Source organism: Oncorhynchus kisutch, unplaced genomic scaffold (genome assembly GCF_002021735.2).
Source record: "Oncorhynchus kisutch isolate 150728-3 unplaced genomic scaffold, Okis_V2 scaffold1140, whole genome shotgun sequence".
Classification (NCBI taxonomy): Eukaryota; Metazoa; Chordata; class Actinopteri; order Salmoniformes; family Salmonidae; genus Oncorhynchus; species Oncorhynchus kisutch.
This window is the reverse complement of record NW_022263085.1, coordinates 20,465-92,553: the sequence shown is the minus strand read 5'-3', so window position 1 is coordinate 92,553 and position 72,089 is coordinate 20,465. Positions and strand designations below refer to the sequence as shown.

The 72,089-nt window shown below is 44.0% G+C and overlaps 2 protein-coding genes and 1 long non-coding RNA gene across 14 annotated transcripts; 1 reads left to right on the top strand and 2 right to left on the bottom strand.

Annotated features, from left to right (window-relative positions):
- Positions 1 to 22,303: 22,303 nt before the first annotated feature.
- LOC116364977 (uncharacterized) lies at positions 22,304 to 53,881 on the bottom strand. Of its 11 annotated transcripts, XR_004208040.1 has the most exons (4): positions 53,791 to 53,881; positions 53,259 to 53,594; positions 52,583 to 53,087; positions 22,304 to 23,717 (listed from the first exon to the last, which is right to left on the bottom strand). XR_004208040.1 is itself a non-coding variant. In XM_031817753.1 (3 exons), the coding sequence occupies exons 2-3, from the start codon at positions 52,649 to 52,651 to the stop codon at positions 23,223 to 23,225; spliced, it is 564 nt and encodes a 187-aa protein (XP_031673613.1). In that variant the 5' UTR covers positions 52,652 to 53,087; positions 53,259 to 53,716; the 3' UTR covers positions 22,304 to 23,222. The 11 variants fall into 11 exon arrangements, 8 of the variants coding, with proteins under 8 accessions (XP_031673613.1, XP_031673614.1, XP_031673610.1 ...); XR_004208041.1 differs by lacking the exons at positions 52,583 to 53,087; positions 53,259 to 53,594; positions 53,791 to 53,881 and adding exons at positions 24,431 to 24,514; positions 24,765 to 25,204; XM_031817753.1 differs by lacking the exon at positions 53,791 to 53,881 and having other exon boundaries at positions 53,259 to 53,716.
- LOC116364976 (uncharacterized) lies at positions 36,425 to 40,494 on the bottom strand. 2 transcript variants are annotated; one of them, XM_031817747.1, is made up of 9 exons: positions 40,392 to 40,494; positions 39,698 to 39,759; positions 39,546 to 39,620; positions 39,375 to 39,413; positions 38,806 to 39,269; positions 38,581 to 38,715; positions 38,110 to 38,397; positions 37,814 to 37,953; positions 36,425 to 37,106 (listed from the first exon to the last, which is right to left on the bottom strand). In XM_031817747.1, exons 5-9 carry the CDS (start codon positions 38,956 to 38,958, stop codon positions 37,061 to 37,063), a joined length of 762 nt encoding a protein of 253 aa, XP_031673607.1. In that variant the 5' UTR covers positions 38,959 to 39,269; positions 39,375 to 39,413; positions 39,546 to 39,620; positions 39,698 to 39,759; positions 40,392 to 40,494; the 3' UTR covers positions 36,425 to 37,060. The 2 variants fall into 2 exon arrangements, with proteins under 2 accessions (XP_031673607.1, XP_031673608.1); XM_031817748.1 differs by lacking the exon at positions 37,814 to 37,953.
- Positions 53,882 to 64,314: 10,433 nt separating the features above from the next.
- LOC116364979 (uncharacterized) lies at positions 64,315 to 68,648 on the top strand. The gene is made up of 4 exons (XR_004208050.1): positions 64,315 to 65,857; positions 65,984 to 66,176; positions 67,729 to 67,846; positions 67,996 to 68,648. It is a non-coding gene; the product is annotated as an uncharacterized LOC116364979 (long non-coding RNA).
- The last annotated feature ends 3,441 nt before the right edge of the window (positions 68,649 to 72,089 follow it).

The window sequence follows — 72,089 nt, the reverse complement described above, 5'->3', positions numbered from 1 at the left end:
GACATCAGAGACTGTAACGTTCTTTGCTTCACGGAAACATGGCTCACTGGAGAGACGCTATCGGAGTCGGTGCAGCCAGCTGGTTTCTCCACAAATCGCGCCGACAGAAACAAACATCTTTCTGGTAAGAAGAGGGGCGGGGGCGTATGCCTTATGGCTAACGAGACATGGTGTGGTCACAAATGCATACAGGAACTCAAGTCCTTCTGTTCACCTGATTTAGAATTCCTCACAGAGAGATTAAAGTAGATGTCACGTGTCAAAATTTTGATTGATGACCCTATGTGAACCTATGTGAACTCTATGTGAACCCTATGTAGTGATGACGTGTGCATGTCTTCTGGTCAGGCAAGCCTGGTTAGGTGGGGGCTATGGGTTGAGTAAGGGTCCATTTGACAGGCCGTTAATGATTGATGACCCAAGCCTGATTTATGACCCTATGTAATGATTTATGACCCTATGTCATGTAGAAGGGTGCATGCCCAGGGGGGTTGAGTAAGTGACCATGTGTCAGGTCAACCTGTTACTGTTTCTCACGGTTTGGGGTGGTTAATGCCCCTTATAAAGCGCCTGAACAATACCTGTTTAAGAGTGCACAAGATCTTAAGAATAACCATGGAATTTGGGATCGGTACCAAAGCAGTGATGACGGTAACAACTGAAACAGGCCTTCGGGTTGCCCATAGAGCAAGGGCAAAGTATCAACCAGCAATATATGATGCGCCAAAAAAACGTTTTTTAAATGTGTATAGAACCCAAATACCGCCAGCAAATGCTCTGACAGATCAAGTGTTGATGTCTAATGGCCAGCAGTGGGGGTATCGGTTTGATTACCTGGCCTGTAGAGTGACCCTCTATACGGTAGATGAAGGAGAAGAATATACAGACCAGACTGTAGGCTTGGAATATGGTGTTGAAGACTGGTCGGTTTTTCGCAAGGTTGTGTGTCCTGAACTGAGCCTTATCACCAAGGGGTATAGTGTGTTCACGGGCCACGAGACCCGTTGGGAAGGTACCCCTGACTCCTCAGGACAAATATTTCACAGGGTGAAAATACAAAGAAAGAATGGCCGACCGTGCGGCAGCGTGGAGTTCTATATCGGCACCGAGGCAATCCGAAACCACAACCTTAGGGGTGGTGGCCTGACTGGGGATACCCGACTGCGTCTGCTTATTCCTTTTAAGAGTTGGGATGTACTGGAATTGAAAATGTTGCAACCGTTGGATGCTCTCTTTGTACAGAGCCAACAGCGTCAGAGCCTTGTTCATTTAAAGAAGTGCATAATATATACGAATCGTAAAGATTACGATGCAAAAGAGCCTCAAGAAGATACAGCGTCAGAAGAAAACTAAGTAAGCGGATGCTTTAACCCCGCCCCCCCAGATACCCAATGGCCTTGTTCTACAATAAAAAGAAAAAAGCAGCCAGTTCTTCATTTCAGCATACACCATGGATCTCCAGACCATCTACGAGGAAGCCACTACGTCATGGGGGCCCGACACTAAAGACTCTATGCCACGAAGCCCTACACTCTACGCACCCCTGGCAAGACCCGTGACACCCCCGACATTTACCCAGCCTGAGGATGTGTTTGATGGGGTGGCCAGTACTATTTTTGTGGATACAATCAAGGCCTCTGTAGCTACACTTTTAAACGTGGTGATTGGCGAATATATACGAGAAAAATGCATCGGCTGTGAGATCAATCATCCCAGCCAGCGTCGTCATCCTTGCCTCTACGACCCTCCTAGATACTACTTTTTCAATCATTTTGAGGAGCTGGTGAAAAGACTGTGGTCCTGCCGTTTTATACCAGCGCTGGTCATCGCCCTGGAGTCTATGGGTATTGCGCCGTCTATCCCTAGAGTTTACGGGGTAACCGAAGCCTTCCTACATGAACTGAAGGAGGCCATCTTCATCCATGAGAAACTCAAAGAAATCCGACACACCCTGGTGGACGACAACAAATACAGGGAAGCTGTGGTGGCTGATGTGATGCTTTTCTGGCTCAATAAATCCCAAGAGACCGAGTGACATTTTGTTTATTTAGAGCTATGGGTAACTATGTGTCTACGATGTTTGAGCGAATAAATACATTTTTTCTTTTGAGAGACCTTACAAATGTTATGCATCAGATTATTGAAAATAAAGTGAACAATGTAAAGTTCTACACAACCCACAATACAGGGGTTATTGTAGAGCGTGTGTTAAAAATGGAGCAAATCATGAAACATGTCCGACATACGGGCGAGAGTTTACAATGGTCACATATGGTATCAAGGCTTGTTGAGGATTCTGAAGAACTAGAAATAACTTTGGCTAAGATTTTACATTATTTGTTTGAACCACCCTTTAATGTGAATGTGTATCATATTTGTTGTTTATATACTTATATATCAGACGTGTGTGTTTTAAAAATTCTGCGAAACAAACCTGTAAATCTAAACAATATATACAGGGTGTTGCATGCTGTGATTGTTGAGAAAACGGGGACTTGTATCTTGCAACAAATCCTGAATTGTCTGTATACGTAATAATTGTTGCATTCTTAAAATAAAAATTCACAAACTGAAATGTTGTCGTTATATGAAAGTGGCTCATTACAGTTATTGTACCTCAGAGAGGCAAGAAGGATGGCTGAGCAGCTGTTGAAAAACATATATTATAATCCCTCTAACCCCGGGTCTTATGGGGGTAAAGAGCGTTTACAGAGAGCTATAGTCGAAGAAACAGGTAGTCTGTTAAGCGATGCTAAAGTGAATGAATGGTTATCAGAGCAAGATGCCTACACTCTACATAAACCTGTAAGAAAACATTTTCCAAGAAATAGAGTTTTTTCTACGCATCCATTATCCCAATTTCAGGCGGATCTATGTGACATGCAGTCCCTTGCCGATAAAAATGATGGAAATCGCTACATGCTAACGGTTATAGATATTTTCTCTAAATTAGCCTATGTAAGGGTGTTAAAAAATAAGAGCGGGGCAGAGGTGACCAGGGCCTTTGAATCGATCTTGAAGGCAGGAGGCGCACCCAAGAAAGTGCAGACGGATGGCGGAAAAGAATTTTTTAATAAAACATTTCAGAAGCTAATGAATAAGTATAATATAGTACATTTTGCTACAGGCTCTGATTTGAAAGCTTCGGTTGTGGAACGCTTTAATAGGACTTTGAAAGAGCGGATGTGGCGCTATTTTACAGCTCACAACACCAACCGATATACAGACATAGTTCAGGATTTAGTAAACGGGTACAACCACAGCTACCATAAGACTATACGTATGAAGCCCTCGGAGGTCTCTTCGGAAAACTCTTTTCAAGTCTTTAAAAATATGTATGGTTTGTTCCCACTTCGCCGTAAGAAAAAAATGACTTTTAAATTCCTAGTGGGTGACTTGGTGCGTATATCAAAGTTGAGGGGTGTTTTCGACAAAAAATACGAACAAGGCTTTAGCTCGGAGTTGTTTACCGTTACCGAATGTCTGCCACGCATTCCGCCGGTCTACAAATTAAAAGATTATGACGGGGATCTTATAGAGGGATCTTTTTATGAGAAGGAATTACAGAAGGTCCAGTTGGGTAAAGACAAAGTCTTTCACGTGGAGGAGATTCTAGATCAGAAGAGAGAAAAGGGTAAAAAATGGTTACTGGTCCGCTGGAAAAACTGGCCTCAAAAGTTCAACAGTTGGGTATTGGAGCAGGATGTGGTGGAGGCAACGGGGCTTAATTTAAACCCCTAGTCATGATAACTAGCGCATCATTCGCGTGTACACAGTTGGGCATCATGGAACACAGCGGCTTCTACCTGACTCTCCCCAGTAATGCGTCGGCACAGATATATCGTAATAATCAGAGTTCGAAGTATACAACCAATTTTCCAAAGCCTATAGAGTTATCAGAGGCTTGGGAAGTAGGTCTCAGCGAGATTACATACCCCCATAGTTGGTATAATATCAAAGCTAAGGACCGTGATTTTTATTGCAAAAGGTTCTCGGAACCTGCGATACTTATTAAGCTTAAAAAAGGTTTCTATAGAACCGTCGACAGGATCGTCTCAGAGTTGAATGAACACCTAACCCTGAACAAGATGGAAATATTCCTATTCTACAATCCAATCCATAAAAGGATACAAATCTCAGGGCCTGCTAACGGAGGTATAAAGACCAGCGGTAATTTATCCTACATGTTGGGGATGGGTCCCAATAAATGGACGTATGTGAACGATAAATTATTCCCATTCCCTGCGGATATACATGCAGGCTTTTACAACATATTTGTCTATACCGACATCATAACCTATCAAAGGGTCGGAGACAGCTGTGTGCCCCTCCTGCGAACAGTTCATATAGACGGCAAGGATGGGGACATCGTCACTGTCAATTATGACAAGCCGCACTACGTACATGTCAGCAAGAACTATATTGAAAACATTCTGGTTGAGCTTAAAACGGATCAGAACGAAAACATTGAATTTACTTATGGTAAAACGATTGTAAAACTCCACTTTAGACCCACCAAAACCTCTCTACATATATAATAGCTGTATTATATTTATAAACATAATACAAATAAAAGTGTTATGGAGCACCATCAGCTCGACCCTAACCGTTATGTTTCATACTATGTGGATCAAGTGGGTAATGGACTACCAGGATATCATGGAGCGCCGACAATGTATGGTTCGGGGATAGGAGGTATATTCCGTAACCTCTTCAGGATGGTTTTACCGTTTATGAAGAGAGGCTTCAGCATAGCCAAACCACATTTAAAATCAGCGGCTAAAAATATAGTAAGTGAGGTTGTAGCCAATGCTATGACCCGAAGGGCGTCACCAGAGGTGGAGCATCAAGAAGGCTCGGGGCTTATGATATTGTCTCGAAGGCCAAAAAAGAGACCCCCTGGTTTAAGGCGTAGGCCGGCACCTAAAAAGCGGCGGTTAACTGTTAAAAGAACCTCAGTAAGTCAAAGACGGGGTAAAGTGAGGAGGTCTGTACCAAAACAGGCTAAAAGAATACTAGGAAGTATTTTCTAAAAGAATAAGTGACATGGCTCTTTTACATCGAATGTCCTCTGAAGCTATAAAGACAGAACTTGATCTTTTCACGGCACCGTTAACGCAGCATTCAATAGATAGATCCAGTTATGTGGAGATAGCCCCTCTCTCTGCTATTACCGATAACGGGCCTATCGAATTTTTCATACCAGGCCATGGTGACAACTATCTGGACCTCAACAACACCTTGGTGCATTTACGTCTAAAAGTGACCAAAAGAGATGGGTCTAATATTGCAGACGATGCCAAAGTGAGTCTCATTAATTACCCCTTGGCCACCATTTTCTCCCAAGTTGATGTGACTTTGGGTGAACGCCTAATCAGTCAAAGCAGCGCTACATACCCTTATAGAGCCATCATGGAGTGTTTACTAAACTACTCCGAAGACACTCTCAAAACCCAATTTAGCGCCGGGCTGTTTAGCAAGGATACTGCAGGAGCCTCTATGGAATCGACAGACCCTTCCACCGGTGCAAACAAAGGACTAGCGGCACGAGCTCGCTACTGCGCCGAATCTCGAGAGTTTCATTTGCTAGGCCCTATACACTCTGACATTTTCTTTCAAGAACGGTTACTCTTAAATTCGGTTGATTTAAGATTAAAATTAACCAGGGCCAAGGATGATTTTTGCCTGATGTCTCCCCAAGACGGGGATTTTAGTTTGAAAGTGTTGGGGGCAACCCTTTTTATTAAAAAAGTATCTGTATCTCCGGCCGTGCGCCTGGGTCACTCACATGCTTTGATGAAAGGAAATGCCCTTTACCCTCTCCAAAGAATTACCATGAAAACCTTTAGCATACCTGTGGGCAGTAGAATCTGCAGTCAAGAAAACCTATTTCTAGGCCCTTTACCTAGATATGTGGTTATAGGTCTGGTTGATCACGCCTCTAATACGGGCAGTTTAGATAAAAAAAACTTTAATTTTCAGCACTTCAATGCAGAGTATGTAGCGCTCTGTCAGGACGGACGTCAGGTTCCGGCGAAGGCTTTCCAACCACAATTTAATAACAACATATCTGTGCGAGAATTTTACAATCTATTCCTGGCTACAGGGCGACATCTAAAAGATCTCTCTTTACCTATTGACAGAAATGATTTTGCAGAGGGTTACACATTGTATGCTTTCAATTTATCACCTGATGATGACACCTCAGGAAATCTGTCTGTGGTGTCCCAAGGTAACCTCAGGCTGGAAATGCGTTTCCGTACACCTTTAGCCTGTACAGTTAGCATGATTGTTTACGCATGCTCTGATTCAATCTTGGAAGTGAATGCCCGAAGACAGGTCTTAGTGGATTATTATTAAGGACCTTTGAACAAAGACATGAATACCCAAGAGTTGGACGGGCTCATGAGCCGCTTGATTGGAAAACAATTTTGTGGAGTGTTGGCTTGTGATGAATTACCTATTGAGATATGGCCTGAGAGGCCTGCAATGTTTATTGTCAATACCCATCCTAAACACATGCCTGGTGAACATTGGCTAGCTATGACATTAGAACAGGAAGGTGGACGAAAAATCTCAACTTTTTTTGATTCCTATGGCTTTCCCCCCGGTTTTTCACATTTCCCTAAATCTATTAAAGATTTTTTGACCCTAAACGGTACAAAGATCTACTACAACATCAAACAAGTGCAAGATAACCTTTCCACTACATGCGGTCACCACTGTGTATTTTACCTGTGTCAAAGAGCCCGGGGAGTTTCTTTTGAAGATGTTATGTCTCTTTATAAGGATGATTTAAGAAGTAATGATAACCTTGTATCTTGTTTTGTTAGAAAATATCAAAAGTGTTCAAATGTGTGTCCTTTAAGAACGCGTAATCAAGGCGTATGCTCACGTCATATGTTTCAAGAATGCCACAAATGTTAACTTGCTTATTTTTCAAATAAAAAATTTATTGAATTTAATCATAGTCATTCAAAAGTCATTTTCAAAAGTCTAACCACGCCGAGAGATCGGGTTTAGGAAAAGGTCCTGAGACGTTCATGGGAGTAAATGAGTTAGCATCATCGCTTTCATAGGGGGACGGTGTCGTTGGGGCATCTTTAGGGGTGCTGTATCTCGTTGAAGGCTTTTGTTTTAAAGCTTGAATCTGTTGACGAAGCTTATGGTTGGGTACACCGGAGAGGGGGATGTTGAGGATTGCCAGGGCCTTAAGAAACTGACGCCAGCCGGGAGGCCTTCGGTCATCAGCAACCTTGTGGGCAGCCGTGGTACTTTTAAGCAAGTCCTGCATATGGGACCCCCTAACCACAGAGCCCTGAAGGATAAACTCTCCAGAGTCGTTCCAAGCAGCTATCCCCTTTGAGTCTTTTATCTTGTTCATAATGTATTTAACATTCTTCCTGTTACGTAAAGGCACATGTGTCAGTAGGTCATGCATAACTTTATCTTCAAATGGCATTTGAGCTTCACCCGACATATTATCTCCACTAGGTAAGATCGACGGTACAGGCCTTACAGGGGCATGGCTATCGTTAGGTTCGACATCTGTTAAAGGGTCCGGTAGGGAAAGGGTTAAATGGTTAGTCTCTCTCTCCCCTTGCTTTACCCGAGTCAAATACCTTTGCATTAGGTTTGTGTATTTTTGAATCTTATCATAGGGGTTCAATCCTTTTCGGTTCAAAACATCCTTCATGGCCGTATCCAAATCATTTTCCGCTGTTTGTCTGATATCTTCAGGACCCTGCATTTGTTTTTTAAGTCTATCCAACTCTTGTTGAGGCACCAAGTACATTTTAGTGGCCATCACACCACGTGTTCAACCCCCACGTCTGGCCGCAATAAGGCTGGTGATGAAGGGCACGGCTATACTGAGTAAAGGTAGAAGAAAACCCCCAGACTGTTGTATACTATGTCTTTTCTTTTGAAGACTGGCCCTTTTATTGGCAAAGAGTTTGATCGCTGTCTTTTGTCTCCTTAATTTTTTCAATTGGTTCAGGGTGAGTGGAATGCGTCCTTTGAGAAGATTCAAAGCAATCTCACATAGGGCTAATATGAGATCTGAAGAACAGCGACCCAAGATGGCCTTCCGTTCTTTAGCTGTAGAACCTACTAGCCTTCTCAAGAGGGGGAGGTTTCTTTTTAAACGCAGAGACATAGCGTTTACTTTTTAGGAAGGTATGCAGCAGGCCTCTCCCCCGGAAACAGCCCTGTACGTAGCCTAAGGTGTTCTGGAGTATTTGCTTTTAAATCCACGATTAAATAAGAAAATGGCTCTTTGGTAGCGTCCTCATAGCTCTCCATAAAGTATGATTTCCGTCCAGGGTACATCTGCTGAGCTAGAGTGCTAATTTGCAGTTTGTCTCTAGGATTTTTAAACAATACCATGTAGTTGGCATTCAAGCTAATGGTCCGACTATTTTTACCTTGGTGAAACACATTCTGGACCAAGTAAAGCACGGACAGGTTTCTATGATGAGTATATTGGGTAAAAGCTCGTGCAATTTCAGGGTGTTCGCTACCAGCAAATAGCATATCGTCCAAAACCAGCAGATTATTTACATGTGGGGGGAGAAGTTCATCATCAGACAGAGAATCGGGTATTCCTTCAACAAACTTGATTTTTATTGTCTTCAATAATTCATCATACAGAGGTTGGTAACATGAATAACACCATACAATATTGTCAGGCTTTTGAGATAACACATGTTCAGAATTCTCTAAAATACTTTTTACAAAAAAAGTTTTACCACTGTTTGAAGGGCCTGCAATTAATGCTGAAAAAGGCAATTGTAGACGGGGGTCAAAACCCTCGACAGCAGTCATAATATCTTAAGCTTTAAGACACACTGGGGCTTGTAGCATAAGTCAGTAGCCAAAGGGCAATGTGGTACCGTCAGGCAATAGCTGTCTCTTGTCATAGACTACCCTGAATCTTTTAGTGAGTGGTGCGTTTCTTAGATGGAACCCCTTTTTATCCCTCACTATTTTGTTGTAGGAGCTCAAAATCTCCAAGTCACTATTCTTGTCCTTTACGAACCCCTCGAGCGCGTGATTGATTCCAAGTTTACACGCGGTGCATTTTCATAGTTTTGAGTCACGCCTTTGGCTTTCAACACCACGTGATTGGCTTTAGTCCTAAAAGCATAGCTTTTTGGACCACATGAGGACCATTCTGTAATATGGTCACCCTCTTCGAGTTCACTCGTTAAACCCCCAAGATAGTTGCTAAGTGGGGGGGTCCAATCCCCCGGTTTGCTTACATAGACCACAGAGTCTGTGTCGTGGTAAAGAACCCGCCTCTGAAGCTGTTCCATGAGGGTGTACAGTTCAAGGCGGCCATAGGCTGTGGTAAATGCTGCAAGAAACACATTTACATTACCCGGGGGTAGAACCCACTTTTGGTGGCGCCTCCATTGCACCAAGGCAATGTCTTGACTCAAGAAGGAAAAATGTGAAATTTCGTATTGGTCCGAAAAAACAAATTCCAAAAATTCTTCGGGGTCTTTAATGATCGAAGTTGTTAGCATATTGCATCTCTGCGCTAATTTCCCCCAAAGGGAGTTCAAGTACAATTTCGACACATTTCTTTTGGTTTTGTTGACCTCTATTCTGTCAGGGTCAAGAAGTATGCCTTCTCTGTCATGGTAGTCTTGAATGTACTGGTCTTTACTTTCTTGATCTGTGACCGATGCAGGATAGCCTGAAGCCATCTGCTTGCATCTCAAGAAGGTTTTGATGTACTCTTTAAAAAGTGTGTCTGATTTCCTGGAAAAGTTCCACACTTCAAAGATTTTGGCCACACGATACCCCTTCTCTAAAGCCTTAGAGAATTCTACAGTGACCCATACACCGGTCAGGGCTCTTTCTTGATCTGTGTGATCACAGGGGTTTTCCTGGTTGTGGTTTTCACAGCATGTGCGACAAAGGGGAAAGAAAAGTTTTCCTTTAGGACCCTTGTAAGGCAACACAGGTATAAACAGCCCCCTAGGAGGGTAGACAGTCGCTTTGATTAAACCAAAATAATTTTGGGGTTCGTCAAAGTCGCTGTGAATAATTTCAGGATGCCCTATAGGATAGAATGAGGAACTCATTACATGAGGATATAGGGATGTAAAATCTACATAGCCTATTGTCTCGTCGGGTTGAGCTACATAACGCAATGTCAAAGCATTGGTCCGGCCTCCAAACAAGGCCTGTCGCGGTTCCAGGGGCTCTGGAGGGTCATAATGGGTAAGGAAGGCCTTAACACTAGGATCTGCCTTTTTGAGGGCTGTCCATTCGTGCTCCCACAAAACCACAACTTTTAACCCGTAAGTAGCCTTTAAAGAATTCAGTTTGTCTTGAAACTCTTGGTACATTTCCCCAAAAGTCTTTTGGGTTAGGACACACAAGGTGTGGGGGACAAAGCATAATTTACAACCGTGGAAGAAACAACCGTTGTACTCATACACTGTCTCAACCCCGTCAATCTGTGTGTATCCATCTACATGGTAAGGCCCAAAAGCCTTCTCCCCCCGATTCAAAGCATGTTGGATAAAAATATCTTTATCCTGGGCCAAGTACTCCAACCATTGAATGGAACCACTAGAGTAGGCCTTGAATTGGCGTCGGTAGTTGTCTGGCGATGGGATAGCTATAGATTCAGGAGTTAGATAGTGTGTACGATAGGTTTTCATGCACGCTGATGCAATAGTTGTACAGCTCCAGGGGTCAATGCCCGCATCTTTGATTACCTCTTCTCTGAATCTGAGGCATCCTTCACGAAGTATAACAACGTCATTGTCACAGTATGATTCCATCTCTTTATGGAAATCAAAAGTGCCATGTCTTACGGTCTCGTACCATGTCATGAATCTCTCACGCTCTTTGGGAGACATTTGATCACACCCGTACATTTCGGGGGCTGGATAAGATCCTATATAATGTAGATTCTCCTCAGATGTGAAGAAATGAGGGAAATAGCCTTTGACAGAGTTTTCAAAACCCAAGGCCTCTGGCATTTGAGCCAATCTCATGGGTAAGAAGCTTAAGCTGTCAATGTATCTCTGTTTGAAGGCGGGGTCAACAAAGCATAATATTTTACTCCCTTGAGCTATGACACTGGGGGCCACGCCTTGCTGTATCAAAGGGTTCAGAAGCAGATAGGCGTCATAGGCCCTAGCATTGTGAGCTATAAACGTGAAGTTTCTGTACTGGGCTTTTCTAAAATGTTTTAGAAAGAGCCGGGCACAATTGGGTCCCTCGGCCGACCATTTTTCACCCTTGAAAGTCATGGTTGACACAAAAATAGGCAAATGAACCCCTGATTGCTGATTTGTCTCAAAATCATAAAACACATATTTCTCTGTATGTTCATCTTCAGCCAAGGGCTGAATGTAACACTCATGTGTTACTTCTTGAACCGCTTCCGCGTCTCTGCTTTTCAAAGGACCTTTACAGATTGGGCAGTGTATAATTCCACAAACATGAGGTTTAGGGCTATCTATTTTAAGGTTGTAATTGCAATGACATTTTGGACATTTCTTGTTAATGTCACAACTGCTTACAGATTTACATGCCTTGGGATGCCATGTTTCAGTTTTGTGTTTTTCGTAACAGTAGGCCGAACGACATGTGCGGTGACAATCCGCACAGGGGGTCAAGTTTAGCGGCTGCATAGGGCAATGTTTATCCAGACATACTGAACAGTTGTAACGGCACGAGTGCCCCCCCATGCGTGTGTAGCCGGTATGACAGGCTGGACAGACATATGGAGCGCCTAAAAAGGCTGTGATGTTAGTTACGGCATAGTAATGCTCATTTTGCACATAAAAGTACATAGTCTTAGGATGTGGTTCGGGTATATTTTGGAACTTGAGGAGAGCGTCATTAGCCCTACTGTGGTACAAAACCACAATCTTGATGTTCAGAAAGTTTTCAAATTTGACTATGTCTGAGAAAGCCACAGCATCCTGTATACCGAGACCCACCGCAGTTTGTAGCTCTCGAGCTTTTTGTAACGCGGCTTGATCAGTACATCCTGGGCTGAGTAAGTGGGCCAAACCTATGGCAAAACATAGCTTATTACCTGGATTGTGAACGTTTATGAGATAGGCCCTTTTATTGCTTATGATTTCGGACTGCATTAAACTCTCGAGCTTTCGTCTCTGACCCCCGCCCCCTTGTGGTTGTCGTACTAATTGTACTACAAGTTCGAGGGTCCTATCTGCTAGCACGTTTAAATTTCACTGAACAAGGCGTTCTAGCAGTTTAACAAATTGTTCAAGCTCTGCTTCACCATTCTGTAAAATAAGCGATACCTTGCTCTGTAGACTGTCTCCACAAATTTCCAACTGTAAGAGATCCCTAGGTTCGCTATAATCTCTAATCCTCGCTAACAGTTCATTCAAAGTGTCCATAAGCATTACGTAAAACACAGCATATTCCCGAATCTGACCCCCCCATGCGAAATTGAAAAACTGGCGAACCTCAATATTGCTGAATTTATTTCGACGCAAAACATGTACACTTCGATCAAGACCTCCCCCCTCCAGATTTGCTAGGCAATTGTCCAACTGTTCAAAAACATCGTATTGGGTTTCAGACTCTTCGGACATTGGTGTTAAAGGCTGATTTATAGGTGTCTGGGGTGCCGAATTAAACCTAGCGCTCTCGTTCTGTACACTGATCTCAAGACCGCCCCCCTCCAGATTTGCTAGACATTTGTCCAACTGTTCAAAAACATCATATTGACTTTCAGACTCTTCGGACAATGTTGTTAAAGGCTGTCTTAGAGGTGTCTGTGGGGCCGAATTAAACCTAGGGCTCGCGTTAAGCTGGGTAATTAGAGATATGATGGTTTCGGGAATCTGTGTTAACATGTTTTCCTCGGAAGGCCCTGACTCATTCATACGTGTAATAATGTCTATGAGTTCGGAGGGAATCTGTGATAATAGATTTTCATCTATTGTCATTATGTCAATTACCCCCGAATCATTCATATGGTTAACTATATCTTGGAGCTCTGTAGGGATCATGGCTAAGAGGGTTTCAATTGTCTCACTTTGGTCTATAGGGGGCGCCATCTGTCTAATTAAGGATGTGTGTGTGTGTGTGTTTACATGTGTGTTTTTTAACAGCGGTATTTGCTTGTTTTAGCCCTAATGTTTTTTAACATACGGGGTAGCTCGCTACGCCAGAATGACACATCCTGATTGTATTGATGCTCGAGTAGAATACACATGCGCCTCTGGAGTAGAGCCTTTCGTGATTTTAAACCCAGGGTAAACGCTTTGAAAAAACGTTCTTGGTCTATTTCAGAATCTGCTGTTTCCCCCACAGAATTGGCCGATTCAAGAAGGTTGGCAGCTTCACAGAACATCAAATCGTCTACCTCAGAAATGTCATTTAAATCTTTGAAATCATCAGGTTTCGCTGTTTTCTTGACTGGTGTCTTTGGAGCCTCCTCGGGGATGCTTGTCTGGGCATCCTCCGATGTTTGTGCGTTGTCTTTATAAGCCGGTGAGGAGTCTGAAATAAAAATAATACATACAAAAATAGGTTATTAACCCTAAAATATGTTAAAAATGCCAAATACATTTCAGATATAAGCCTATATATTAACAATACATTAATTAAATACCTCGGCTTTTTTGACGAGGGCTGTTCTGAAGAAGCTCTGAAACCAGGGGCTGATGTCTTTGTTCAACCTGTATTACAGCATCTGCAGGTTCGGTAGATGGTGAGCCTGAAAAAAAAAAAAAAAAAAAAAAAAAACAGCATTAGGCCTTGTTTTAACATATTCCGGCATAAAAAAAAATATATAAATATTAAAATAATAATATATATAAATAATAATATATAATTGATTCATACCTTGTCCTTGGAACGACGTCTCGTGAATATCGGCCAAGTAGAATTGTTCGGGTGAAGCGGAACTGTGGATCTGAGCACTAATTATCCTTTGGTGTTTAGAAATATGGGGGACAACGTTGTCCTGGCCAAGGGGAGTTGACCTGCCGTTTAAAGTCTCTGTTCGCTGCTTTTGTGTAAATACATCCTGGGAGTAGGGCAGAATTGTCTCGTAGTCATATGCTTCGCAGAAACCGTTCAGGCTCCATAGGGCCTCGTTTAACCTTCTAGGCTTTAGGTCCTCTGTAAACATATAAAATAACTTTTAATATAAGATGCCCACACTTTTTGTTTTTAAGGTATAAATATTTTTATGTATGGAATTCTTGGAGCTTACTTACGTTTACAATTCAGGGTAGGCGTTTGTTTGTCTGCACTTTGTTCCGGAGCCCCATTGGATGGTTCGAGCTCAGTTATACCTCGGAGTATCTGCGTGAATGCTTCAGAATCTATAAAACATTCGACAATATTAAAGCTATAATCACTTTAGCTAATATTGCCTTGTTATACGGTAAGCATACTGATCCTAATGATTGTTTAATATTTCTATAACATCCCACGCTTTTCAAACAATTCCCCACAACAACCAAATCTAATAAAGATTTATTTCAAGAACTCACCTTGCGATAGATCCATTAGACTGTTTTCCCCGATTATCTTTTTTAACGCTTCAGTCCGATAACGATTCTTGGAGTTTCTGGAGGTGCTGTTTGCATCGGAACTAAAACGCTGCTAACATTGCCCATGGTTTCTAGCGCTTTTGTACCCTACGACCTAGAGAAAAACCCCTGAATGATTTTTACATAGCATTTGGGGTTTGTCGTTTTTTTTCGGGCTATACCCCCGCCCATGGTATATTTGACACATTTCAAACACATGGTATTGGGTGTGTCTAAACATTAGGATCCTTTTGGATCTTCTAAAATCTCCGGGGTGCTAGCACCTAGATGCATGGGGGTGGGTTGGTCTCGACATCGCTGGGATGAATGACTTTTTAGCCCACCTAAAAAATAGTTTTATGAAAGGCCTTTAAGATTAGGAGTCGTAAGACACAATATTATTGTTGGGGGGTAGGCATCTGTTTTGCAGGCTAGTGTAAACCTTGGTTTCAAACGACTGCAAGGGTATTTTTTTAACAAACAACCCGCCCCCCTTTTTCTGTTTTTGAAACACACACACACACACACACACACACACAGCCACTACAGAAAACTCCCTCACGCACATACGCGCGCACATGGCTTTTTCCGCAAGTTTTTTCTCAGGGACAGACTGCGCTAAGAGTGAACAAACGCGAGAGTTCATAACGTGGTGAGATTCTGATTTTAAAACCATTTATTTCATTCAAAATATTTAGTACATACATTTTATATCCTTACATTCTTAAGGTATTTTACGATGCCTTTCTTACAGATCCTGGGAGCTTATGCAACCAACAGCCATTGTCCGTGTCGAGTTCGCCCTCAAAAGGCAAGGCTCTCTTGCTAGGTCCATCAACACTTGGTAAGTTTTCACTCCAGGGGTAGATCCTCCGTCGGGCCTTTTGGTCTTGACTCTGTCTCAAGGAAAGCCTCGCCCAGCGCTTTAACTGTTCCCCATTTTGGAAGAGAATGTCCAGCTTATTCATAAGTGTTATGAAAATTGGATAATCCACCCATTTAAAACTAAACACAGGAATAAAAAAGTTTACATGTTTGCGTGCTCTGGAAGCTACAGGAGAATTGACAGACTTTGTAGCATTATACTTATCATAAAGGTCACAGGCTAAAATTGTCACTTTGTTGTCAGGGCTATAGTCCATTGAAGCAATTCTTAGAGCCTTGAGATCACTGCGGCCGCAGACCTGTTCTTCCAACGCATATCCTGGCACATTTGTACCACTCAGGACCTGTTCAATTTTACAAAGAGCCAGCCTGATGTTTAGCCATTCTCTCATCCCCAGAGCCGGGGGAAAACTCCCAGGTTTTGCAGGATAAAGGGGCTTGGGTCCACGGTCTGTGAATATCTTTACCGTAGAATCCTCCGGGTGGAATATGTAAGACATGTGGCCCTCACTCGTACCCAAAAATCCTTTAAAACATTCTGGAGCTTCACACAGAACTTCTTCAAGGCTTTGGTCACTGGGTTCATGACAAGCCGAGCATAACATCCCTAAAATTGGCATAGGTGTCATTTTTGTTTAATATTCAGGGGGGTTATCATGTACAGTCTTAAACAGGTATTGTTCAGGCGCTTTATAAGGGGCATTAACCACCCCAAACCGTGAGAAACAGTAACAGGTTGACCTGACACATGGTCACTTACTCAACCCCAACAACACCCCTGGGCATGCACCCTTCTACATGACATAGGGTCATAAATCATTACATAGGGTCATAAATCAGGCTTGGGTCATCAATCATTAACGGCCTGTCAAATGGACCCTTACTCAACCCATAGCCCCCACCTAACCAGGCTTGCCTGACCAGAAGACATGCACACGTCATCACTACATAGGGTTCACATAGAGTTCACATAGGTTCACATAGGGTCATCAATCAAAATTTTGACACGTGACATCTACTTTAATCTCTCTCCTCACAATCAAATGTCGACCGCATTATCTACCAAGGGAATTCTCTTCGATTATAATCACAGCCGTATATATTCCCCCCCAAGCAGACACATCGATGGCTCTGAACTAACTTTATTTGACTCTTTGCAAACTGGAATCCATACATCCTGAGGCTGCATTCATTGTAGCTGGGGATTTTAACAAGGCTAATCAGCATATCGACTGCGCAACCAGGGCTGGCAAAACCTTGGATCACTGCTATTCTAACTTCCGCGACGCATATAAGGCCCTGCCCCGCCCTCCTTTCGGAAAAGCTGACCACGACTCCATTTTGTTATTCCCTGCCTACAGACAGAAACTAAAACAAGAAGCTCCCACGCTGAGGTCTGTTCAACGCTGGTCCAACCAATCTGATTCCACACTCCAAGACTGCTTCCATCACGTGGACTGGGATATGTTTCGTATTGCGTCAGACAACAACATTGACGAATACGCTGATTCGGTGTGCGAGTTCATTAGAACGTGCGTTGAAGATGTCGTTCCCATAGCAACGATTAAAACATTCCCACACCAGAAACCGTGGATTGATGGCAGCATTCGCGTGAAACTGAAAGCGCGAACCACTGCTTTTAATCAGGGCAAGGTGACCAGAAACATGACCGAATACAAACAGTGCAGCTATTCCCTCCGCAAGGCAATCAAACAAGCTAAGCGTCAGTATAGAGACAAAGTAGAATCTCAATTCAACAGCTCAGACACAAGAGGTATGTGGCAGGGTCTACAGTCAATCACGGATTACAAAAAGAAAACCAGCCCCGTCACGGACCAGGATGTCTTGCTCCCAGGCAGACTAAATAACTTTTTTGCCCGCTTTGAGGACAATACAGTGCCACTGACACAGCCTGCAACCAAAACATGCGGCCTCTCCTTCACTGCAGCCGAGGTGAGTAAAACATTTAAACGTGTTAACCCTCGCAAGGCTGCAGGCCCAGACGGCATCCCCAGCCGCGCCCTCAGAGCATGCGCAGACAGGCTGGCTGGTGTGTTTACGGACATATTCAATCAATCCCTATCCCAGTCTGCTGTTCTCACATGCTTCAAGAGGGCCACCATTGTTCCTGTTCCCAAGAAAGCTAAGGTAACTGAGCTAAACGACTACCGCCCCATAGCACTCACTTCCGTCATCATGAAGTGCGAGACTAGTCAAGGACCATATCACCTCCACCCTACCTGACACCCTAGACCCACTCCAATTTGCTTACCGCCCAAATAGGTCCACAAACGATGCAATCTCAACCACACTGCACACTGCCCTAACCCATCTGGACAAGAGGAATACCTATGTGAGAATGCTGTTCATTGACTACAGCTCGGCATTTAACACCATAGTACCCTCCAAGCTCGTCATCAAGCTCGAGACCCTGGGTCCCTGGGTACTGGACTTCCTGACGGGACGCCCCCAGGTGGTGAGGGTAGGCAACAACATCTCCACCCCGCTGATCCTCAACACTGGGGCCCCACAAGGGTGCGTTCTGAGCCCTCTCCTGTACTCCCTGTTCACCCACGACTGCGTGGCCACGCACGCCTCCAACTCAATCATCAAGTTTGCGGACGACACAACAGTGGTAGGCTTGATTACCAACAACGACGAGGCGACCTACAGGGAGGAGGTGAGGGCCCTCGGAGTGTGGTGTCAGGAAAATAACCTCACACTCAACGTCAACAAAACTAAGGAGATGATTGTGGACTTCAGGAAACAGCAGAGGGAACACCCCCCTATCCACATCGATGGAACAGTAGTGGAGAGGGTAGCAAGTTTAAAGTTCCTCGGCATACTCATCACAGACAAACTGAATTGGTCCACCCACACAGACAGCATCGTGAAGAAAGCGCAGCAGCGCCTCTTCAACCTCAGGAGGCTGAAGAAATTCGGCTTGTCACCAAAAGCACTCACAAAGTGAGGTGGTGCACAATCGAGAGCATCCTGGCGGGCTGTATCACCGCCTGGTACGGCAACTGCTCCGCCCACAACCGTAAGGCTCTCCAGAGGATAGTGAGGTCTGTTCAACGCATCACCGGGGGCAAACTACCTGCCCTCCAGGACACCTACACCACCCGATGTTACAGGAAGGCCATAAAGATCATCAAGGACAACAACCACCTGAGCCACTGCCTGTTCACCCCGCTATCATCCAGAAGGCGAGGTCAGTACAGGTGCATCAAAGCTGGGACCGAGAGACTGAAAAACAGCTTCTTTCTCAAGGCCATCAGACTGTTAAACAGCCACCACTAGCATTGAGTGGCTGCTGCCAACACACTGACTCAACTCCAGCCACTTTAATAATGGGAATTGATGGGAAATGATATAAAATATATCACTAGCCACTTTAAACAATGCTACCTAATATAATGTTTACATACCCTACATTATTAATCTCATATGTATACGTATATACTGTACTCTATATCATCTACTGCATCTTTATGTAATACATGTATCACTAGCCACTTTAACTATGCCACTTTGTTTACATGCTCATCTCATATGTATATACTGTACTCGATACCATCCACTGTATCTTGCCTATGCCGCTCTGTACCATCACTCATTCATATATCTTTATGTACATATTCTTTATCCCCTTACACTTGTGTGTATAAGACAGTAGTTTTGGAATTGTTAGTTAGATTACTTGTTGGTTATTACTGCATTGTCGGAACTAGAAGCACAAGCATTTCGCTACACTCGCATTAACATCTGCTAACCATGTGTATGTGACAAATAACATTTGATTTGATTTGAAAGTTTATTTGTCAGGTACGCGGAATACAACAGGTGTAGACCCAGTGAAATGCGTACTTACAGGCTCTAAACAACAGTGCAATTTTTAAGTTAAAAAAAGGTATTAGGTGAACAGTAGATTAGTAAAGAAATAAAAACAACAGTAAAAATACAGTGAAAAATAACAGTAGCAAGGCTATATACAGGCACCGGTTAGTCGGGCTGATTGAGGTAGTATGTACATGAAGGTATGGTTAAAGTGACTATGCATATATGATAAACAGAGAGTAGCAGTAGCGTAAAAGAGGGGCTGGTGGGTGGTGGGTGGCGGGACACAATGCAGATAGTCGGGGTAGCCAATGTGAGGGGGCACCGGTTAGTCAGGCTAATTGAGATAGTATGTACATGAAGGTATGGTTAAAGTGACTATCCATATATGATAAACAGAGAGTAGCAGCAGCATAAAAGAGCGGTGGGGGGGGGGGTACACATTGCAAATAGTCGGGGTAGCCATTTGATTCGGGAGTCTTATGGTTTGGGGGAAAAACTGTTGAGAAGCCTTTTGGTCCAAGACTTGGCACTCAGGTACCGCTTGCCATGTGGTAGTAGAGAGAACAGTCTATGACTGGAGTGTCTGGGGTCTCTAACAAGTTTTAGGGCCTTCCGCTGACACCGCCTGGTGTAGAGGTCCTGGATGGCAGGCAGCTTAACCCCAGTGATGTACTGGGCCGTACGCACAACCCTCTGTAGTGCCTTGCGGTTGGAGGCCGAGCAGTTGCCGTACCATGCAGTGATGCAACGCTCTCGATGTTGCAGCTGTAGAACCTCCACTACAGCCCCATTGATGAGAATGGGGGCGTGCTTGATCCTCCTTTTCCTGTAGGCCACAATCATCTCCTTAGTCTTGGTTACGTTGAGGGATAGGTTGATATTCTGGCACCACCCGTCCAGGTCTCTGAACCCTCCCTATAGGCTGTCTCGTCGTTGTCGGTGATTTGGCCTACCACTGTTGCATAGTCTGCAATCTTAATGATGGTGTTGGAGTCGTGCATGGCCAAGCAGTCGTGGGTGAACAGGGAGTACAGGAGGGGACTGAGCACACACCCCTGAGGGGCTCCAGTGTTGAGGATCAGCGTGTTGTACAGGTGGGAAAGGGCAGTGTGGAGTGCAATAGAGATTGCATCCCCTGTGGATCTGTTTGGGCAGTATGCAAATTGGAGTGGGTCTACAAAAACAATGTGTAACATTTAATGTATATTATCTCCAACTTTTCTAATCTGATGGGAAACAACAAAGGTCTGGCTGCACTCTTTATTTTATAACAAAAATCTATCGGTTTATTCCAAAATAGAGAATCATTTTTTTTCCCATAATAACCCCTCACCCAAATGAAATAGGTTAACATCTAGGGCAGTGGTTCCCAAACTTTTTATAGTCCCGTACCCATTCAAATATTCAACCTCCAGCTACGTACCCCCTCTAGCATCAGGGTCAGCGCACTCTCAAATGTTGTTGTTTGCCATCACTGTAAGCCTGCCACACACACACTATACGATACATTTATTAAACATAAGAACGAGTGTGAGTTTGTCACAACTCGGCTCGTGGAAAGTGACAATGAGCTCTTATAGGACCAGGGCACAAATAAGAATATATTAATTATCAATAATTTTGCTCTTTATTTAGCTATCTTACATATAAAACTTTATTTGTTCATCGAAAATTGTGAATAACTCACCACAGGTTAATGAGAAGGGTGTGCTTGATAGGATGCACATATCTCTGCAATGTTGGGTTGTATTGGAGAGAGTCTAAGTCTTAAGTCATTTTCCACACACAGTCTGTGCCTGTATTTAGTTTTCATGCTAGTGAGGGATGAGAATCCACTCTCACATAGGTACGTGGTTGCAAAGTGCATCAGTGTCTTAACAGGCGATTTGCCAAGGCAGGATACTCTGAGCGCAGCCCAATCCAGAAATCTGGCAATGGCTTCTGATTAAATTCAATTTTCACAGAAGCGGTTGTTGCAATTTCTCTTGTTCAGATAAAGGTAAGTGGACTGGAGGCAGGGCATGAAAGGGATAATGAATCCAGTTGTTTGTGTCATTCGTTTCGGGAAAGTACCTGCTTAATTGCTCACCCAACTCACTCAGGTGCTTCGCTATATCACATTTGACATTGTCCGTAAGCTGTAGTTCATTTGCACGCAAAAAAATCATACAATGATGGAAATACCTGTGTGTTGTCCTTGTAATGCTGACAGAGAAGAGCGCCAACTTCTTAATCATAGCCTCAATTTTGTCCCGCACCCTCAAAATTGTTACGGAGTGTCCCTGTAATCTTAGATTCAGATCATTCAGGAGAGAAAAAACATCACCTAGATAGGCCAGTCGTGTGAGAAACTCATCATCATGCAAGCGGTCAGACAAGTGAAAATGATGGTCAGTAAAGAAAACTTTAAGCTCGTCGCTCAATTCTAAAAATATGTGTCAATACTTTGCCCCTTGATAACCAGCGCACTTCTGTTTGTTGTACAAACGTTACATGGTCGCTGCCCATATCATTGCATAGTGCAGATAATACACGAGAGATCAGGGGCCTTGCTTTAACAAAGTAAACCATTTGCCCAGTAGTTTCCAAAATGTCTTTCAAGCTGTCAGGCATTCCTTTGGCAGCAAGAGCCTCTCGGTGGATGCTGCAGTGTACCGAAATGGCATCGGGAGCAACTGCTTGCATGCTTTTGCGCCATAAGTACAGTAGATACCAACACATACACACACGCACGCTATGTATACAGCAGCCAATTCTGGAACTAGTACTTTTCACAAGTATCTCCTTGTTGCATGGTAACAAAAGTCTCTGCCTGCCTTCTTGGGTTTCTGGTGAAAAATCCAACTATTTATTGGTGCTCTACCACCACCTACCGTGGGATATAGACCAGAACAGCAGATTAAACACCCCCCACTGATAACATTTAGGTAATGTCAGTACAATAATATTCCCTTGCTGTAAAAAGTTTAAGAACCCCTGATGTAATTCATTAAGACAAATCTGTCTGACACAAATAATTGGAATATAAAAAGCTTTATTGGAAAGTCCCATTTCAAACAAAAAAGTACAGATGAGTGTATCTAAATCAGATACATGCTAATTTAGTTTAAAAGTGATGTATTCCTCCAGTCCCAATTCATTTCTACTCTTTTGACATGCTTCAGACCAGATGCATGCTCCACTTCAGAGTACAATGGTCCTGAATTTGCATATCAATGTGTTTGAAGCTTTTACGTTCTGCATCTCTCTGCTGTCTTTCATCTGAAGCCATATCCTCCAGGGTCTAAACAGGTGTAGGTTTCCATCTCTGTGTGGGAGACCAGATATTGCAAGGAGACCAGTAAAGGGCATCTTCTCTTCCCTTTGTCCAAATGAGACCTAAGACCCCAATACCAGTGACACTGCCCTAAGGTTGGTGCTGTCCTTTGGATGAGAATGTGGAGACAGAGGTCTTATCTCTCTGTGGTTACTAAATATGTCATGGCACTTATGGCATGAGTAGAGGTGTTGACCCTGCTTCTCCTGGCTATATTTCCAAGCCTAAGAATGTGAAAGCGCTTCTAAGCACTATGTAAATCCAACTCATTATCACAAGCCACCTGGCTAGGCAGTATGGGGACCAATATATATATATTTTTAAAGAATGATGCATGTCTCAAAATATAAGAACGAGACCAATATAAGTATTTGCTAATCATAGTTCCTGTCTCTGAAATTACATTTGTGTGTGTTGTAGGAGTAACCAATACTCAAAATCTGTGTGTGTGTTTACAACAATATACTACGGGTATGACAAAACATTATTTTTACTGCTCTAATTACATTGGTAACCAGTTAATAATAGTATTAAGGCACCTCAGATAGCTGCTCTTTCTCTGCTACCTCATTCTATTTCTAGAATTTTCTAGTCTAGTATTCCCTGGTTATGTTCCACTTCTCCCTCTATTTCCTCTTCTGGTCCTCCTCCTTACTTCCTCCAACATTTTCCATCTGTTGCATCTTACCGGCCTTCTTTTGCTTAACTACTTTTTTGGCCTTGCACTTCTTTTTCTTATTGACCTTCCCTTCCTGAATATTTTGGACAAGGAGATAAAGTAATGTAAGCTTATGGGTTTTCTCTTCTCTTGAGCTACTATACCTAGGACTTCCGGGAAATATACCCTTCTTGTATTTCCTCTCACCTGTGGGGGCGGTTACACTCAGGTTGGTTATGGGGGCCAGCCGAGGGCTGCGGCGGTATGGGAAGTTCTCTGTAGAGGACGGAGTGATAACTACAGGGCTGAGAGGAGTCAGAGGCCTTGGGACATTATCTGGGGAGGGAGGGGCCACAGCAGAGGGCAGGGCCCGTAGGGCTTCAGCCAGGGTCCGGGTTGCTGAGGTCTCAAGAGGAGAGAGGCCAGTCTTGCCAGACACAGGACCAGAGACCTTCCCTGGGCTCTGTAGGACCAGAAACAAGTCAAATATCAAGAAAGTGCTATGTTAATAACAAACACATTAAACACATTGCAGATACATGACTACACTCAATAAGTAGGAGTAACTTACAAAACTCTGGACATTGTTATTTTTTTCAGACTTGAGGAGCCTGTTCGACTATAATGGTCTGCATTTCTGCCATGCTGTCTATAATTTCAACCTCCATGTCATTCAGCCAACTGTCCAGGTCTACTGCCTTAAGATCACCTTCACTGCAGTTCTCTTCATCACTTGGATCAGTGCCCTCACCTTCTCACCCATCCTCTTGACCTCCCTAGCCATGTCTTTGTCCCTCAGTCTCTCCTTCCTCCTCCCCATCCACTTTGCAATCCATCCTCTACAGCATCCCTCATTCTTCTTCGGCCTCTTGATTGATGTCCTGACCATCATTGTGCATCTTCAGACCTTCCTCCAGGTTGAATTCTATTGAGGTCAGGTTCTCTTTGATCCTCCTCAGACTCTCCTCGTTGGTGTTGGTCCACTGTGTCTTCTTGTCCAGCTGCTGTCCGCAGGGCCGGACAGTGGGGACCACCTCAAGCTGGCGTGACACCTTATTCAGTGAACTCACAGAGGCAGGGAGGAGGAGGTTGGCCTTGGCCACAATCATCTCTACAGACATAGGGTCAAACCATTGAGATGTGACACACACACACACAAATTTAAAAGATGCCTACCAGTCGATGGTCCTTCACTGGTCCTTGTGGTTCCTTTGGAGGCTCTGGACTGTCCTCAGTAGAGGCGTCATTGCCATCATCAAGCTGTGTGTCAGAGAGCTAGCTGGTCATAGTCCATTCTCCACATTCAGCAAGAGTTATTCAAAAACGTGTGTGTGGGGGAGAGATCTGCTTTAATATTGCAGATACATTTTGAGATCTATCAATATAATTGTCTGTATCATTTCCAATCCCCCATGCAATATGCAGAACTAACCAGGAAGTCTGACTCGTCGTAGGAGTGGAGAGACAGATCGTCGTCTTCTACCATATAACTCACTTCAAGCTTTGTTACCTTTTATATCCTCCTCATCCTTAACTTTCAGCGGTGGTGTCCTCCTTACATGATCCTCATCATCACACTGGGTATCAGTCAACTTGTCAGAGACCATCCTCCTCACAGTGATGTCACTCAACAAAGACAAGGACGGTAGGGTACAACTCTTTTACCTCAGATTCACAGTCAGTGAAGGAGTAGATGGAAAAGTCCTCAGAATAGGAGGACGAGTTCACCTCATCATATTTTCTCTATCAGCCGAGTCACCCTTCCAGACTGAGGAGACAGAAAGGCATGTACTCATGGCAGCCATAGAATACACTGGCATTTACTCTCAAGGACCTTCCATAGTATATGATTCTTTAGCATCTTGAATGGATGATTGTCAATTCAACCAAGCCAACCAAAATGGCCATATGAATCAACAGATTGATCTATATGTTGTGTCTCTATGGGAATAGCAGAGATGACCTGCCCACAGCTCACAATGATTGGCTGTAAACAGTAAAGAACAAATTAAACACTGCTTTTCTCATTGCAGAATGCATAACTAATGTTTGTGTTATTGTTTTTAGATCAGATACACATTGTAGGATTTTTTATGAATTTATTTGCAAATTATGGTGGAAAATAAGTATTTGGTCAATAACAAAAGTTTATCTCAATACTTTGTTATATACCCTTTGTTGGCAATGACAGAGGTCAAACGTTTTCTGTAAGTTTTCACAAGGTTTTCACACACTGTTGCTGGTATTTTGGCCCATTCCTCCATGCAGATCTCCTCTAGAGCAGTGATGTTTTGGGGCTGTTGCTGGGCAACACAGACTTTCAACTCCCTCCAAAGATTTTCTATGGGGTTGAGATCTAGTGGCTAGGCCACTCCAGGACCTTGAAATTCATTCGTTTCCCGGTCAGTGTGTTTGGGATCATTGTCATGCTGAAAGACCCAGCCACGTTTCATCTTCAATGCCCTTGCTGATGGAAGGAGGTTTTCACTCAAAATCTCACGATACATGGCCCCATTCATTCTTTCCTTTACACGGATCAGTCGTCCTGGTCCCTTTGCAGAAAAACAGCCCCATGATGTTTCAACCCCCATGCTTCACAGTAGGTATGGTGTTCTTGGATGCAACTCAGCATTCTTTGGTCCCAGCTCTCTGCAGGTCATTCACTAGGTCCCCCCGTGTGTTTCTGGGATTTTTGCTCACCGTTCTTGTGATCATTTTGACCCCACGGGGTGAGATCTTGCGTGGAGCCCCAGATCGAGGGAGATTATCAGTGGTCTTATATGTCTTCCATTTCCTAATAATTGCTCCCACAGTTGATTTCTTCAAACTAAGCTGCTTACCTATTGCAGATTCAGTCTTCCCAGCCTGGTGCAGGTCTACAATGTTGTTTCTGGTGTCCTTTGACAGCTATTTGGTCTTGGCCATAGTGGAGTTTGGAATGTGACTGTTTGAGGTTGTGGACAGGTGTCTTTTATTCTGATAAGTTCAAACAGGTGCCATTAAAACAGGTAACAAGTGGAGGACAGAGGAGCCTCTTAAAGAAGAAGTTACAGGTCTGTGAGAGCCAGAAATCTTGCTTGTTTGTAGGTGACCAAATACTTATTTTCCACCATAATTTGCAAATAAATTAATAAAAAATGGATATTTTTCTCTCATATTGTCTGTCATAGTTGAAGTGTACCTATGATGAAAATTACAGGTCTCTCTCATCTTTTTAAGTGGGAGAACTTGCACAATTGGTGGCTGAATAAATACTTTTTTTGCCCCACTGTATGTGTGTTCTGACAATCACTACCTCTGGTGTGTAGTATACAAAACATTAGGAACACCTCCCCAATATTAATAACAGCCTCAATTCGTCAGGTATGGACTCTACAAGGTGTTGAAAGCGTTCCACAGAGATGCTGGCCCATGTTGTCTCCAATGCTTCCCACAGTAGTCAAGTTGTCTGGATGTCCTTTGGGTGGTGGACCATTCTTGATACACACGGGAAACTGTTGAGCGCTAAAAACCCAGTAGCGTTGCAGTTCTTGACACAATGAACCCGATGCACCTGACACCTACTACTATGCCACTCAGTAAGTATTTTATCGAGGTGTCTTTCTATGCTGTTGGTTGGTGGTCCGATACAAAATATTTACTTCAACTTGAGGTTCTGCTGAACATTAACTGTATGAAATGGATGATATAAGGGTGATGTTCAGCAGTTTCTTTTAATAGAGAAACCCCTAAACTATTGTAGTGATATGGCAGGGTTCATGTTTTCATTTGTGTGCCTTTGAACTTTTTCTCTTGCATTACATATATTGAATAACGTGTTCCATCATGACCTGTTACATGACTATTACCACTTGATCCAGTTGTTTATGCAAAATAGCTATTTGTATATAAACATTATAACTTGAAGACATGCAATTGTAAATAAATAATAATGATTGAATTGCTATACTTAGACTAGGGAGTAATTTATGGCTTCTCTTTACTGTGCACAACAACCAATTAATTATAGAAATGTTTTGGTGCTTTTAAATTTTTTTGGGTGACATCCAATTGGTAGTTACAGTTTGTCCCATCGCTGCAACTCCTCTACGGACTTGAAAAAGCCAATGGTCGAGAGCCATGCGTCCTCCGAAACACAACCCTGCCAAGCCACACTGCTTCTTCACACAGAAGCCAGCTGCACCAATGTGTTGGGAGGAAACTGGCGACTGCCGACTGCTTCAGTTATTTGGAGTAAGGATACAGATCCTGCCCTGTGATGATGACGTTGCAGAGTAAGACAGTGTGTGGGACCAAAAATGTTATGAGCAGAAACAGCCAGGGCAGGGCTAACATGGGTACACTGACCCCAAAAAGAAAGCCCTTAACCATAAGTGAGTACACTGTGGCCATACCCATAAGGGAGAGGGATACAGAAACTAACCCCTCCACTTGATTCTGGGCAGATGCACCAAACACTACCAGCCCCAGAATTGTGTACAACACCCCTGTGCTGATAGAGAGCAGCTGAAACATGAGGAGTAACCAAACAGTGCCCACACTCTTCTCAATCCCACCACAGAGGAGCACCAGAAGCCCAATGCTGAGGAGTATCTGGGTCACTTTCTTGTGGTGGAAGGGGTATGTGATGAGCTTGTGTCACTCAGACCCTCCTTGCTAACTTACCGTGCCCATCGACAAAAACTGTAGTTCCAAGACTGAAGGCATCCTTTGATAACCTGAGACATGTATTGACAATAAACAAAACAAATTACATGATAATAACAGGATCAATGCCACTCGTTAGCCTCAACTCAGGAGTAAAACTCTTGAATCTCTGAACCACAGTTGTGGAAAAGTTTATTCCAAGATTAAGGCAGGGTTTACTTACTGACTTTATTGTCCCCATGGGGAAATGTTGTTGCAGTGTCATGTACACGTTTAAAGTGGCGTTTTAATACAAAACAAAATTACAATACAACTTTCATAACAGTTACATACCAATAAAACATTTAAAAATGACTAGCCTGCTGGCCTTACTGATTCGATAGGAACATCAGCCCGAGCTATTTAGGAGGGATATCACACCTGGCACAAATGATTGTCTAGTTCTGTTTTTCTTGCTGAGGGGTGCCCTATACCTGTGCCCATTGGGGAGTGGGGAGTGGTTCAAAGTCTGGGTACAAGGGGTGGCTTGGGTCTAAAATGATTTTGTGAGACTTGGAGGGCCCTGACCTAAAAGATCTCATCCAGGCCTGTCTGTTTGACTCCAAGTACTTTGCTTGCTGTGGTGATAATCCTATATTTAACAATGTAATAAACATATTTAATACAAGCAGCTGCAGAGGAGAGCCATCTCTAATTTCACAGCAAGGATGAAATGGTTACATGTCCCTTATATAGTGGGAGGTGATAATACAATCATATTGTATTCACACAACAGTTTCTTCTATAAATCAATAGTTCCGGAACACAATGGCCTTGTGTTAGGACGCAGACATACCAGTAGTCTATGAAACGCATAACATCACAGTCCAACACAGAACATATCCCTTGAGAAGTTACAACAGCTCACCCCAAATTCTTCCACATCTTTCAAAACTGATTTTTGATGCTCAGTACATATGTCAAACTAATACCAGTGGATAATCAAGCACAATACAAAAATGTCAGTTACGACACCTGTCCTCCAATATTGCACAACACTTTAACTAAGACAGGGTAGATAGATTGCTAAACCAAAGCAAATGTAATGGATTTCCGCATTTTTATTAACCACGTTCACAACCAAAGTTATTTCATGCTCAGATCATGAAGTGCACTAAGGCAGTGCTGCATTTAAAGACACTGCCACCTGCTGGCTTGCGCCTGAAATGTGATGATCAGAGTTCTCAACAGCCCATTTGAGTTAGATAGAAAGTGAGATAGATATATTTGACAGTTTAGTAAAAAAAATAAAACTGTTTAATAAAATAAAATGTGTCAGGGACAACGCAATAAAATCAACGAATTCCATTGTGGTCCCTTAGTGCTTGTTACTCAAAGTGCAAAATTATTTTTTGGGGGGCAAGGAATGGTTTCTTTCTATTGATATCCTGTTAGCCTATCTATGTAAAAAAAAAAACATCCAACCAACCATCGATACAACCATTACTCAGTCAGTAGGAAATATGTACATCACTTTCGTTATTCAGCTAGCTACAACCAGTGAGAAGACAATACCACTAGTTAGACTCCAAACAAGCCTTTCTCTTGCGATGTATTATGCGCAGTCATAAAGCTGTGACGTATTATGACGTAACCAAGCATTAATTCCCTACATACACTGTGTTCAGATTAGATTTCATCTGTATAATCTCTTTCCTCACTCAGGTTGTTGCAGGTAACCTTTGGCCTTTTGGTGCACAGCCTTCCCAACCTGTATACAGGGTACCACATACACTCAGAGCTCTGGAAAGAATTAACAAATGTTACTGTAATCAGAATCTCTACATGTATGGCAGAAATTCCATTCCAGTGTCTGTTGATTTCCCACACAGGCACACCTCATTCTACTGAATGGGGTACTGATTAGGTGGTCACCTGAACCAAATCTTATTTAACGAGGAAAAGTATAAAAACCGCTGTGGTCATCACTATCCTCTTGGAATAGGACCAGCTGGATGTTTAAATCAGTGCTAGTAGTACCTCAAAAGTAATTGGGAATCAAAAAATAACCATTAACTATGCCAGAAGAGTTGAAAAGGAACATTTTGAGTGAGGAAAAGAAGGGCTTTACTGGCAGAGGGATACAGGATGCTTCCATCCTTAACATTTCAAAGACAGCAGTTCATTGGGGTGGCAGGTAGCCTAGTGGTTAGAGCGTTGGACTAGTAACCAAAAGGTTTCAAGATCGAATCCCAGAGTTGACAAGGTAAACATCTGTCATTCTGCCCCTGAACAAGGCAGTTTGCCATTATTTTTGTAGGTTAATGCAGCTGAGGTGAAGCGCACGGTGAGGATGGTTTGAAACAGGCTCCTAGGGGCAGGGCTGAAGTTGTGTAAAGCTAGAAAAAAGCCCTTCATCAATGAGAAGCAAAGAAGTGCCAGGCTGAGGTTTTCAAAAGACCATAGTAGAGGACTGGAGTAAGGTCATCTTCTCCGATGAGTCCAATTTTCAGCTTTGCCCAACACCTGGTCGTCTAATGGTTAGACGTAGACCTGGAAAGGCCTACAAGCCAGTGTCTCGCACCCACTGTGAAATTTTGTGGAGGATGGAATCGGGCAGATTTATCTTTGTGAAGGACGCATGAATCAAGCCACGTACAAGGTTGTCCTGGACGAAAACTTGCTTCCTTCTGCTCTGACAATGTTCACCAACTCTGAGGATTGGTTTTTCCAGTAGGACAATGATCCATGCCACACAGTCAAGTCAATCAAGGTGTGGATGGAGGACCACCAGATCAAGACCCTGTCACGGCCAGCCCAGTCTCCAGACCTGAACCCCATTGAAAACTTCTGGAATGTGATCAAGAGGAAGATGGATGGTCACAAGCCATCAAACAAAGCCAAGCTGCTTGGATTTTTGAGCCAGGATGGCATAAAGTCACCCAACACCAACGTAAAAGACTGGTGGCCAAGACGCATGAAAGCTGTGATTGAAAATCAGGGTTATTCCTCCAATTAATGATTTCAGAACTCTTCCTAAGTTAAAATATTAGTATTAAGGGCCTCCCGGGTGGCGCAGTGGTTAAGGGCCCAGGCTCTGTCGTAACCGGCCGCGACCGGGAGGTCCGTTGGGCGATGCACAATTGGCCTAGCGTCGCCCGGGTTAGGGAGGGCTTGGTTGGTAGGGGTGTCCTTGTCTCATCGCGCACCAGCGACTCCTGTGGCGGGCTGGGCGCAGTGTGCGCTAACCAAGGTGGCCAGGTGCACGGTGTTTCCTCCGGCTCATTGGTGCGGCTGGCTTCCGGGTTGGATGCGCGCTGTGTTAAAGAAGCAGTGCGGCTTGGTTGGGTTGTGTATCGGAGGACACATGACTTTCAACCTTCGTCTCTCCCGAGCACGTACGGGAGTTGTAGCGATGAGACAATATAGTAGCTACTACAACAATTGGATACCACAAAATTGGGGAGAAAAAGGAGTAAAATTCACTTTTTTTTTTACAAAAACAAAATATATATATATAAGTATTATTCGAGGTCTGACAACACCGCATCTGTTTTTGTTATTTTGATCAGTTGTAATTTTCTGCAAATAAATGCTCTAAATGACAAAAATTTTATTTGGAATTTGGGAGAAATGTCAGTAGTTTATAGAATAAAACAAAAATTTTCATTTTACCCAAACGCATACCTATAAATAGTAAACCCAGAGAAACTGATCATTTTGCAGTGGTCTCTTAAGTTAATGTTATCCAAATCTGTGTATATACACACTCACACATATATTATATATACATACAATATTGATGGAAATGTTTCCCCCAGAAAGCAATGGATCGTAATAATGAGAGAATCAAAAGAGCTTTAAGACGCAGCCCTTATGTGGTAAATTTACAATACATGTCTGTTTTGTCCTGTTTTTGTTATATTATCACCTTTTAAATTGAGTGATGTGTTGACGGATGAATCCAATGAGGGTAAACACCCCTGATTCTGTGATGTGGCCAACCGACAAGGTGTACAGAAGAACAAAACCTGTAAGTCATTTCAAACTGAAATCAGTAACATATGCACATTAGTTATACATTCTGCAATGAGCAAAGCAGTGTTTAGTTCATTCTTTACTGTTTATAGCCAATCATTGTGAGCTGTGGGCAGGACCAGACATCTAGGGACGGATGGAACATCAATCCAGAGCCTCTTAGCCAGGTCATCTCTGCTGTTCCATTAGACACAACAGTTAGATCAATCTGTTGATTCATATGGCCATTTTGGTTGGCTTGGTTGAATTGACAATCATCCATTCGAGATGCTAAATAATCCTATTCTATGGAAGGTCTTTAGCCCCACCCCTAATGTTATGAGAGTTGCATTTATTGCATTTTCAGTTACCCATGTATTACTCACTACTTGTACAACCATGTTGAATTGCCTACATATTCTACATGTCCTTGAGGGTCAATGCCAGTGTATTCTATGGGTGCCATGAGTACATGCCTTTCTCTGTCTCCTCAGTCTGGAAGGGTGACTCGGCTGATAGAGAGAAAATATGATGACGTGATCTCATCCTCCAGTTCTGATGACTTTTCCATCTACTCCTTCACTGACTGTGAATCTGAGGTAAAAGATGATCCAAGAGATGAAGAGAAACTGCAGTAATGGTGATCCTAAGGCAGTAGACCTGGACAGTTGGCTGAATGACTTGGAGGTTGAAAGTGGCATTCAAGAAATGCACAGGAGAGATGGCCGAAAATATAGACAGCATGGCAGAAATGCAGACCAGTATAGCCGAAAACAGGCTCCTCAAGTCATAAAAAAATACCTATGTCCAGAGCTTTTTGTAAGTTACTCCTACTTATTGAGTGTAGTCAAGGTCCTAAACAATCTTAACCGCCATTGATAAGAAACATTACAGTGCAGTCATATTCATTGATCTGGCCAAGTCTTTCGACTCTGTCAATCACATCTTCATCGGCAGACTCGACAGCCTTGGTTTCTCAAATGATTGCCTCGCCTGGATCACCAACTACTTCTCTGATAGAGTTCAATGTGTCAAATCGGAGGGTCTGCTGTCCGGACCTCTGGGAGTCTCTATGGGGGTGCCACAGGGTTCAATTCTTGGACCGACTCTCTTCTCTGTTTACATCAATGATGTCGCTCTCGCTGCTGGTGAGTCTCTGATCCACCTCTACGCAGACGACACTATTCTGTATATTTCTGGCCCTTCTTTGGACACTGTGTTAACAACCCTCCAGGCAAGCTTCAATGCCATACAACTCTTCCTTTGTGGCCTCCAATTGCTCTTAAATAGAAGTAAAACTAAATGCATGCTCTTCAACCGATTGCTGCCTGCACCTGTCCAACATCACTACTCTGGACGGCTCTGGCTTAGAATACGTGGACAACTACAAATACCTAGGTGTCTGGTTAGAATGTAAACATCCTTCACTCATGCTGCCAAACACACTCTTGTAAAACTGACCATCCTACCAATCCTAAACTTTGGAGATGTCATTTACAAAATAGCCTCCAATACCCTACTCAACAAATTGGATGCAGTCTATCACAGTGCAATCCGTTTTGTCACCAAAGCCCCATATACTACCCACCATTGCGACCTGTACGCTCTCGTTGGTTGGCCCTCGCTTTATACTCGTCGCCAAACCCACTGGCTCCATGTCATCTACAAGACCCTGCTAGGTAAAGTCCCCCCTTATCTCAGCTCGCTGGTCACCATAGCATCTCCCACCTGTAGCACACGCTCCAGCAGGTATATCTCTCTAGTCACCCTCAAAACCAATTATTTCTTTGGCTGCCTCTCCTTACAGTTCTCTGCTGCCAATGACTGGAACGAACTACAAAAATCTCTGAAACTGGAAACACTTATCTCCCTCACTAGCTTTAAGCACCAACTGTCAGAGCAGCTCACAGATTACTGCACCTGTACATAGCCCACCTATAATTTAGCCCAAACAACTACCTCTTTCCCTACTGTATTTAATTTATTTATTTTGCTCCTTTACACCCCATTATTTTTATTTCTACTTTGCACTTTCTTCCATTGCAAATCTACCATTCCAGTGTTTTACTTGCTATATTGCATTTACTTTGCCACCACGGCCTTTTTTTGCCTTTACCTCCCTTATCTCACCTCATTTGCTCACATCGTATATAGACTTGTTTATACTGTATTATTGACTGTATGTTTGTTTTACTCCATGTGTAACTCTGTGTCGTTGTATGTGTCGAACTGCTTTGCTTTATCTTGGCCAGGTCGCAATTGTAAATGAGAACTTGTTCTCAACTTGCCTACCTGGTTAAATAAAGGTGAAAAAATATATGCACTGCTGCTGTTCTGTCTCCTCTGGTCTGACGCCACACCTCCCTCTTCTCCCCCTCCGTCTCAACCTTGGGTGCAAACAAACAGCATCATATCACAGTAAATGGCTGGGAATGTATAAATTCTGCTACCAAGTAAGTGACCCTTACTTGAGCTAGGGGTAAAATATTTTGACTTCAGCGGGTGCAGGTCACTGGCCTGTAGTGCTCCTTGCCTTTGTTGAAGTCTGGTTTGATGGTAACCACTCCATTTCCATCTGCTCTTATCGTGCAGACAAGCATTCCTTCTCCTTTTGGCCAAGTCTGAGAAATACAATAATAAAATGCCACTTTTCAATGCCTGAATTGGAATCTACTTCAAAGTTATTACATACAAAGCAGTGTAATAAGTGTATAGGCTACATAGTGGTTTTTCCCCTTGTGCTACTCACTTGCCTGCTGGTCCCAGGTCCCCCATGATGTGCATGGTCTGTACAGGTGTGTTGACCATGTGGCTGGTCTTCACAAAGTCCTACAAGGGCTCCCAGGTAATCAGCCTGGACTTGGGGATGGTGCTGTCACTGCAGATCAACAGAATACCATAAACACATTTAGCATAGAAGGGTATGGTGTAATGTGAACATACCGGTACACTGTCTTCAAAGCAGCACGACGCATCAATGCTGCTTCAATTACATTCACTTTAATAATAATTCACTTTGGTGAGTAACAGGGACCTACACTAGGCGTCTGTCCTGTCGTCTGTGTCTGACATTGGTCATCCTATGTGCCAGTAAGGTAGGATTGGACTTGACCTGCGTCACCATACTCTGGGAATGCTGTAGTGAGTACATCAAAAACAGCTTTAAAACACTAACATTTCTTTTGGACAGAAAATAGGTAAATGCTTTGTTTTGAATAATGAAATTGTCACGTCTGCTCCAGCTCCCCCTATAAAATCCTCCCCCTATACTTGCTTCCCGTCTCCCAGAGTCTTTGGTTACAGAACCGTTACAGAAATGGAGATTCTGTTGAAAACCACCCCTTCCCAATTGGTGTAGCAGTCAGAATCGGTGTAGGTGAAAATCCTGCAGTTCCGTCTGCCCCTGGTCCGCTCCTGAGCCATGATGTCTGTGTGGTATTGTCTCTCCAGCGGAGTCTGGCATACTGACCACTTCATATTGTGCACACACACACACACCTTACTATGCAACAAACTATCCTAAACAGTAAATTCTTATTTGTTATAAGGACACTGACTGAACAGCTTCTCCTGCCAGCCTACCACTAACTCCTCATAATTTCTGGCTGAAACAAAACCAAGATGTTGTGGTCCATATCTAGTCACCACGAAAATGACATCTACTCAACTAAGAAGCATCTGACATCTTTCTGTTTCAAAACATCTAACATCATCTTCCTGTTTCAAAACAGTGTTAACACCTGATTGAGTCTGTGAGTTGAGGGTGTCCAGCTCAATGCCTCCCCTCTCCTGTTGAGTCCAAACCTGCTGCTGAAGGTGTTGGGAGAGGGCTGCTGTGGAGGTGACTCTCTGAATACGGATCCTGTAAACACCATTGTAAATATAAACAAAGTAAACAGGATTCTAGCTAGCTAAATGCCATGTTTTCATGGCAAACCCAGGGATCAGGTCAAGCAATATACTGGGTGTTGATCATCATCATCTGCTTTGAGAGCTAACGACAGTGTCTTGCTTATATGGCAATGCAAGGACTAAAAGCCACACAACGGCCAACTGCAACTTACTTAATTGTAAGGTTTTTGACAGCATCCCGGGAACGATAGGCAGCCTCTCCGGTGTCGGTGCTCCAGCCGTCTGCCATGTTGTAACATTGGGAACTTTATTGATGGCTAGCTAACTAGCTAGGTTAGCAACATACACACACGCGCGCTATGTATACAGCAGCAGGCAATTTTGCCAATTTTGTAGCAAGTACTTTTCGCAAGCGTCTGCTCGTTGCATGGTAACAACTGTCTGCCAGCCTGGTTGGGTTTCTGGCGAGCAATACAACTATTTATTGGTTCACTACCGCCACCTACCGTGGGATACAGTCCAGAGCAACAGAATAAATCCCCCCACTGATAACAGGTAAGATAATATCAGTATAATAATATTCCCTTGATGTAAAAAGTTTAAGAACCCCTGATGTAATTAATTAAGACAAAAATCTGTCTGACACAAATAACTGCAATTTAAAAAGCTTTATTGGAAATGCACTTTTCAAACAGCACAATTCAAGTACAGATAAGTGTAGCTAAATCAGATACATGATAATTTAGTTTAAATGTGATGTATTCCTCCAGTCCCAGTTCATTTCTACTCTTTTGACATGCTTCAGACCAGATGCATGCTCCACTTCAGTGTATAATGGTCCTGAATTTGCATATCAATGTGTTTGAAACTTTTACGTTCTGCATCTCTCTGCTGTCTTTCATCTGAAGCCATATCCTCCAAGGCCTAAACAGGTGTAGATTTCCATCTCTGTGTGGGAGACCAGATATTGCAAGGAGACCAGTAAGGGGCCCTCAACTCTTCACTTTGGCCAAAGGAGACCTATGACCCCAATACCAGTGACACTGCCCTAAGGTTGGTGCTGTCCTTTGCTTCTCCTGGCTATATTTCCAAGCCTAAGCATGTAAATCCAATTCATTATCATAGGCTGTATGGGGATCAATATATATGTTTTATTTAAATAATGCTGCATGTCTCAAAATATAAGAATGAGACCAATATATGTATTTTGCTAATCATAGTTCCTGTCTCTGAAATTACATTTGTGTGTGTTGTAGGAATAACCAATACTCAAAATCTGTGTGTGTGTGTGGTAGAAGTAATAGTTGTCCATTATTTCTTTGAACATCTCAGTTTGGACAGCAGCCACTGAAGAAACCTGTCAATTAAAAACCACAGGAGAATAAATAGTATTATAAACTGGGTGGTTCGATCCCTGCTGATTGGCTGAAAGCCGTGGTATATTTAAGGAAAAAGGCACGAGGGGGTGTGGTATATGGCCAATATACCACAGCTAAGGGCTGTTCTTTCGCACAACACAACACGGAGTGCCTGGATACAGCCCTTTGCCGTGGTATATTGGCCATATACCACAAACCCCCAAGGTTTCTTATTGCTATGATGAACTGGTTAATGTAATTAGAGCAGTAAAATGAAATACTTTGTCATGCCTGTGGTATATGGTCTGATATACCACGGCTGTCAGCCAATCAGCATTCAGGGCGCGAACCACCCAGTTTATAACAGACCGTATACCACGGGTATGACAAAACATTTATTTTTACTGCTCTTATTACGTTGGTAACCAGTTAATAATAGCAGTAAGGCACCTCGGGGGTTTGTGGTATATGGCCAATATACCACGGCTAAGGGCTGTAACCAGGCACTCCGTGTTGCGTCGTGCTTAAGAACAGCCCTTAGCCGTGATATATTGGCCATATATCACACCTCCTCGTGCCTTATTGCTTAAGTTTGCACTTACACATCAGATAGCTGCTCTTTCTCTGCTACCTCATTCTATTTCTCTAATTCTCTAGTCTAGTATTCCCTGGTTATGTTCCACTTCTCCCTCCTCTATTTCCTCACCTCTTCCTCAGACTCTTCTTTTCCTCTTTCTTGTCCTCCTTACTTTCTCCAACATTTCCCATCTGTTTCGTCTTACTGGCCTTCTCTTGCTTCAAATTTTTTTTGGCCTCGCTCTTCTTTTTCTTATTGACCTTCCCTTCCTGAATATTTTGGACAAGCAGATAAAGTAATGTAAGCTTATGGGTTTTCTCTTCTCTTGAGCTACTATACCTAGAGCTATACTATACTAGAGAAGGACTTATGCTATACTATAGAAGGACTTACGGCCAATATTCCCTTCTTGTATTTCCTCTCACCTGTGGGGTCACTCCAGCCATTTCCTGGAGCAGCTTCCTGCCGGTCTCGCTCAGGTTGGTGATGGGAGCCAGGCGAGGGCTGTGGCGGTATGGGAAGTTCTCTGTTCGGGGCGGAGCGATAATGACAGGGTTGAGAGGAGTCCGAGGCCTTGGAACATTTACTGGGTAGGGAGAGCCTACAGCAGAGGGCAGGGCCCGTAGGGCTTCAGCCAGTGTCCGGTGTGCTGAGGTTACAAGAGGAGAGAGGCCATTCTTGACAGATACAGGACCTGAGACCTTCCCTGGGCTCTGTAGGACCAGAAAGTAAAGTAACATATCAGGAAAGTGCTATGTTCAACACAATCTGTAGAAATACTTTATAACTACTCTATACACATTGCAGATACATGACTACACTCAATAAGTAATTGTCTGCATCATTTCCAATCCCCCATGTATATATATAAAAAATATTTAATATGCAGAACTTACCAGGAAGTCTGACTCATCGAAGGAGTGGAGAGACAGATCATCATCCTCGTCCATGTCCCTCACATCAAGCTTTGTCTCCTTTCCATTCTCAACTTTCAGCTTTGGTGTCCTCCTTTCATGATCCTCATCATCACACTGTGTATCAGAGTCAAATAGTCAGAGACCATCCTCCTCCCAGTGATGTCACTCAACAAAGACATGGATGGTAGGGTACAACTCTTTTACCTCAGATTCACAGTCAGTGAAGGAGTAGATGGAAAAGTCATCAGAACTGGAGGATGAGATCACATCATGATATTTTCTCTCTATCAGCCGAGTCACCCTTCCAGACTGAGGAGACAGAGAAAGGCATGTACTCATGGCAGCCATAGAATACATAGAATATGTAGGCAATCCAACATGGTTGTACAAGTAGTGAGTAATACATGGGTAACTGAAAATGCAATAAATGCAACTCCCATAACATTAGGGGTGGGGCAAAAGATCTTCCATAGTACAGGATTCTTTAGCATCTCGAATGGATAATTGTCAATTCAACCAAGCCAACCAAAATGGCCATATGAATCAACAGATTGATCGAACTGTTGTGTCTTTATGGGAACAGCAGAGATGACCTGGCTGAGAGGCTCTAGATTGATGCTCCATCCATCCCCAGATGTCTGGTCCTGCCCATAGCTCACAATGATTGGCTGTTAACAGTAAAGAATGAATTCAACACTGCTTTGCTCATATTGGCCTTGAATTGTGTATCAATAAATAATATAAGGACTGTTATGTGGTTGAATTTGACTTACAGGCCTTTTGTGGATCTGAGGGGTCTGCACTGAATTAGACTGTCAAGACAGCATTCAATGAAGTTAGATAGGGATATCTGCATTTGCTATAATTCTGAGAACTGCAGTTTGTACATGCAGAATGCATAACTAATGTGTATGTGTTTTTGTTTCAGGTCAGATATGACTTACAGGCTTTGGCCTTCTGTGCACCTTGCCGGTTGGCCACAACACGGAATCAGGGGTGTTCACCCTCACTGGTTTCAACTGTCAACACAACACTTAATTTAAAATGTGATAATATAACAAAAACAGGACAAAACAAACAAATATTTGATATTTACCACATAAGGGCGGCGTCTTAAAGCTCTTTTGATTCTCTCATCATTACGATCCATCTTTCTTTCTGAGGGAAACATTTCCATCAATTAATAGACACAAAACACATCCTGACTCACACACAGACACACACACAAAGATGGCATCCCAAATGGCACCCTATTTCCTATATATGTATATATATGTCGGGAAGGAGGTGCCCCAAAAGGCCAAAGATTACCTGCAACAACCTGAGTGAAGAAAACTATTGAACAGATTAAATCAAATCTGAACACCGTTTATGTAGTGAATTAATGCATGGTTACGTCATTTTGGGTCACAGCTTTATGACTGCGCTTAATACGTCACAAGAAAAACGCTTGTTTGGAGCCGGACTAGTGGTATCATATTTTCACTGGTTGTAGCTCAATAACGAACGTGATGTGCTTATTATATCTTACTGACTGAGTAATGGTTGAATCGATGGTTGGTTGGACGTTTTACATAGATAGACCAACATGATATCAATAGGAAGAAACCATTCCTTGCCAAATATTTTGTTGTATTATTGTTTTACTTTGAGTAACATTAAGGGACCACAATGGAAGCCGTTTACTTTATTGTGTTGTCCCTGGCCTGACACGTTTTATTTAATTAAACGGGTTTTATTATTTTATTAAATTGTCCAAACAAATATATCTAACTTTCTATCTAACTCACATGAGCTGTTGAGGACTCCTTGGTCATCACATTTCAGGCACAAGCCAGCAGGTGGAAGGAAGTGTCTTTAAATGCAGCACTGCCTTTAACGCACTTCATGGTCTGCGCAACAGTATCTTTGTGGTTGTGAAAGTGATGAATCCAAATGCGGAAGTTCAGTACATTTGTTTTGGTTTAGCAAGCTAGCTTCTCAAGTCTTGGCTAAAGTGTTGTGCAATATTGGAAGAAAAGTGTCATTACTGACATTTTGTATTGTGCTTGATTATCCTCTAGTAGTTTGACAAGTTTGTACTGAGCATCAACATGATCACCCGAATAGTTTAGAAAGATGTGGTTCAGAGGTTCAAGAGTTTTACTCCTGAGTTCAGGCTAACAAGTGGCATTGTTGCTGTCATTATAGTATTGTAATGAAACAGACAGGGAGCAGGTCTTGAACCCTCGGACCTTCTAGCCCGAGGTCCGGCGCGCTATCGACTGTGCCCCAAAAGCATGCTCGTGCGGCAGAGTCAATTTCCGCGCTTATAAACCCAGGGCCGTTACAGTATCATCAGTTTTGTTTACAGTCACTACATATTTCGGTTTATCAGAAGATGTCTAAAGTCTTGTAACTACAGTTTTTGCCAATGGGCATGGTACCTTAGCAAGGAGGGGTTGAGTGACTCAAGAATCATGCTCAGTAGCTAGCTAGCCACTTTGAATGGGTCTGTTGTAACGTTATCTAGCGTGCTACAACGTGTAGCTAACGTTAATGACGTAACAGATTGTGCCATTAGGCTACAGCAGCAAGCTAGAGCACAACACATCAATGCCGCTGATGTCTGTCAACCCGATAACATCCGTTTAATCCTCTCCTCTTCCTTTGCGGTACACAAGCCCATCACATACTCCTTCCACCACCAGACAGAGACCCAGATACTCCTCAGCATTGGGGTTCTGGTGCTCCTCTGTGGTGGGATTGAGAAGACTGTGGGCACCGTTTGGTTCCTCCTCATGTTTCAGCTGCTCTCTATCAACACAGGGGTGTTGTACACAACCTTGGGGCTGGTACTGTTTGGTGCATCTGCCCAGAATCAAGTGGAGGGGTTAGTTCCTGTATCCCCCTCCCTTATGGGTATGGCCACAGTGTACTCACTTATGGTTAAGGGCTTTCTTTTTGGGGTCAGTGTACCCATGTTAGCCCTGGCCTGGCTGTTTCTGGTCATAGTAACACTTTTGGTCCCACACTCTCTTCCTCCGCAACCCCATCATAGCAGGGGGGATCTCTATCCTTACTCCAACCTTATTGTGGTTGAAAATAACTGTGATACACTGCAGTATGTCACAGCTTTAAGTGGGCTTAATAGTGTAGTTAAATGGTAATATGTTTATGTGCGGTGCTGTGGTCTAAGGCACTGCATCTCAGTCTACAGTCCCTGGTTTGAATCCAGGCTGTATCACATCTGGCCGTGATTGGGAATCCCATAGGGCGGTGCACAATTGGCCCAGCTCTGTCCGGGTTTGGCCAGGGTAGGCCATCATTGTAAATAAGAATTTGTTCTTAAACTGACTTGCCTAGTTAAATAAAGGTTCAATTAAAATAAATAATATGCTTGAAATGTGTGTTGAGTCCTCATGCTGAACATAGAGCATCAGTCCTGGATAAGAAGATGCCTTTCAGGCTTCTGAGGGACAACTTTGGTTTTAGAAGTGTTTTTTCTCCCCATCCGGTCAGATAAATAGTCCAAACAGCCAACCCAACCGCATCCTCAAGGCCCTAAAGCACACTTTTGCCTCGTTTTGTATCACCTTTCAATGATACATCTGGGGGGGACAAAAATGCCATTTCAGAATGGGGGGGGGATGTCTCCCTGTCCCCAGTGAAAGTTGTGCCCCTGAACATTGATGTCCTGTATGACCCTACATCAATAGAGAAGGAAGACAGTCCACCCACCCTGAGTACTGAGAAAGCACTAGATGCATCATTTATCCTACAAGACGAGAGGTCATTAAATGAACATGATTGCTGGGTGCAAGCCAGAGTACATGATGTACTACAGTATAATGAGCAGTTTCAATAGATGATCCTCAGCTGTAATTGAATACTGTACAATAGGCACCTAGTGGTCCCCCATGATTAGTTAGAGAATCACTGTTTAGTTAGATAAGCTCTCTGTAAACTCTCCACATTCTCATTGGTTCCAGAATCATTCCTACCCAGTCCAAGCCTACGCTCCAGTTTCCTCCAACCTACAGGCTACCGAGACCACACCAAAGACATTTGAAGGCTGGGCCATGGACATAGTCACGGACACAGTCATTGGCAGACATCTGCCTCTCAAACCAGCAGTCACTGGGCTCCAGTGGCTCAACATCTACATTCTCAACATTCTCTCCAGTCTGTCTGTCAGTGCCCCCCAGAGTTTCACAGCAAACATGCCCGAGTCTGTGATGGTTCACCCAGGGGCACCGGTGTCTTCATTGACAGATTGATAACATAGACAACTCGTTGAATGATAGCTCTCTCACATTTGTTATACGTTGAAATGTAAAATACTTGGACATGGGGTTTGAGGTAGTACTTAAAAGGTACACGGTTTCTTCACTGATGATTTTGGTTTGAAGAGTCAATCAAACTCTGAATGTTCAGGGTCAAATCAATGCAAGACGTTTTTGATTGTCAGTTGAATGAAAGACCACTCCTTTTGGCTTGTACTTTGTGTTGTTCTACACATACGGTAGACATAGCTCTTGGCACTCTTGATTTATACATCCTTTATAAATCCGGCAATGTATATTCCACAGATGTATTCAGTTTTTCTTTCCTTAACTACTTACAGCAATGAAATGAAATAGCATCCACTCACCAGTAAATTAGATCCATTACATGCAGTTTGTTGGGCAATGTATAATTCAACATTATTGTAAATTCTGGAGCAGGGAGCAGTGGTCGAGGTTATCAAGAGTGTGGGCTACAAGGGCAGATTATGATGTCATCTTTAGAAAATAAGGTAGTTGGGCCTCCCAAGTGGCGCAGCGGTCTAAGGCACTGCATCGCAGTACTTGAGGTGTCACTACAAACCTGGGTTCGATCTCAGGCTGTGTTACAGCCGGCCGTGACCAGGAGTCCCATGAGGCGGCGCACAGATGGCCCTGCTGACTTTGGTCACCAGCTGAACGGTGTTTCCTCCAACACATTGGTGCGGCTTCCGGGTTAAGCGAGCAGTGTGTCAAGAAGCAGTGCAGCTTAGCAGGGTCCTGTTTCGGAGGATGCATGGCTCTTGACCTTCGCTTCTCCCGAGTCCATAGGGGAGTTGCAGAGATGGGACAACACTGCAACTACCAATTGAATATCATGAAAATTGGGGGATAAAAAAAAAAAAAGTACAAAAAATATATAAATAATAAATTGGTCGTTTTGCACAGTAAAGAGAAGCCATAAATTACAACCAAGACTAAGTATAGCACATCAATTATTATAATTTCTTTACAAGTGCATGTGTACAAGTTATACTGTTTATATCCAAATAGCTATTTTGCATAAACAACTGGATCAAGTGGTAATAGTCATGTAACAGGTCATGATGGAACACGTTATTCAATATCAGTAATGCAAGAGAAAAAGTTCAAAGGAACACCATTTTTACAGTTTACCATGACTTAATCAAAGACCTATTCTTTAATGAACCGATGAAAAACAAAGCACAATGACTGAATAGTTACTGCAATTTAAATGTATGAATTGAACAATACATGGTACAATATGAATGTGCTACAAGTATGGATATTTTACTCTAATTGAACTCTTCTCTCTGTATTTACACAACCTTCCTAGAGCATCTGAATAGGCAGCCATGTTGAATTTTGTAAATACATTTACAGACAGCAAAAATAGAATGCTTTCAATACCTTACATTTGAAATGAGTTCATATATAAGAAGGATCTTCACAGCATGATAGATGTCCTGATGCAATATTTCATATCATAATCACCTCTGTTTTTGCCTACTTTCACTTACAAATCATATCAAAGTTGAGAACTTCCGGCGCCGACAGAGATGGCCGCCTCGCTTCGCGTTCCTAAGGAAACTATGCAGTTTTTAGTTTTTTTACGTGTTATTTCTTACATTAGTGCCCCAGGTCATCTTAGGTTTCATTACATACAGTCGAGAAGAACTACTGAATATAAGAGCAGCGTCAACTCACCATCAGTACGACCAAGAATATGACTTTCGCGAAGCGGATCCTGTGTTCTGCCTTTCACCCAGGACAACGGAATGGATCCCAGCCGGCGACCCCAAAAAACGACTTCGTAAAAGAGAGAAACGTAGCGGTCTTCTGGTCAGACTCCGGAGACGGGCACATCGTGCACCACTCCCCAGTATACTTCTCGCCAATGTCCAGTCTCTTGACAACAAGGTTGATGAAATCCGAGCAAGGGTAGCATTCCAGAGGGACATCAGAGACTGTAACGTTCTTTGCTTCACGGAAACATGGCTCACTGGAGAGACGCTATCGGAGTCGGTGCAGCCAGCTGGTTTCTCCACAAATCGCGCCGACAGAAACCAACATCTTTCTGGTAAGAAGAGGGGCGGGGGCGTATGCCTTATGGCTAACGAGACATGGTGTTGTCACAAATGCATACAGGAACTCAAGTCCTTCTGTTCACCTGATTTAGAATTCCTCACAATCAAATGTCGACCGCATTATCTACCAAGGGAATTCTCTTCGATTATAATCACAGCCGTATATATTCCCCCCCAAGCAGACACATCGATGGCTCTGAACTAACTTTATTTGACTCTTTGCAAACTGGAATCCATACATCCTGAGGCTGCATTCATTGTAGCTGGGGATTTTAACAAGGCTAATCAGCATATCGACTGCGCAACCAGGGCTGGCAAAACCTTGGATCATTGCTATTCTAACTTCCGCGACGCATATAAGGCCCTGCCCCGCCCTCCTTTCGGAAAAGCTGACCACGACTCCATTTTGTTATTCCCTGCCTACAGACAGAAACTAAAACAAGAAGCTCCCACGCTGAGGTCTGTTCAACGCTGGTCCGACCAATCTGATTCCACACTCCAAGACTGCTTCCATCACGTGGACTGGGATATGTTTCGTATTGCGTCAGACAACAACATTGACGAATACGCTGATTCGGTGTGCGAGTTCATTAGAACGTGCGTTGAAGATGTCGTTCCCATAGCAACGATTAAAACATTCCCACACCAGAAACCGTGGATTGGTGGCAGCATTCGCGTGAAACTGAAAGCGCGAACCACTGCTTTTAATCAGGGCAAGGTGACCAGAAACATGACCGAATACAAACAGTGCAGCTATTCCCTCCGCAAGGCAATCAAACAAGCTAAGCGTCAGTATAGAGACAAAGTAGAATCTCAATTCAACAGCTCAGACACAAGAGGTATGTGGCAGGGTCTACAGTCAATCACGGATTACAAAAAGAAAACCAGCCCCGTCACGGACCAGGATGTCTTGCTCCCAGGCAGACTAAATAACTTTTTTGCCCGCTTTGAGGACAATACAGTGCCACTGACACAGCCTGCAACCAAAACATGCGGCCTCTCCTTCACTGCAGCCGAGGTGAGTAAAACATTTAAACGTGTTAACCCTCGCAAGGCTGCAGGCCCAGACGGCATCCCCAGCCGCGCCCTCAGAGCATGCGCAGACAGGCTGGCTGGTGTGTTTACGGACATATTCAATCAATCCCTATCCCAGTCTGCTGTTCTCACATGCTTCAAGAGGGCCACCATTGTTCCTGTTCCCAAGAAAGCTAAGGTAACTGAGGTAAACGACTACCGCCCCGTAGCACTCACTTCCGTCATCATGAAGTGCTTTGAGAGACTAGTCAAGGACCATATCACCTCCACCCTACCTGACACCCTAGACCCACTCCAATTTGCTTACCGCCCAAATAGGTCCACAAACGATGCAATCTCAACCAAACTGCACACTGCCCTAACCCATCTGGACAAGAGGAATACCTATGTGAGAATGCTGTTCATTGACTACAGCTCGGGATTAAACACCATAGTACCCTCCAAGCTCGTCATCAAGCTCGAGACCCTGGGTCCCTGGGTACTGGACTTCCTGACGGGACGCCCCCAGGTGGTGAGGGTAGGCAACAACATCTCCACCCCGCTGATCCTCAACACTGGGGCCCCACAAGGGTGCGTTCTGAGCCCTCTCCTGTACTCCCTGTTCACCCACGACTGCGTGGCCACGCACGCCTCCAACTCAATCATTAAGTTTGCGGACGACACAACAGTGGTAGGCTTGATTACCAACAACGACGAGGCGGCCTACAGGGAGGAGGTGAGGGCCCTCGGAGTGTGGTGTCAGGAAAATAACCTCACACTCAACGTCAACAAAACTAAGGAGATGATTGTGGACTTCAGGAAACAGCAGAGGGAACACCCCCCTATCCACATCGATGGAACAGTAGTGGAGAGGGTAGCAAGTTTTAAGTTCCTCGGCATACTCATCACAGACAAACTGAATTGGTCCACCCACACAGACAGCATCGTGAAGAAAGCGCAGCAGCGCCTCTTCAACCTCAGGAGGCTGAAGAAATTCGGCTTGTCACCAAAAGCACTCACAAAGTGAGGTGGTGCACAATCGAGAGCATCCTGGCGGGCTGTATCACCGCCTGGTACGGCAACTGCTCCGCCCACAACCGTAAGGCTCTCCAGAGGATAGTGAGGTCTGTTCAACGCATCACCGGGGGCAAACTACCTGCCCTCCAGGACACCTACACCACCCGATGTTACAGGAAGGCCATAAAGATCATCAGGGACAACAACCACCTGAGCCACTGCCTGTTCACCCCGCTATCATCCAGAAGGCGAGGTCAGTACAGGTGCATCAAAGCTGGGACCGAGAGACTGAAAAACAGCTTATTTCTCAAGGCCATCAGACTGTTAAACAGCCACCACTAGCATTGAGTGGCTGCTGCCAACACACTGACTCAACTCCAGCCACTTTAATGATGGGAATTGATGGGAAATGATATAAAATATATCACTAGCCACTTTAAACAATGCTACCTAATATAATGTTTACATACCCTACATTATTAATCTCATATGTATACGTATATACTGTACTCTATATCATCTACTGCATCTTTATGTAATACATGTATCACTAGCCACTTTAACTATGCCACTTTGTTTACATGCTCATCTCATATGTATATACTGTACTCGATACCATCCACTGTATCTTGCCTATGCCGCTCTGTACCATCACTCATTCATATATCTTTATGTACATATTCTTTATCCCCTTACACTTGTGTGTATAAGACAGTAGTTTTGGAATTGTTAGTTAGATTACTTGTTGGTTATTACTGCATTGTCGGAACTAGAAGCACAAGCATTTAACATCTGCTAACCATGTGTATGTGACAAATAACATTTGATTTGATTTGAAAGTTTATTTGTCAGGTACGCGGAATACAACAGGTGTAGACCCAGTGAAATGCGTACTTAACAACAGTGCAATTTTTAAGTTAAAAAAAGGTATTAGGTGAACAGTAGATTAGTAAAGAAATAAAAACAACAGTAAAAATACAGTGAAAAATAACAGTAGCAAGGCTATAATACAGGCACCGGTTAGTCGGGCTGATTGAGGTAGTATGTACATGAAGGTATGGTTAAAGTGACTATGCATATATAATAAACAGAGAGTAGCAGTAGCGTAAAAGAGGGGTTGGTGGGTGGTGGGTGGCGGGACACAATGCAGATAGTCGGGGTAGCCAATGTGAGGGGGCACCGGTTAGTCAGGCTAATTGAGATAGTATGTACATGAAGGTATGGTTAAAGTGACTATCCATATATGATAAACAGAGAGTAGCAGCAGCATAAAAGAGCGGTGGGGGGGGGGGTACACATTGCAAATAGTCGGGGTAGCCATTTGATTCGGGAGTCTTATGGTTTGGGGGAAAAACTGTTGAGAAGCCTTTTGGTCCAAGACTTGGCACTCAGGTACCGCTTGCCATGTGGTAGTAGAGAGAACAGTCTATGACTGGAGTGTCTGGGGTCTCTAACAAGTTTTAGGGCCTTCCGCTGACACCGCCTGGTGTAGAGGTCCTGGATGGCAGGCAGCTTAACCCCAGTGATGTACTGGGCCGTACGCACAACCCTCTGTAGTGCCTTGCGGTTGGAGGCCGAGCAGTTGCCGTACCATGCAGTGATGCAACGCTCTCGATGTTTCAGCTGTAGAACCTCCACTACAGCCCCATTGATGAGAATGGGGGCGTGCTTGATCCTCCTTTTCCTGTAGGCCACAATCATCTCCTTAGTCTTGGTTACGTTGAGGGATAGGTTGATATTCTGGCACCACCCGTCCAGGTCTCTGAACCCTCCCTATAGGCTGTCTCGTCGTTGTCGGTGATTTGGCCTACCACTGTTGCATAGTCTGCAATCTTAATGATGGTGTTGGAGTCGTGCATGGCCAAGCAGTCGTGGGTGAACAGGGAGTACAGGAGGGGACTGAGCACACACCCCTGAGGGGCTCCAGTGTTGAGGATCAGCGTGTTGTACAGGTGGGAAAGGGCAGTGTGGAGTGCAATAGAGATTGCATCCCCTGTGGATCTGTTTGGGCAGTATGCAAATTGGAGTGGGTCTACAAAAACAATGTGTAACATTTAATGTATATTATCTCCAACTTTTCTAATCTGATGGGAAACAACAAAGGTCTGGCTGCACTCTTTATTTTATAACAAAAATCTATCGGTTTATTCCAAAATAGAGAATCATTTTTTTCCCCATAATAACTCCTCACCCAAATGAAATAGGTTAACATCTAGGGCAGTGGTTCCCAAACTTTTTATAGTCCCGTACCCATTCAAATATTCAACCTCCAGCTACGTACCCCCTCTAGCATCAGGGTCAGCGCACTCTCAAATGTTGTTGTTTGCCATCACTGTAAGCCTGCCACACACACACTATACGATACATTTATTAAACATAAGAACGAGTGTGAGTTTGTCACAACTCGGCTCGTGGAAAGTGACAATGAGCTCTTATAGGACCAGGGCACAAATAAGAATATATTAATTATCAATAATTTTGCTCTTTATTTAGCTATCTTACATATAAAACTTTATTTGTTCATCGAAAATTGTGAATAACTCACCACAGGTTAATGAGAAGGGTGTGCTTGATAGGATGCACATATCTCTGCAATGTTGGGTTGTATTGGAGAGAGTCTAAGTCTTAAGTAATTTTCCACACACAGTCTGTGCCTGTATTTAGTTTTCATGCTAGTGAGGGATGAGAATCCACTCTCACATAGGTACGTGGTTGCAAAGTGCATCAGTGTCTTAACAGGCGTTTTGCCAAGGCAATTGCCAGAAATCTGGCAATGGCTTCTGATTAAATTCAATTTTCACAGAAGCGGTTGTTGCAATTTCTCTTGTTCAGATAAAGGTAAGTGGACTGAAGGCAGGGCATGAAAGGGATAATGAATCCAGTTGTTGTGTCATTGGTTTCGGGAAAGTACCTGCTTAATTGCTCACCCAACTCACTCAGGTGCTTCGCTATATCACATTTGACATTGTCCGTAAGCTGTAGTTCATTTGCACGCAAAAAAATCATACAATGATGGAAATACCTGTGTGTTGTCCTTGTAATGCTGACAGAGAAGAGCGCCAACTTCTTAATCATAGCCTCAATTTTGTCCCGCACCCTCAAAATTGTTACGGAGTGTCCCTGTAATCTTAGATTCAGATCATTCAGGAGAGAAAAAACATCACCTAGATAGGCCAGTCGTGTGAGAAACTCATCATCATGCAAGCGGTCAGACAAGTGAAAATGATGGTCAGTAAAGAAAACTTTAAGCTCGTCTCTCAATTCTAAAAGAATGTGTCAATACTTTGCCCCTTGATAACCAGCGCACTTCTGTTTGTTGTACAAACGTTACATGGTCGCTGCCCATATCATTGCATAGTGCAGATAATACACGAGAGATCAGGGGCCTTGCTTTAACAAAGTAAACCATTTGCCCAGTAGTGTCCAAAATGTCTTTCAAGCTGTCAGGCATTCCTTTGGCAGCAAGAGCCTCTCGGTGGATGCTGCAGTGTACCGAAATGGCATCGGGAGCAACTGCTTGCATGCGCATTACCACTCCACTAGGTCTCCATGTCATGGCTTTTGCACCATCAGTACAGTAGATACCAACACATACACACACGCACGCTATGTATACAGCAGCCAATTCTGGAACTAGTACTTTTCACAAGTATCTCCTTGTTGCATGGTAACAAAAGTCTCTGCCTGCCTTCTTGGGTTTCTGGTGAAAAATCCAACTATTTATTGGTGCTCTACCACCACCTAACGGGGGATATAGACCAGAACAGCAGATTAAACACCCCCCACTGGTAACATTTAGGTAATGTCAGTACAATAATATTCCCTTGCTGTAAAAAGTTTAAGAACCCCTGATGTAATTCATTAAGACAAATCTGTCTGACACAAATAATTGGAATTTAAAAAGCTTTATTGGAAAGTCCCATTTCAAACAAAAAAGTACAGATGAGTGTATCTAAATTAGATACATGCTAATTTAGTTTACATGTGATGTATTCCTCCAGTCCCAATTCATTTCTACTCTTTTGACATGCTTCAGACCAGATGCATGCTCCACTTCAGAGTACAATGGTCCTGAATTTGCATATCAATGTGTTTGAAGCTTTTACGTTCTGCATCTCTCTGCTGTCTTTCATCTGAAGCCATATCCTCCAGGGTCTAAACAGGTGTAGGTTTCCATCTCTGTGTGGGAGACCAGATATTGCAAGGAGACCAGTAAAGGGCATCTTCTCTTCCCTTTGTCCAAATGAGACCTAAGACCCCAATACCAGTGACACTGCCCTAAGGTTGGTGCTGTCCTTTGGATGAGAATGTGGAGACAGAGGTCTTATCTCTCTGTGGTTACTAAATATGTCATGGCACTTATGGCATGAGTAGAGGTGTTGACCCTGCTTCTCCTGGCTATATTTCCAAGCCTAAGAATGTGAAAGCGCTTCTAAGCACTATGTAAATCCAACTCATTATCACAAGCCACCTGGCTAGGCAGTATGGGGACCAATATATATATTTTTTTTAAGAATGATGCATGTCTCAAAATATAAGAACGAGACCAATATAAGTATTTGCTAATCATAGTTCCTGTCTCTGAAATTACATTTGTGTGTGTTGTAGGAGTAACCAATACTCAAAATCTGTGTGTGTGTTTACAACAATATACTACGGGTATGACAAACATTATTTTTACTGCTCTAATTACATTGGTTACCAGTTAATAATAGTATTAAGGCACCTCAGATAGCTGCTCTTTCTCTGCTACCTCATTCTATTTCTAGAATTTTCTAGTCTAGTATTCCCAGGTTATGTTCCACTTCTCCCTCTATTTCCTCTTCTTGTCCTCCTCCTTACTTCCTCCAACATTTTCCATCTGTTGCATCTTACCGGCCTTCTTTTGCTTAACTACTTTTTTGGCCTTGCACTTCTTTTTCTTATTGACCTTCCCTTCCTGAATATTTTGGACAAGGAGATAAAGTAATGTAAGCTTATGGGTTTTCTCTTCTCTTGAGCTACTATACCTAGGACTTCCGGGAAATATACCCTTCTTGTATTTCCTCTCACCTGTGGGGGCGGTTACACTCAGGTTGGTTATGGGGGCCAGCCGAGGGCTGCGGCGGTATGGGAAGTTCTCTGTAGAGGACGGAGTGATAACTACAGGGCTGAGAGGAGTCAGAGGCCTTGGGACATTATCTGGGGAGGGAGGGGCTACAGCAGAGGGCAGGGCCCGTAGGGCTTCAGCCAGGGTCCGGGGTGCTGAGGTCTCAAGAGGGAGAGAGGCCAGTCTTGCCAGACACAGGACCAGAGACCTTCCCTGGGCTCTGTAGGACCAGAAACAAGTCAAATATCAAGAAAGTGCTATGTTAAAAACAAACACATTAAACACATTGCAGATACATGACTACACTCAATAAGTAGGAGTAACTTACAAAACTCTGGACATTGTTATTTTTTTCAGACTTGAGGAGGCCTGTTCGACTATAATGGTCTGCATTTCTGCCATGCTGTCTATAATTTCAACCTCCATGTCATTCAGCCAACTGTCCAGGTCTACTGCCTTAAGATCACCTTCACTGCAGTTCTCTTCATCACTTGGATCAGTGCCCTCACCTTCTCACACATCCTCTTGACCACCCTAGCCATTTCTTCATCCCTCAGTCTCTCCTTCCTCCTCCCCATCCACTTTGCAATCCATCCTCTAGTCTACAGCATCCCTCATTCTTCTTCGGATGTCCTGACCATCATTGTGCATCTTCAGACCTTCCTCCAGGTTGAATTCTATTGAGGTCAGGTTCTCTTTGATCCTCCTCAGACTCTCCTCGTTGGTGTTGGTCCACTGTGTCTTCTTGTCCAGCTGCTGTCCGCAGGGCCGGACAGTGGGGACCACCTCAAGCTGGCGTGACACCTTATTCAGTGAACTCACAGAGGCAGGGAGGAGGAGGTTGGCCTTGGCCACAATAATCTCTACAGACATAGGGTCAAACCATTGAGATGTGACACACACACACACACAAATTTAAAAGATGCCTACCAGTCGATGGTCCTTCACTGGTCCTTGTGGTTCCTTTGGAGGCTCTGGACTGTCCTCAGTAGAGGCGTCATTGCCATCATCAAGCTGTGTGTCAGAGAGCTAGCTGGTCATAGTCCATTCTCCACATTCAGCAAGAGTTATTCAAAAACGTGTGTGTGGGGGAGAGATCTGCTTTAATATTGCAGATACATTTGAGATCTATCAATATAATTGTCTGTATCATTTCCAATCCCCCATGCAATATGCAGAACTAACCAGGAAGTCTGACTCGTCGTAGGAGTGGAGAGACAGATCGTCGTCTTCTACCATATAACTCACTTCAAGCTTTGTTACCTTTTATATCCTCCTCATCCTTAACTTTCAGCGGTGGTGTCCTCCTTACATGATCCTCATCATCACACTGGGTATCAGTCAACTTGTCAGAGACCATCCTCCTCACAGTGATGTCACTCAACAAAGACAAGGACGGTAGGGTACAACTCTTTTCCCTCAGATTCACAGTCAGTGAAGGAGTAGATGGAAAAGTCCTCAGAATAGGAGGACGAGTTCACCTCATCATATTTTCTCTATCAGCCGAGTCACCCTTCCAGACTGAGGAGACAGAAAGGCATGTACTCATGGCAGCCATAGAATACACTGGCATTTACTCTCAAGGACCTTCCATAGTATATGATTCTTTAGCATCTTGAATGGATGATTGTCAATTCAACCAAGCCAACCAAAAATGGCCATATGAATCAACAGATTGATCTATATGTTGTGTCTCTATGGGAATAGCAGAGGTGACCTGGCTGAGAGGCTCTGGATTGATGCTCCATCCCCAGATGTTTGGTCCTGCCCACAGCTCACAATGATTGGCTGTAAACAGTAAAGAACAAATTAAACACTGCTTTTCTCATTATAGAATGCCATAACTAATGTTTATGTGTTTTTAGGTCAGATATGACTTACATGCTTTTGACCTTCTGTGCACCTTGCCGGTTAGCCCACATCACAGAATCAGGGGTGTTAACCCTCATTGGATTTCAACTGTCAACACATCACTCAATTTAAAAGGTGATAATAATAAACAAAAACAGGACAAAACAAATACATTTTTATATTTACCACATTGAAGGGCGGCATTCCTCTTTTGATTCTACTCATCAATACAATCCATCTTGCTTTCTGAGGGGAAACATTCCATCAATTTGATTGACACAAAACATATCCCTGACACATACCACACACTATACCCTGTATATACACTACCAGTCAAGTTTTAGAACAGCTACTCATTCAAGGGTGTTATTTTTACTGTTTTCTACATTGGATAGAATAATAGTGAAGACATCAAAACTATGAAATAACACATCGAAGAATGTAGTAACTCCAAAAAGTGTTAAATAAATGTAAATATATTTTATATTTGAGATTCTTCAAATAGCCACCCGTTGCTTTGATGACAGCTTTGTACAAAGTAGCCCAAGAAACATTCCTGAATAAAGCCCTGATCATCCACATACCGGACAATAACTGACAACTGCAAGCTGACTGGTGGCACAATAGGTCCCAGAGAGGTGGGGAAATGTTTACCCCCTGAGGCCTGGAGTTATTCCTTATATGTTAATCTCACTAGGTTTAGGTATCGGCCTCACGGCCTTTAGGTATCGGCCTCATGTCCTTTAGGTATCAGCCTCACGGACTCATGGCCTTTAGGTATCAGCCTCACAGCCGTTAGGTATCGGCCTCACAGCCTTTAGGTATCGGCCTCACGGCTTTAGGTATCTTTAGGTATCGGCCTCACGGCCTTTAGGTATCGAACTCACGGCCTTTAGGTATCGAACTCACGGCCTTCAGGTATCGGCCTCACGGCCTTTATGTATCGGCCTCACGGCCTTTAGGTATCGGCCTCACGACCTTTAGGTATCTTTAGGTATCAGCCTCACGGCCTTTAGGTATCAGCCTCACGGTCTTTAGGTATCTTTAGGTATCGGCCTCACGGCCTTTAGGTATCTTTAGGTATCGGCCTCACGGCCTTTAGGTATCTTTAGGTATCAGCCTCACGGCCTTTAGGTATCAGCCTCACGGCCTTTAGGTATCAGCCTCACGGCCTTTAGGTATCGGCCTCACGGCCTTTAGGTATCAGCCTCACGGCCTTTAGGTATCTTTAGGTATCAGCCTCACGGCCTTTAGGTATCGGCCTCACGGCCTTTAGGTATCTGTAGGTATCGGCCTCACGGCCTTTAGGTATCTTTAGGTATCAGCCTCACGGCCTTTAGGTATCTTTAGGTATCAGCCTCACGGCCTTTAGGTATCTTTAGGTATCAGCCTCACAGCCTTTAGGTATCTTTAGGTATCAGCCTCACGGCCTTTAGGTATCTTTAGGTTCGGCCTCACGGCCTTTAGGTATCTTTAGGTATCAGCCTCACGGCCTTTAGGTATCTTTAGGTTCGGCCTCACGGCCTTTAGGTATTTTTCGGTATCAGCCTCACAGCCTTTAGGTATCTTTAGGTATCGGCCTCACGGGCTTTAGGTATCTTTAGGTATCAGCCTCACGGCCTTTAGGTATCTTTAGGTATCAGCCTCACGGCCTTAGGTATCTTTAGGTATCAGCCTCACGGCCTTTAGGTATCAGCCTCAGGGCCTTTAGGTATCTTTAGGTATCGGTCTCACGGCCTTTAGGTATCTTTAGGTATCAGCATAACGGCCTTTAGGTATCAGCCTCACGGCCTTTAGGTATCAGCCTCACGGCCTTTAGGTATCGGCCTCACGGCCTTTAGGTATCTTTAGGTATCAGCCTCACGGACTTTAGGTATCTTTAGGTATCAGCCTCACGGCCTTTAGGTATCAGCCTCACGGACTTTAGGTATCTTTAGGTATCAGCCTCACGGCCTTTAGGTATCAGCCTCACGGTCTTTAGGTATCTTTAGGTATCGGCCTCAAGGCCTTTAGGTATCTTTAGGTATCGGCCTCACGGCCTTTAGGTATCTTTAGGTATCAGCCTCACGGCCTTTAGGTATCAGCCTCACGGCCTTTAGGTATCAGCCTCACGGCCTTTAGGTATCGGCCTCACGGCCCTTAGGTATCATCCTCACGGCCTTTAGGTATCTTTAGGTATCAGCCTCACGGCCTTTAGGTATCGGCCTCACGGCCTTTAGGTATCTTTAGGTATCGGCCTCACGGCCTTTAGGTATCTTTAGGTATCAGCCTCACGGCCTTTAGGTATCAGCCTCACGGTCTTTAGGTATCTTTAGGTATCAGCCTCACGGCCTTTAGGTATCTTTAGGTATCAGCCTCACGGCCTTTAGGTATCTTTAGGTATCAGCCTCACGGCCTTTAGGTATCTTTAGGTATCGGCCTCACGGCCTTTAGGTATCTTTAGGTATCAGCCTCACGGCCTTTAGGTACCTTTAGGTATCAGCCTCACGGCCTTTAGGTATCTTAGGTATCAGCCTCACTGCCTTTAGGTATCTTTAGGTATCGGCCTCACGGCCTTTAGGTATCTTTAGGTATCTGCCTCACGGCCTTTAGGTATCTTTAGGTATCAGCCTCACGGCCTTTAGGTATCAGCCTCACGAACTTTAGGTATCTTTAGGTATCAGCCTCACAGCCTTTAGGTATCTTTAGGTATCAGCCTCACGGCCTTTAGGTATCTTTAGGTATCAGCCTCACTGCCTTTAGGTATCTTTAGGTATCAGCCTCACGGCCTTTAGGTATCTTTAGGTATCAGCCTCACGGACTTTAGGTATCTTTAGGTATCAGCCTCACAGCCTTTAGGTATCTTTAGGTATCGGCCTCACGGCCTTTAGGTATCTTTAGGTATCTGCCTCACGGCCTTTAGGTATCTTTAGGTATCAGCCTCACGGCCTTTAGGTATCTTTAGGTATCAGCCTCACGGCCTTTAGGTATCTTTAGGTATCAGCCTCACGGCCTTTAGGTATCAGCCTCAGGGCCTTTAGGTATCTTTCGGTATCGGTCTCACGGCCTTTAGGTATCTTTAGGTTATCAGCCTCACGGCCTTTAGGTATCAGCCTCACGGCCTTTAGGTATCAGCCTCACGGCCTTTAGGTATCGGCCTCACGGCCTTTGGGTATCTTTAGGTATCAGCCTCACGGACTTTAGGTATCTTTAGGTATCAGCCACACGGCTTTAGGTATCAGCCTCACGGTCTTTAGGTATCTTTAGGTATCGGCCTCACGGCCTTTAGGTATCTTTAGGTATCGGCCTCACGGCCTTTAGGTATCTTTAGGTATCAGCCTCACGGCCTTTAGGTATCAGCCTCACAGCCTTTAGGTATCAGCCTCACGGCCTTTAAGTATCGGGCCTCACGGCCTTTAGGTATCTTTAGGTATCAGCCTCACGGCCTATAGGTATCTTTAGGTATCAGCCTCACGGCCTTTAGGTATCAGCCTCACGGCCTTTCGGTATCTTTAGGTTTCAGCCTCACGGCCTTTAGGTATCGGCCTCACGGCCTTTAGGTATCTTTAGGTATCGGCCTCACGGCCTTTAGGTATCTTTAGGTATCGGCCTCACGGCCTTTAGGTATCTTTAGGTATCAGCCTCACCGGCTTTAAGTATCGGCCTCACGGCCTTTAGGTATCTTTAGGTATCAGCCTCACGGCCTATAGGTATCTTTAGGTATCAGCCTCACGGCCTTTCGGTATCTTTAGTTTAAGCCTCACGGCCTTTAGGTATCGGCCTCACGGCCTTTAGGTATCTTTAGGTATCGGCCTCACGGCCTTTAGGTATCTTTAGGTATCGGCCTCACGGCCTTTAGGTATCTTTAGGTATCAGCCTCACGGCCTTTAGGTATCAGCCTCACGGCCTTTAGGTATCAGCCTCACGGCCTTTAGGTATCGGCCTCACACGGCCTTTAGGTATCTTTAGGTATCAGCCTCACGGCCTATAGGTATCTTTAGGTATCAGCCTCACGGCCTTTAGGTATCAGCCTCACGGCCTTTCGGTATCTTTAGGTATCAGCCTCACGGCCTTTAGGTATCGGCCTCACGGCCTTTAGGTATCTTTAGGTATCGGCCTCACGGCCTTTAGGTATCTTTAGGTATCAGCCTCACGGCCTTTAGGTATCAGCCTCACGGCCTTTAGGTATCTTTAGGTATCAGCCTCACGGCCTTTAGGTATCTTTAGGTATCAGCCTCACGGCCTTTAGGTATCTTTATTATCGGCCTCACGGCCTTTAGGTATCTTTAGGTATCAGCCTCACGGCCTATAGGTATCTTTAGGTATCAGCCTCACGGCCTTTAGGTATCAGCCTCACGGCCTTTCGGTATCTTTAGGTTTCAGCCTCACGGCTCAGCAAACGGCCTTTAGGTATCGCCTCGGCTCTCACGGCCTTTAGGTATCTTTAGGTATCGGCCTCACGGCCTTTAGGTATCTTTAGGTATCGGCCTCACGGCCTTTAGGTATCTTTAGGTATCAGCCTCACGGCCTTTAAGTATCGGCCTCACGGCCTTTAGGTATCTTTAGGTATCAGCCTCACGGCCTATAGGTATCTTTAGGTATCAGCCTCACGGCCTTTAGGTATCAGCCTCACGGCCTTTCACTATCTTTAGGTTTCAGCCTCACGGCCTTTAGGTATCGGCCTCACGGCCTTTAGGTATCTTTAGGTATCGGCCTCACGGCCTTTAGGTATCTTTAGGTATCGGCCTCACGGCCTTTAGGTATCTTTAGGTATCAGCCTCACGGCCTTTAGGTATCAGCCTCACGGCCTTTAGGTATCAGCCTCACGGCCTTTAGGTATCGGCCTCACGGCCTTTAGGTATCTTTAGGTATCAGCCTCACGCCTATAGGTATCTTTAGGTATCAGCCTCACGGCCTTTAGGTATCAGCCTCACGCCTCGGCCTTTAGGTATCTTAGGTATCAGCCTCACGGCCTTTAGGTATCGGCCTCACGGCCTTTAGGTATCTTTAGGTATCGCCTCACGGCCTTTAGGTATCTTTAGGTATCAGCCTCACTGCCTTTAGTATCTTTAGGTCAGCCTCACGGCCTTTAGGTATCTTTAGGTATCAGCCTCACAGGCCTTTAGGTATCTTTAGGTATCAGCCTCAAGGCCTTTAGGTATCTTTAGTTATCGGCCTCACGGCCTTTAGGTATCTTTAGGTATCGGCCTCACGGCTTTAGGTATCTTAGGTATCAGCCTCACGGCCTTTAGGTATCTTTAGGTATCAGCCTCACTGCCTTTAGGTATCTTTAGGTATCAGCCTCACGGCCTTTAGGTATCTTTAGGTATCAGCCTCACGGCCTTTAGGTATCTTTAGGTATCGGCCTCACGGCCTTTAGGTATCGGCCTCAAGGCCTTTAGGTTCGGCCTCACGGCCTTTAGGTATCGGCCTCACGGCCTTTAGGTATCGGCCTCACGGCCTTTAGATAATCGGCCTCACGGCCTTTAGGTATCAGCGCACAGCCTTTAGGTATCTTTAGGTATCAGCCTCACGGCCTTTAGGTATCTTTAGCCCATCACGGCCTTTTAGGTATCAGCCTCACGGCCTTTAGGTATCTTTAGGTATCGGCCTCACGGCCTTTAGGTTCTTTAGGTATCAGCCTCACGGCCTTTAGGTATCTCTGGAAAGTCCCATGGGTGTAGTGGGTGCTAGCTGAGGCATGTTCCTCACCTTTTGACATGCAGAACATGACTTGACCTTATCTTCGATAGCTGCGTCCAGACCTGGCCACCAAAAGTAGTTGCATGCAATCTCCTTCATTCGCACCATGCCACAGTGCCCTGAATGGAGTTCTTCAAGCACCTGCCTTCTCAGTGGCGGTGGTATGATGACTCAAAAACCCCACAGCAAGCACCCAAACTGAACTGTGAGCTCGTTTCTCCTCACTAGATAAGGTTGTAGGCTGTCCGGACATCTCTACTTCTTTTCCACGAGTGACAATGTCCACGACCTCAGACATCACTGGATCAGTGTGGGTGAACTTTTCACTTGGACAGATGTAACTGGAACATTCGTCACTTCCTTGAAGTAGAAGATTTCAGCCCGGGAATGCTCAGTGTGTGCGCCAGATAAGGAAGTCTTGAGAGGCCTTCTGCATTGCAGTGCTGCTCAGACCTTCTGTCATTGATATCGTACTGGTGAGCAGATAACAATAACGCCCATCGCTGCATGTGGCTGGTTGCAAGCGACGGAATGCCGGTGTGGTGACCAACGATGGAGGTGAGGGGTCTATGGACCGTCAGCAGTGTGAATCATTGGCCAAACAGAAACTGTTAACATTCTTAACTCCAAACACAATGGCAAGTGCTTCACGCTCTATCTGTGCATAATTGCCCTCGGCTTTACTTAAGGTCCATGATGCGAAAGCAATTGGCCTTTCTTCACCTGATGGCATGATGTGTGAGACAACCGCACCAACGCCATAAGGCGATGCATCACATGCCAACTCTAATGACAAGTTGGGGTTGAAGTGGGTTAGGGCCTCTGACTGTGCTAAGGCTGTTTCACTTACTTGAAGGCCTCCTCACATCTGTCTGTCCACTTCTACTGTTTGGTTTTGTTCAAAAGTTCAAGCAGTGGCTTTAACATGTTAGCTAGGTTTGGCACAAATTTTGCGTAGTATGTCAGCAGTCCTAAGAATGATCTCAGCTGACTCACGTTCTGTGGGGATGGAGCTTCCGCAATGTCCTTCACCTTCGATGGCGCCTTGTGGAGCTCCGAACTGTCGATGACGGGACGGAAAAACTTGCATTTGTCCTTCCGGACCCTCAGACCGTACTCCTCCAATCTCTGTAGTGTAGCGTTCAGGTTTCTCAGGTGCTCCTGCCTCCGCGTCTATGCCGGTGATCATGCCAGTAGATCATCGAGGTAACATTGGACCCCAGTGAGCTCGCTCAGTATCTGGTCCATAGCTCTCTGAAACAAGGCCGGAGCTGAGGTGATTCCAAAAGGAAGCCTCCGGTACCTGTACAGTCCTTTGTGAGTCACTAGGGTCAACAGTTCTTGTGACTCTTGGTCCACATGCATCTGTAGACATAAGTCTATCTTACTGAATTTTTGTCCTCCAGCTAAACTACAAAAGAGGTCGTCAATGAGGGGTAGTGGATATTTTTCAGCAGTCAAGACTGGGTTAATGGTGACTTTGAAATCACCACAGAGTGATCCATCTTTTTTTATGACTGGAACAACGGGTGTAGCCCATTCACTAACATTCACTGGGTCCAATACTCCACTCTCGACTAGTCTGTTTAGCTCAATTTCAACTTTTGGTTTTATGGCGTATGGGACAGGTCTAGCATTGAAGCATTTTGGCTTGCTGTCTGGTTTCACGGTCAGTTTAACTGTTATGTCCTTCATACTGCCAATGAACACATCCGCGTGTTTCCTCAATACCCCTTGTAGGTTTGTGTCCTCTTTTGCAACCATGTGAATTTCCTGCGAGTTTAGTTTGATCTTTTCCAGCCATGTGCGTCCTAGTAATGCTGGATGGTTGCCTTTCACAATGTAGAGTGATATCTTTACCTTCTGTTTGTTGAGCTCCACTGTAACAATCACGCTTCCTCTCACTGGAACAATCTCACCGTATGTATGTTTTCAGCGTCATCTTTGTGGGCTGTAGTGTGAGGTGATGTAGTTTCTCCTTGTATACAGCCCCAGAAAGCAAAGATATGGCTGCTCCAGTGTCCACTTGCATCCGTACTGCGTTTCCATCTAGTAGTGGTGTCACCCAGTATCCATTGTCTGAAATTGACATAACATGCAAAGATTCTTCCCCTTCAGACAGGGTATCATTTTGTTCATCCGCTGTGTGCTCCATTTTATGCACTTTCTTTTTGTACTTCCTGTAGTCGCTTTTCCTTTGTTCAGTACTTTTGTTTGATTGTGTCATTTTGTTTTTACATGCATGTTCGATGTGACCCTTTTTTCCACAACTTCTGCAGTCTAAGTCTCTGCACCAACACTCCTCTGCTTGGTGACCTGGTTTCCCACAGCGATAGCATGGCTTCCCACCTCCTGCCTTGTTTTTTAACTCCGTAGACACCTTATGCACTTTGGTCGATGCACTTAGCTGTTGTGCGTCTTTATTTGCCATTACAATTGACGTACTCGCTTCTATTGCTCTCTGCAATGTTAAGTTACTCTCAGTCAAAAGGCATTTCTGAATTGCCTCGCTGCGCATGCCACACACTAACCTATCACGTATAGTGTCACTCATTGATCGACCCAAATTCAGTGTTCAGATAACTGTTTCAATACAGCCACAAACTGTGAGATTGATGCCCCTCTTGATTTCTCTTATGAAACCGGAATCTCTGCGATTATCAGTGGTTTGGGAGAATAATGTCCTTTTTAAGGTAGCCACAATTTCATCGTATGATTTATCACCAGGTTTTTCAGGCGTTACTAGGCTGCGCAGTAGATTTAATGTTTTTCCTCCCATAACAGTCAAAAATGTTGGCACAACGACGTCTGCTTTAATTCCATTTGCCAACACAAAGTACTCAAAACGTTCTGTGTAAGAACTCCAATGTTCCACAGATTCATCAAATGTTCCTATATTTCCAATCAATGCAGACATTTTCAGTTTATTTTTCTCTCTCACACTTTTCAGACGATCCTCTACTCCCAGACCCTTTTTTTCCCCTTTCTTTTAACTCACGCTGACTTCACTTTCTCCCGCAGCGAAACTCTTCCTATCCTTCGAGGCTCTCGTTGCTGTGACATCAAAGGCTAGCTAGCATCACTCGACTGGCTAGCTCCACGTTTTGTTTGCGCCTTTCTACAGCAATTTTTTTTAACGAATTTACCTCAGACTTTCTGCAGAAGATGAGCACAAACATGAGAACGTTTCTTCCTCGTCGCCAGTTTTGTTGTATAGCACACTGTATTACATATATAACTAATGTAAGGACAGGACATGAGACGGGAGTAGAAATTAACGTGGGCATTGTTTAATGCATTTCACAGGGAGAACATTCCAAGCATTTCAACGTAGGTAAGCAAGGGGGGTTTACAGGTGCCCTAATGGGACAACACTAGAATATCAATACACAACACTTCCGGGTTAGAGTCCCGCTCCTTGAAAAAGGCAGCTCTACCCTTTAGCTCAGTGCAGATGTTACCTGTAATTCATGGCTTCTGGTTGGGGTATGTACGTACAGTCATTGTGGGGACGACGTCATCGATGCACTTATTGATGAGGCCGGTGACTGATGTGGTGCCATCGGAAGAATCCCAGGAACATATTCCAGTCTGTGCAAGCAAAACAGTCCTGTAGTTTAGCATCTGCTTCATCTGAGCACTTTTTTATTGAGCGAGTCACCAATGCTTCCTGCTTTAATTTTTGCTTGTAAGCAGGAATCAGGAGGTTAAAATTATGGTCAGATTTGCCAAATGGAGGGCGAGGGAGAGCTTTGTACGCATCTCTGTGTGTGGAGTAAAGTTGTTCTAAAGTTTTTTTCCCCCCCTGGTTGGACATTTAACATGCTGGTAGAAATGAGGTCAAACTGATTTAAGTTTCCCTCCATTAATGTCCCCGGCCACTAGGAGTGCCGCCTCTGGATGAGCGTTTTCCTGTTTGCTTATGGCGGTATACAGCTCATTGAGTGCGATCTTAGTGCCAGCATCGGTCTGTGGTGATGTGTAGACAGCTACCTAAAATACAGATGAAAACTCTCTAGGTAGATAGTGTGGTCTGCAGCTTATCATGAGATACTCTTAGCTCAGGCGAGCAAAACCTTGAGACTTCCTTAGATATCGGGCACCAACTGTTGTTTACAAATATACATAGACCGCCACCCCTTGTCTTACCAGAGGATGCTTTTCTATCCTGCCGATAGTGTAAAACCCACCAGCTGTATGTTAGGATGTTGTTCAGCCACGACTCTGTGAAACATAAGATATTACAGTTCTTAATGTCCCGTTGGTAGGATATTCTTGCTTTTGGTTTGTCCCATTTATTTTCCAGCTATTGTACGTTGGCTAACAGTACGGATGGCAAGGCAGATTAGCCACTCGTCGATAAATCCTCACATGCTGTCACGGTCAGATCGGAGGACCAAAATGCGGCGTGATATGTGTTCATCATGAATTTTACTAAAGAAAACACTGAACACTATACAAAAACAGTAAACAAAATAACAACCGTGAAGCTAATGCGAGCTGCGCTGAAACAAGCCATCAACATAGACAATCACCCACAAACAAACAGTGCAACCCAGGCTACCTAAGTATGATTCTCAATCAGAGACAACTAATGACACCTGCCTCTGATTGAGAACCATACTAGGCCGAAACATTGAAATACCCAAATCATAGAAAATCAAACATAGACTGCCCACCCAACTCACGCCCTGACCATACTAAATAAATACAAAACAAAGGAAATAAAGGTCAGAACGTGACACATGCCACCCCGATCTCCTTCTGCGAAATCTACATATTTTTTTCCTACAAATGACGGGGATGAGGGCCTGTTCAGGTGTCTGGAGTAAATCCCTCTCGTCTAACTCATTAACCAAAAATTCTTTGTCCAATTCAAGGTGGGTAATCGCTGTTCTGATGTCCAGAAGTTATTTTCGGTCATAAGAGACGGTAGCAGCAACATTATGTACAAAATAAGTTTCAATCAAAGCGAAAAAACAAAACAAAATAGCATGGTTGGTTAAGAGCCAATAAAACGGTAGCCATCCTCTCTGGCGCCAGTACAACTTTATTAGTCCATGTTACTGGGAACAAAGGGAATTTGTTTTTCTGAAGGGGTTGGTCACAGATCTGCCAGTTCAGATCAAATCACACGTTTTGTTGCCTGACTCAGGACTCAAACCAGTGACCTTTCAATTACTGGACTAATTCTCTATCTTCCGCCTTCTAACACTTCTAGCATGGGCTTCCTAGGCAAAGTTCCCTTTACACTATCTCATGTGCGTAGCAAACATGAGTCTGTCTCATGACCTGTTAATGAGGTAGTCCTGCGTGCAACTTTAAAATCATTGTCACCCTCAGCTCAAGAGGGCATTACCTCTTGGTCTAATGGTCAAGACACTGGTTTTTCCCATAGGAGGCCCAGGTACAGATCCTGCCCATGAAATGTACACACCTCTCCCAATTCCACTGCTTCCACCAATGTAGTGTTTTTTTGCAAACAGCAATGGTGTAATGCCCCTTTTTGTCTCAAACCCGGGTCTCCCTGCCCGTAGGCAAACAAATATATTTTAGTGAGTTCAGGCAGTCGCCCCAAACAGGTTTTGGACCTGGGTCCATCAATAGTCAAGCCAACACCTTGAGTGCTACGCCAAGATGTCCAAAGTGTCACTCGATGTTGTCGCTCGGTGTTGGATTAAAGTTGCTACAGAACGTGAGTCAGCTGAGACCTCCTTCCTTTGGGAGAGCATGCCCCCACACAGTCTCTCACGTGTACACACATCTTTGATGGCTTCACAGGCACTATCCCACTTCTGATACCAATGTAAACAAATTTGGGGGTAGCTCCAACTGGGACTCGAACCCCGGTCCAGCGACTAGCAAGCCAACCTTATCCATTACACCAAGAGATCAGCAGGTGGTAAGTGTTGGGTTAAGCTTGCTACAATATATACATATATAGGGTAATGTGTGATCTGTGGGTGAGGCAGCATTACCACTCCTGCTCCCAACACAGCCAAACACAATCTTTACCTTCTTAACCTTAACTAACCTAAAGTCAAATACATTTAGACAAACCACCATGTGAGCAGCAAGTTTAGGGTTAATGGAGTGAGGTGGGTGATGGGTAGGACCACCAGTATGAACTATATGTCTATACATGGATGGATGCTCTTCATCAACACCATCTTTTCTGTGAAACTAGATATCAGCAATCAATCAACAAGACTAATGAAATGGGGCAAATGAAGACATTAGAACTGCTAAAGGTAATATATTATATTCTGAAACCAATTTCTTACTGGTAGCTTTTGTACATGATCTGTCAATCCTGAGAGCGACGCTCTCTCTCCTCCCCTTCACCCCATCTCTCTTTTGCATGTGCTGGTGCGAAGTTTCCCCTAGATACAGATCTAGGATCAGCTTCCCCTCCCCAAACCTAACAAGGACCATTCGCGGGGGGAATTCAAACCTGATCCAAAGCCAGGGTCTATTTGGGGAACTTGTCCCCTCCCCCACAACACTACACGTGGATGCGGCTTCCTCAGTTCACCATGCTCATAAAGAAAACAGCAGTGTATTTCAGTTGTAAGTATTTTGCAGTTACTTGCGATATTATTTTAAATGAATTTACCTAGCTTCGTTATTATTCAACAATAACTCGGCCAATGTAGCTGTAGCGGGCTACATTTCGTCGATGCATGGAAAAGTATTAGCTATGTTGAAGCATTATGTTAGCTTGCAAGCAGCTAGCTAGCGAGCCATTTTTCCTGGCTATACTGGTTAATTAGCCAGCTAGCTGCTAAAGGTTGCTGGAGTAGACATTAATACATTTCGGAATGGATAATTATTGCATTGCTTATCTTTGCTATGATGTCTTAGATGTTCTCATATGGAAGAATGTTGTGTTGTGCATAATGTTAAATAACTAGGAGTAGGAGTAATGGAGTAATGTTAAATGTTAATGTTAAACTAGCAATGTTAAACTAGCTACTGGTAGCTAGCTACATTGTAATGCAAATGTGGTCCTAGCTCGGTTGCTTTCCTGTGGCAATGCCGAGTTATTTGCACAAGTCACAATGTGAGACTTTTTGTTTAGAGGTGATTGTATTTTGAAATGGCAGCTAGGGAAAGGCATTTGGAATATTTCCCTATTCAATATGGATATCCGGATGGTCCAAATACATTTTTTTGTTTGTGAAAATTATTTGCTGCAGGACTGGCAGAGACAGTGCGGTGCTAGAAGGGAAGGTTTGATTGGGAGAGACAGTTGTTGCTGTCATAGGTAATCTGTCATACTATACATGTATTAATGACATGTCTATTTTAAAATTGTACTCGTCAGAACATGGATAAAAGCAGGAATCTATTTTGCCAAGGTATGTAGCCAACCGTCAACCACCCCCTCATTTCCTGCATTTTAAAGTTTCAATCGGCAGTTGCAAAATCTATTTTTGGACCTGCAATTGAATGATATATACCCATTGATTCTTGAAGAATATAACTTATAAATGCCTCATGAGCTTTAGTTCAACAGTTGTACCCCATCAGAACTCGTTTGTTTTACTTCAATGTGGGTAAACAAAGTAAATGTAAACAAACACTCTATAGCCTCAAAACATGGTTAAACATGGATCAATCCACTAATGGGAGGGAAATGTAGCCTCAAAATGAGCTGTTAATGGCAGAGAGATTTCAAACTCTTTGTAATTGGTCTATTAACTTAGACCACCTGGTGATGTCACCAAGCAAGCCAAAACTCCACCAATACAAAACCTGTGGATTTAGAATGTCTTATGTAGATTGTATTTTCAATCAGCAACTATCAGGAAGTTACACTGATAACATTTTTTCATAGTTTCATCAGCTGTTGTACAAATATGATACAAAACACCAGCTGAGTGACACCGGCTGCATCAGTGAGTATGAACCTGACAGTGAAAGCTCGAGTGACAGGTGTTCAGAACTCACTCAGCCTGGTAATTCTGAGACGGTAGACACCGGCTGCTTTCGTAAGCAAGGGAACATCCGCAGTCTACCGTCAAACTTACCAGGCTTAGCAAAAATGTAATGTCATTGCTTGCTAATATGTGGATTTGTTGTTAATCTTATGTATGTTCCATCGTTTTGTGTTTTTCAGGCAAGCCTGGGAAAGAACTGAGAACTAAAGAGTCAAGACAGACACCAGAAAGAGGCCCAAGAAGACTTGGACGCAGGAACAGAGGACAGCGAGGGATGTTCAGAACTCACTCAGTCCGGTAAGTTGGTGAGTGTACACTTCGAGACTGCTTACCTGACACGGAGGAAGTCTTTTCTTTTTATCTCCTCTCCCTTACCTTCCCTATGCCCCCCTCCCCTATTGTGTTGGACCGTCATGTGGTTTAATCTTTTCTTTGTTTGCGATTAGGTTTGGAGAATGACTTCTCAACCCAAGACTAAGAGCAGCTGTGAGAAACATCAGTTTGGAAGCATTTGGGAAAATGTAAAGTGCTAAAGAAGGTTCCCGGCAAAGAGGATTGACTGTTATGGGTCAGAGCCAGCTCTCACAAACAGAACATGGAAAGACATGAAAACCTGGTGCACAACAAAATGCAAACAGAAAAGGCTCTCCGCAGCCGGTAAAAGGCTAGCATACCACAAAGATTAAGTTCACATAGGTGAATGGGAGAGTTGTAAAAGACAAAAAGCTTTTTAGACATAGCTCCAAAATGCAGGTGCTCGTTGAGCTCGTGAGCTAGTTCTGTTTTGTGGTGGAAAACTTAGTGTGTCGAGCATAATACGTCAACCCTGTTACCAATAGATAAAGGGGCTAGACATTTTTTAGCAATTTCATTTTTTGTCTGAAACGTCCAATTCAAAGGCTTCCATTCCCCTTGTCACAAGGAATTTATGCATGATGTAATACGAAACCCTGCCTCCCGAGTGGCGCAGTGGTCTTAGGCACTGCATCGCAGTTGCTAGCTGTGCCGCTATAGATCCTGGTCCGAGTCCAGGCTCTGTCGCAGCCGGCTGCGACCCGGAGACCCATCGGTTGGCGCACAATTGTCCCAGCGTCGTCCTGGTTAGGGGAGGGTTTGTCTGGCAGGGATGTCCTTGTCCCATTGCGCTCTAGCAACTCCTGTTGCGGGCCGGGCGCATGCATGCTGACACGGTCGCCAGGTGTACGGTGTTTCCTCCAACACATTGGTGTGGCTGGCTTCCGGGTTAAGCGGGCATTGTGTCAGGAAGCAGTGCAGCTTGTCAGGGTTGTGTTTCGTGGAGAACGCATGGCGCTCTACCTTCGCCTCTCCCGAGTCCGTAGGGAGTTGCAGCAATGAGACAAGACTGTAACCATCAATTGGATACCACAAAAATTGGGGAGATAAAGGGGTTCAAAGAAAAATATTTATATATAAAAAAATATAACCCTGTTATGGTCAGCCTTTACTTAATAGGCACTTATTGTAGTCATTTTTTAAATTTAATCTCTTGAGATGGGAAATCCGTTTTCTATTTTTGTTTTCATTTGAATATGGTCTTTATTTTATTTATTTATTTCACCTTTATTTAACCAGGTAGGCAAGTTGAGAACAAGTTCTCATTTACAATTGCGACCTGGCCAAGATAAAGCAAAGCAGTTCGACACATACAACGACAGAGTTACACTTGGAGTAAAACAAACATACAGTCAATAATACAGTATAAACAAGTCTATATACGATGTGAGCAAATGAGGTGAGATAAGGGAGGTAAAGGCAAAAAAGGCCATGGTGGCAAAGTAAATACAATATAGCAAGAAACACTGGAATGGTAGATTTGCAGTGGAAGAATGTGCAAAGTAGAAATAAAAAATAATGGGGTGCAAATTAGCTAAATAAATACAGTAGGGAAAGAGGTAGTTGTTTGGGCTAAATTATAGGTGGGCTATGTACAGGTGCAGTAATCTGTGAGCTGCTCTGACAGTTGTTGCTTAAAGCTAGTGAGGGAGATAAGTGTTTCCAGTTTCAGAGATTTTTGTAGTTCGTTCCAGTCATTGGCAGCAGAGAACTGGAAGGAGAGGCGGCCAAAGAAAGATTTGGTTTTGGGGGTGACCAGAGATTTTCCTGCTGGAGCGCGTGCTACAGGTGGGTGATGCTATGGTGACCATCGAGCTGAGATAAGGGGGGACTTTACCTAGCAGGGTCTTGTAGATTACATGGAGCCAGTGGGTTTGGCGACGAGTATGAAGCAAGGGCCAACCAACGAGAAGAGCATACAGGTCGCAATGGTGGGTAGTATATGGGGCTTTGGTGACAAAACCGATGGGACTGTGATAAGACTGCATCCAATTTGTTGAGTAGGGTATTGGAGGCTATTTTGTAAATGACATTGCCAAAGTCGAGGATTGGTAGGATGGTCAGTTTTACAAGGGTGTGTTTGGCAGCATGAGTGAAGGATGTTTACATTCTAACCAGACACCTAGGTATTTGTAGTTGTCCACGTATTCTAAGCCAGAGCCGTCCAGAGTAGTGATGTTGGACAGGTGCAGGCAGCAATCGGTTGAAGAGCATGCATTTCGTTTTACTTCTATTTAAGAGCAATTGGAGGCCACAAAGGAAGAGTTGTATGGCATTGAAGCTTGCCTGGAGGGTTGTTAACACAGTTTCCAAAGAAGGGCCAGAAATATACAGAATGGTGTCGTCTGCGTAGAGGTGGATCAGAGACTCACCAGCAGCGAGAGTGACATCATTGATGTATACAGAGAAGAGAGTCGGTCCAAGAATTGAACCCTGTGGCACCCCCATAGAGACTGCCAGAGGTCCGGACAGCAGACCCTCCGATTTGACACATTGAACTCTATCAGAGAAGTAGTTGGTGATCCAGGCGAGGCAATCATTTGAGAAACCAAGGCTGTCGAGTCTGCCGATGAAGATGTGGTGATTGACAGAGTCGAAAGACTTGGCCAGATCAATGAATATGGCTGCACGGTAATGTTTCTTATCAATGGCGGTTAAGATCGTTTAGGACCTTGACTACACTCAATAAGTAGGAGTAACTTACAAAAAGCTCTGGACATAGGTATTTTTTTATGACTTGAGGAGCCTGTTCTCGGCTATACTGGTCTGCATTTCTGCCATGCTGTCTATATTTTCGGCCATCTCTCCTGTGCATTTCTTGAATGCCACTTTCAACCTCCAAGTCATTCAGCCAACTGTCCAGGTCTACTGCCTTAGGATTACCATTACTGCAGTTTCTCTTCATCTCTTGGATCAGTGCCCTCACCTGCTCGCCCATCCTCTTGACCTCCCTAGCCACGTCTTCATCCCTTAGTCTCTCCTTCCTCCTCCCCATCCACTTTGCAATCCATCCTCTACAGCATCCCTCATTCTTCTTCTGCCTCTTGGTTGATGTCCTGACCATCATTGTGTGTCTTCAGACCTTCCTCCAGGTTGAGTTCTTTTGAGGTCAGGTTCTCTTTGATCCTCCTCAGACTCTCCTCGTTGGTGTTTGTCCACTGTGTCTTCTTGTCCAGCTGCTGCCTGCAGGGCCGGACAGTGGGGACCACCTCCATCTGGCGTGACACCTTCTTCAGGTCACTCAGAGGCAGAGAGGAGGATGTTGGGCGTGGCCACAATAATCTCAACAGATATAGGGTCAAAACACTGAGATGTGACACGCGCACACACACAAATGTAAGAGATGCCTACCAGTCGATGGTCCTTCAGTGGTCCTTGTGGTTCCTTTGGAGGCTCTGGACTGTCCTCAATAGAGGCGTCATTGCCATCATCAAGCTGTGTGTCAAGAGAGCTAGCTGGTCATAGTCCATTCTCCACATTCAGTGAAAGAGTTACTCAAACATGTGCGTGTGTAAGTGGGGGGGAGGAGACAGACAGGTCATCATCCTCGTCCATTTCCCTCACTTCAGACTTTGTCACTTTTCCATCCTCAACTTTCATTGGTGGTGTCCTCTTTTCATGATCCTCATCATCACACTGTGTATCAGAGTCAACATGTCAGAGACCATCCTCCTCACAGTGATGTCACTCAACAGACATGTACAGTAGGGTACAACTCTTTTACCTCAGATTCACAGTCGGTGAAGGAGTAGATGGAAAAGTCATCAGAACTGGAGGATGAGATCACGTCATCATATTTTCTCTCTATCAGCCGAGTCACCCTTCCAGACTGAGGAGACAGAGAAAGGCATGTACTCATGGCAGCCATAGAATACACTGGCATTGACCCTCAAGGACATGTAGAATATGTAGGCAATTCAACATGGTTGTACAAGTAGTGAGTAATACATGGGTAACTGAAAATGCAATAAATGCAACTCTCATAACATTAGGGGTGGGGCTAAAGACCTTCCATAGAATAGGATTCTTTAGCATCTCGAATGGATGATTGTCAATTCAACCAAGCCAACCAAAATGGCCATATGAATCAACAGATTGATCTAACTGTTGTGTCTAATGGAACAGCAGAGATGACCTGGCTAAGAGGCTCTGGATTGATGTTCCATCCGTCCCTAGATGTCTGGTC

Bases quoted from the DNA above. Each gene is read 5' to 3' on its own strand.
- LOC116364977 (XM_031817749.1), bottom strand. From the start codon at position 24,146: ATGATGGTCAGGACATCAATCAAGAGGCCGAAGAAGAATGAGGGATGC. The intron at 23,718-24,005 runs GTGAGGGCACTG...CTGGTCCTACAG, and splicing joins TCAAGAGGATGGGTGAGAAG to AGCCCAGGGAAGGTCTCTGG.
- LOC116364976 (XM_031817747.1), bottom strand. From the start codon at position 38,958: ATGTATTCTATGGCTGCCATGAGTACATGCCTTTCTCTGTCTCCTCAG. The intron at 37,954-38,109 runs GTGAGAGGAAAT...CAAAATATTCAG, and splicing joins TGGCTGGAGTGACCCCACAG to GAAGGGAAGGTCAATAAGAA. The intron at 37,107-37,813 runs GTGAGGAAATAG...TTTAATTGACAG, and splicing joins AAGAAGAGTCTGAGGAAGAG to GTTTCTTCAGTGGCTGCTGT.